Raw genomic sequence first — 72,089 nt, 5'->3', positions numbered from 1 at the left:
AACAATTCCGCCCTGAACGGATAGGGTACCACTAACTGTCGGTCCCTGGGCCACGCCTCCGGTGAACCCTGCTGGACCGTTACCCGGTACAGCCGTCCCTGGTCCCAGACCACCCGCTCGCAGTCTGACTCCATGGGAGGCTGTGCCGCCTGTTCCTTGAGAGCTTTCAGGCTGTCGTCTGCTTCCAACGCAGCCTGAAATTCCTGACTTGATGTGGCCAGAATCGACGAAACTGCCACATCCTCTGTCAGCCCCTCCGGGCATGTCACCTGGCCGCTGTCTGACCCGGCAGACACTTGGTCAGAAGTGGGGAAGCCGTCGGACCTCTGCAAGGCTCCTTGGGCTCCGGCGCTCCCACTCCTGGTGACAGCGGCTATGACCGCTGTGACCGTGGGTAGTGCCCGCTTCCCCTCTGTTTCTGACCAAGCCGCCCGATCAGGCAGGCTTCCTAGGCCTTTGGACATCTCGGATGTGGGGAACTCCTGCCCTGGGGTCTTACCTGGCGGCTCCTCTCTTGGGACACCCCCACCCCCCATGGCCTGTTCCTCCCCCTGCAGTGGGCCTATACTCAGCAGCCTGGATACCCCTGGGAGCCCTACACTGCCGGTAGCTGCCCCCCTCTCCATCCCTGAGCTTCCCTCTACAGAATCCTGCCCGCCCCCTCCCTCACCGGAGGACAAGAGGTCACGGCACGCCGGCTGAGCACCTCTGCGGGCATCCCCACACTCCCCACCTGCTTTCACTAACCCTGTTTGTGTTGTGTCTGTGCAGGTGTTACCCTCAGGTTTCACTCCCTCCTCCTCAGCAGGACACACACTACATACAACATGGTTGGCATTAGCAGCAGACAAATCAATACACTCTTGGGGGGCCGAACTTGGGGGTTCAGAGGGTACATACTGCGATACTAGACGCCCCAAGTCGGTCCCTAATAAAACATTTGCGGGAATATTTGGCGTTACTCCCACCTCCCGCATCCCCCTTCCGGCACCCCAGTCCAAATACACCATGGCAACGGGAAGTGCCGGCTCCACGCCTCCAACCCCGGAGACTGAAAGAGTCTTTCCTGGTACCAAGTCCTGGGGGGACACCACCTCAGGCCGTACCAGTGTTCGTTCAGCGCCAGTGTCCCGCAGTCCCATGACCGCAGAACGGCCTATGGTGACGGGTTGGATGTTGTCCAGGGACCTACCACCACCCCCTCCCACACACAAAACATTGGGCGCTCTCTGGGACTGGGATGGGGTCTTTTGGCGCTGGGGACACTCAGCCCTAAAGTGTCCTGGTTTGTTGCATAGATGACAACGTCTTACGTCTGGTCCTTGCCTGGAGAGGGCAACAGGGGGATACACCCCTTGTGTTCTAGGGGCCGGGGAAACAGGGGCATGATTGGGCTTACCCCCTCTCCAGGTGCTGCTGGCAGACTTCTTCAGCTCAGGCGCCCTGTTATTGGCATACTCGTCTGCCAGGGCGGCTGTAGCAGAAGCCCCTGTTGGTTTTCGGTCACGGAGGAACTGTCGGAGGTTCTCTGGGCAGTTCCACAAGAACTGCTCCGTGACGAACAGTTCCTGGACCTCCTGGCGGGTAGTAAGCGCTAGACCCGAGGTCCAGTGCTCTGCGGCTCTCAACAGCGCCCGCATATGATCGGTCCAGGTGTCCTTGGGGCCACGCAGCAGGCTCCGGAACTTCTGGCGGTACGACTCAGGAGTGAGGTTGTACTGCCGGATCAGGGCCCGCTTGATGCAGTCGTAGTTCTGTACCTCCCCGGCAGGTAAGTCCCCCAAGGCATCCAGGGACTTACCCCTCAAACGGGGGGTCAGGTATCTGGCCCACTGATCCCGGGCCAGATGGTGCTGAAGACAGGTCCGTTCAAATGCCACCAGGAAGGAGTCCAGGTCCCCATCCTTCTCCAGTAGAGGGAAGTCCTCAGCTCGGACTTTGGACGACTTGGTCTCCTGATGGGTTGGTTGCTCTAGCGGAAGCCCCCGCTGGGCCAGGTCCAGTTGGTGCTGGCGCTCCGCAGCTCGCTCTGCACGCTCCGCAGCCTCCCGGCGCTCTGCAGCTTCACGCTCCGCAGCCTCCCGGCGCTCTGCAGCTTCACGCTCCGCAGCCCGCTCCGCAGCTTCGCGCTCCTCCTCCGCTGCCTTCTCTGATGCTGCCAGGAGGGTTTTGTAGACGGCATCGCCATGAGACTGGAGACTTGCCATAGCCGCTTGTAAAAGGGCTTGTGATCTGGACAGGCTGGGCTGGGTAGGTGGTGGGCAGCCCACTGCGGGACCGTATACTGGGGACTGGCTCCCTGAGGTGCCCGGGCTGGACTCCTCCTCGCCATGAGTAACAATGTCCTCCCCTCCTGCCACACGGACCGTAGCATTAGCCTCCTGCAGGGTCTTGCTCCTGGTGCCGTCTGCCATCTTGGTAACCGACACCGCTGCAACCCTGAGTTTGCACACACCTTGTTATACTTTTAGCCTGACCGTCTAACGTTGGGCTGACCTTAAGACTCCAGCAGTGGAAGTTACCACTGGCAGTCTTTAGTGCCTGGGAGTAGGGGTCCCACAACACTATTATTCTGCAATCCCACCGCTCTGCCACCAATGTGATGAAAGCCGGCCGGTGGGTGCAGCTCTCTGGCGCCCCCTTACCTCTCAGGTCAGTCAAGGTACTGCACCTAGAGAAAGTAGTGCCAGGAAGCTGCAACCAGCGCAGGGAACACGGTAGAGTGTTCCCCTTCAACGTCACTAAACCGTAACGTCACTACACAGCACAACTCGCTAGCGCCCTCTTAGCCTCAGGTCAGTCAAGGAACTGCACCTAGGATAAGCGGTCGCCAGAGAGACTGTCCTGTAACCTACTGGGTATCGGGGCCCTCTGTAGTGAGGGTGGTATATATATCTTCCTTGGCCGCGCCAGGAATATATATATCTGAACCTCCGACCGTCACTACCAGCCTTCCCCAATCCCCAGTTGGTATGCTGCCACCAGTCCCTATTTTAGATATACGCCCAGTCCGTGAATGGGCCTATATCGGGTCAGGAACCAACCCTGGGTAGCGTTTTTGGCTTGAGCCGAGCTCACACGGACGTGCGTTCGTTATGCAGAATAAAAGGCAGGCCCACAATTACTTGAGGTAATTGATTATAATAATACACTAGATACACGATATACAACTAAATATACACAGGTATAAGGTCAGGCTAAACTATACAACAATGGAATACAACACACAATCACCACAGCATATCAGTTACCGGTTTCTTGATTTTCTTGTGACGCAGGGAGAGGATTCAGCGGTCGCAGGCACGGTTCTTTGTTACAGGCTGAGGCCTACCACCGCATGGTCAAACTGCTCCTCCCCTTGGTGGCCTCAGCTGGTGCTCAGATGTTCAGCACACCACTCTTGGGTCAAAACTGACTTATCTCTTGTCTGTCCTGCTATCTTACCTGCCCCGTCCCGCCCACTGCTGGTGAGGTCAGCTGGCTCAGTCTCCACCCTCAGGTCTAACTTCGATCAGAAGCCCAAATTCTACGGAACCCAATAACTTCTTCTGGGATGGTCTCATGATACCCCCAGGGGTTCCCATGGATTCGGGCCACCGTAACCGACCTTTTGATATCAATGATACCATACGGTCCTCAGGAATGGCTCAGCGCTATATCTTGGCTTCCAGAGCACGTACAAACGTCTACCGCGGAGGCTTGTGTGCGCAATGGCTCCGGGACGCCGTGATATTTTTTTATTGGCCCATCCCACGCAACATGCGTGTACTTTTCATGTTTCTATATCTTATGCCTCCATGCTTGTGACAGACAAAGAAACTAGTCCTATGGGACAAATGGTCAGGTACAGATAGACAAAGCACCCCCCCCCTGCTGGCTGTGTTTCCTCTCGAAGTCTTTGAAGCTCCTAGCATTCAAGTGTTAAGTAGGCCCCGGGGCTTCTTATCTTACAGGAGCCTGGATGGGGGGAAACTATCTAGTTGACGTTTTAACAGAAGGTCCCAAGGGTGGGGGCTGCTGAAGTGTGGCCATCCCTGGATATGATTTATCATTACCAAGATGGCGGCTACGGGTTCATCACACCCCCTCTTTTGGATTCAGGGAGCAAAAGGTTTCGGTCTTCCGATTGTGTCTGTTTGCAAACAGATCTATCTGGGGCTGTCCCCACAGATCCACAATCTGCTGAAAAACGGCTAGATTCAACTCCCACTCTCCTTGTTTCAAGATGTGACGACTCAAGAAATCGGCCTTTATGTTCTCTTCCCCTTTTATATGCAGTGCCGAGAGCGTAACCAGCCGACTCTCGGCAAACCTGAAGATCTGATCCGCTATTAACATCAGAGGGAGAGACCTGGTACCCCCCTGATGATTGATGTAGGCGACTGTTGATCTGTTGTCTGACATTATCCTGACGTGAGGACCCTGAAGAACAGAACTGAATTCTTTTAGCGCGTTTCTGGCTGCCAACAGCTCTTTCATGTTGGAAGAGAGGCTTGTCTCGCTGTCCGACCAGAGGCCTTGTACAGAACGATCCCTTAGGTGAGCTCCCCAACCTTCCGCACTTGCGTCTGTTGTAATTGTATCCGACACCTGGAAGGTCCAAGGAACCCCCAAAGATAGGTTGACCGGAAATGTCCACCAGTCCAGGGAGTTGATCACAACATCTGGAAGAGATATTTTCCCATTCAGGCGACCTTTGAGCCGCCTGTCCGCTGCCAGAATCTCCTGTTGAAGACATCTGGAATGGTGCTGGGCCCACTGAACCGCCGGAATGCAAGACGTCATTGTACCCAACAGAGACATTGCACTCCTCAGGGTGATGGTCGGATTGCTGACAATCTGAGATGTTAGGGATCTGATCTTCAGTTTCTTTTCCTCTGGCAGAAGACAGGTTTGGTTTTCCGAGTCCAGAATGAGACCCAGGAAAGACTGAACCCTCTTTGGTTCCAGCCTTGACTTCTCCAGATTTAACAGCCAACCTAGGCGTCTTAGACTGGCCATGACGTCCGCCAGGGCTAGAGCACAGAGTTGACTTGATCTGCCCACTACTAAGAAATCGTCCAGATAAGGGATGACTAAAATATCTCTTTCCCTCAAGTGCGCTGTGACCTCCAGAATGATTTTTGTGAAGACTCTCGGCGCCATGGAAATGCCAAAGGGAAGAGCTGCGAACTGAAAATGCCTTACGTGCCTGCCGAATTGTACAGCTACTCTTAGAAACTGTTGATGATCTGGCAAAATCGGGACGTGGTAGTAGGCGTCCTTCAGATCGAGGACGCACATAAAACAGTCCGGAAATAACATCTTTATGGCTGATTTTATTGTTTCCATCTTGAAAGGCCTGTAGATTAAATGGTCGTTCAGTCTCTTTAAGTTCGCAATGGTCCTGAAGGAGCCGTCCGGCTTCTTTATTAGGAAGAGGGTCGAATAGAATCCTCTTCCTTGCTCGGGTGCAGGTGTTTCCACCAGAACTCCTTTCATGAGCAGAGAGAGAACTTCCTGCTGTAAGGCTATCTGTTCCACTAAACCTCTGGGGGCTGATATTTTGACAGTGTTCTTGGGCCTGCTCTTGAACTCTAGTGTGAGCCCCCTCCTGATTATCCCTAAGATCCAAGAATTGGATGAAATTTTCTTCCAGGCAGGCAGGAAGTGGGACAATCTTCCTCCCACCTGGGGGGAACTGTCACTTAGGGGCTTTCTTATTCTCGGAGGAGGGACCCCCAAACATGAAGCCTCTGCTATACGGCTTTCAGTCTTTCCAGCTACCTTGGTCTCTGGGAGCTTTACTGCGGCTGTATTTTCTCTTCCGAAAGGAACTGTTAAATCGGGAACCAGACACCATGGGAAATCCATGTTTTTTGTCTGCGGCTTTATCTAGGATGTCATCTAGACCTTTGCCGAACAAGAAGTCCCCCTCACAAGGGATTGAGCACAGTTTAGACTTTGACTGCACATCTCCTGGCCAGCTCTTGAGCCATAGCGCCCTACGGGCTGCATTAGAGAGGTTTGCAGACCGGGCAGCCAGCCTAACTGAATCTGCCGATGCATCTGCCAGGAATGCAGCCGCTCCCTGCATAAGAGGAAGGTCTGATAGAATTTTCTCCCTGGACATATTCCCCCTGATCTGGTCTTCCAATTGTTGAAGCCAGATCATCATAGATCTAGCAGTGCAGGTCGCTGCTACTGCCGGTTTAAGGGCCCCTGCTGACGACTCCCAGGTTTGCTTAAGGAAGGACTCCGCTTTTTTATCCAGCGGGTCTTTTAAGGCTCCTAAATCCTCAAAGGGCAGAGTGGATTTTTTTGAAGATTTTGAAATGGCCACGTCAATCTTAGGGGTTTTGTCCCATTTAGCCGCATCCTCATCCTCAAAGGGGTACCTCCGCTTGGAGGATGACGGCAGCTGACCCTTCCTCTCCGGTTTCTTCCATTCCCTTTCTATCAGAGATTTAATCCTGTCATTGACCGGGAATGAGCGTCTCCTCCTTTGGTCTAAGCCCCCGAACATAACATCCTGGACTGTTCTGGGCACTTTGGTATCGGTAATACCCATAGTCCCTCTGACGGCTTTAACTAGTCTCTCAGTATTATCAACCGAAAAACAAGGTCTGCCCCCCCCATTATCATCCGAAGACTCCGATGACGATGAGGAGTGATTAGAGGAGGAAGGCAGTTCTCTCGTAAAACGGGACTCCACTGATTCCTCTGATTCTGAAGAAACTAGTTTTCGCTTCTTCTTTTTAAGTGAGGTTAAGCCTCTTAAAGACTCTCTGACCTCTGTCTGGATTAGATCCTTTAATTCTAAAGAAAACCTGGGGGACTCCTCTGCAATGGTTTTCTGAATACAGTCTGAGCATAGGTTTTTGGCATAGGAGGTGGGAAGACCGATTTTGCATAAAGCACACTCCCTGTTTTTATTTTTAGCACTACACTTCTTCGCCTCCTGCCCCAAGAAATAAAAGGAGAAGAAGGAGGAAAAGAGAGAGAGAGAGAAGAGCACATTATTCAAGGTGAGACTTTCACGAAGATCACTCACCACACTGCCGTTCAGACTAGGGTAACCGGAGGCGGTGGTTGCCGTTCACATGAGGGCTCCCATCTGGCGGAGGTGGACTGACGAAGTCTTTTCTGACCAGTCTTGCCGGAACTCGTACGCCCCTCACTGCTGTGACTTTGTCGATGGGAAGATTCCCGTTCTATTTGTTTGAGCTGCTTGCGCTGCTTTGATGGCTGTGGCTGCTGCTGTACTTCCTGTGGCGGTGACAGCTGCTGCCCAGGTGACTGCGGTTCCTCATTCATTATGGCGGGGATGCAGACACCGCCATCCTGATTGCTCCCCATCCTTAAAAGCAGTAGGGCTCCACCTCCTTTAGGCTCCTCCCCTTCCGGCAGCGTGCTCATCTCTCTTTTTCCTTTTTTTTTTTTTTTTTAATTTTAGCCAGCTGGCGCGCTACCCGCAGATCCACCTGCCTCTGCGCGTGCGCAGCCCAGCGGCACCCGGCGCGCTTGCAGCGGGATGACAGCTTCCCACCCGTGCATGCGCAGACCCGGTTTCCGGCGCACTCCGTGATAGGGCGCGTCAGCACCCCGCGCGTGCGCAGCCCGGACTTCCGGCGCGCTCCGTCAGAGGGTGCGACGCGACCCCCACGTGCGCAGCCCGGAAGACCTGCCGGCCGGCGCGCTCGGTTCATCTTTGCGAGGCGCAGACCCGGCCGCAGGCCCCGGCGCACGCGGGGAGGCATCCGAAGGAAAACAGCACCTCCTCCCCACACGCAGACCCGGGCAGCAGCCAGACGGGCTGGGAACAGGGACCATCTGCTGCTTCCACGGCCTCCAGGCCGCACCGTCCATAATCCAGGTACGTGAAGTACCACCTGGTGAGGCTCCCATCAGGGACAGGAACCAAAAACTGATGCGGAGGAGAGGTACCGCCTTTTTATTCAGTAGGTTCCTGTCCTTGGTGGGCGGATACCCTCTCTCTCAGGTGGTGCTGTCATGGGAGAAGGGGAAAAAAAGCCTAGTGGCTGCAGAGTTGACTGGGACTCCAAGGATACAGCACCTCCTGCTCTCACTCTACAACCAGTTGTTTTGTCACTGTTGGGTCAGGAGGAAACACTATTAGCACTTCCTATATTCTGTGCATCCAGCACTTGTTTAGCTCTGTGTATATAGCGATAGGGAATGCAGAGATCGTACTGAAGCAAAACCTTATCTGCCCTATCAAGAGCATTATAAATTACTAGATGGTGGCCCGATTCGAACGCATCGGGTATTCTAGAATAGGTATGCGGCCGACGGGGCGCAATTAGAGCGGCGTTTAAATTTGGCGCCCAAATCGCTGATTGGTCGCGGTTGCCTAACGCGGTGTTTAAATTTGGCGGCAATATCGGTGGTTGGTCACGGGCGGCGGCCGCGACCAATCTGCAAACCGTGTTAGTGAGGACAGGAGAAAGTGTTTAAATTTGGCACCAAAATCGCTGATTAGTCGCGACCAATCAGCAGAGCGGTGTTTAAATTTGGCGCCAATACTGCTGATTGATCGCGGTCGCTGGCCGAGATCAATCAGCAGAGCGTGGTTTAAATTTGGCGCCAATCTCGCTGATTGGATGCGTCTGGCGTCCGCGACCAATTAGCACAGCAGTGTTTAAATGTGGCGGCAAGATCGGTGATTGGTCGCGGCTGCTATTTAAATGTGGCGCCCAAATCGGTGATTGGTCGCGGGCAGCGGGCGCAACCAATCAGCAGAGCGGTGTTTAACTTTAGCGCCAAGATCACTGATTGGTTGTGTGCGGAGAGCGCGACCAATCAGCGAATCGTATTAGTGAGGAGAGGGGAGAGCCGCTGCCTGTGCGGCTACTTACGCTGCGAGAAGCCAGGACATGAGCGACTGCTCGCAGCAGAAGTATCCCGACCCGCAGCGCCGCTCCCCGGTCTTCCCTTCACACCCTTGGCGCCACAATTAAATAGCGTCCGCGACCAATCAGTCGTGGTTTAAATTTGGCGCCAATCTCGCTGATTGGAAGCGTCTGGCGTCCGCGACCAATCAGTACAGCGGTGTTTAAATGTGGAGCCAAGATCGGTGATTGGTCGCGGCTGATATTTAAATTTGGTGCCCAAATCGGTGATTGGTCGCGGGCACCGCCAGCGACCAATCAGCGATTTTTAACACAAATGTCTGGATCTTTGTAACACCATGCGGATACTGTGGGGACATCAGCGGCTAGGGTGTGAAGGGAGGACCGGGGAGCGGCTCTGCGGGTCGGGATACTTCTGCTGCGAGCGCCCGCTCATGTCCCGGGTTCTCGCAGCGGAAGTATCCGCACAGGCAGCGCCGCTGACATCCATGCGGCAAAGGTGTGAAGGGAGGACCGGGGAGCGGCGCTGACATCCAATTAGTCGCGGCCGCTATTTAAATGTGCCGCACAAATCGGTGATTGGTCGCGGTCTTGGCCCGCGACCAATCACTGATCTTGCGGCTAAAGTTAACCACTACTGTGCTGATTGGTCGCGGCCGATATTTAAATTTGGCGCCCAAATTTGGCGCCGCTGAGCTCCGTCCCGCAGATGAGCCGCTAACGGCCACCATCTTTTTTCTGAAATCCCGTGGCGCTGATTGGCCGCTGCCGGACCAATGAGCGACGCGGGGACAGACAGACAGACAGACAGACAGACAGACAGACAGACAGACAGACAGACAGACAGACAGACAGACAGACAGACAGACAGACAGACAGACAGACAGACAGACACTTTATCACATGGCAAAGTATTTTTCTAACACATTCTTTATGCAAAAAAAAACAAAAAACACAATTCCGAATAAATTATAAAAACTACTTCTGAAATGCAAACTGGTTCCTTTACTGCAGTAGGATTGGTCATCAATTACATTAATCAAACACATGTAAACTTGTGATTGTCTATACAAGTAGTCCCAGCTAATCTAATACAGAAATGGTAAATTACTGTGCAGAGACTTAAAGGACAATCAAACCCGTATCTCTTTAGTACAGCTGTTGCTTTGTGCCACTCTATGGCATATATATCATGCCTTCTAGGGGATAATCGTGCCGATTATCCAACACCCTGCATGGAATCTGAGGTATATTGACTTACAATATGGTCCCATAGTGCTACGGCCATATGACACTCGTAGACTGAGCATTTATGGACCCATAGCACAGTATGAGCCCTTAATCTTATATAAAAAATGAAAATAATGCTTTTCCAACACTATGCATGATAAAATAGTTTATAGTAATATCAAACAGATACTGAAATACTGATATTTTTAGGTTGTGAAGTTAATTTACTTACTTGCTCAATGGATGCTCTAAATGCTCGGTTATCCATCTCAAAACGATGGCTTTGGTTATCAAGATCAGGTCGCCTCTGAATAGTGGCCTTTTGTCTACGACCAAGTATTTTGGTTTTAGTACACTGGAAGAGAATTAAAAAAAAATAAAAAATAAAAAAAAGCTTACTTACAATATTTGGCTAGGAGCTTCTCTACTCTGGGAGGAAAAAATATGTTCAAAGCTCATCCTGATTGTTTTAGAAGCTGTTCCAGTATAAAAAGTACTCAAAAGAAAATACATGCAACAATACTACAAAGGCAAGATTTCAACACTACATCTTGCCCTTCTCTAAAGGATATATTGTTGAGAAACCGGTAGCAAGGAAGACCGTATTGGGGATTTCTAGCTTTGACATACGTTCAAAGTAAATAATGCATGGCTCCTACTACTTTTGAAGGATCTGTAGATCTGCATGTGCAGTTTTTTAGCATTATCCATTTTACATATTTCACCAGTTTTCTTCTATGGAGGCTCCATCTCTTATTTTCAGTGGTCACCGAGTAAGTAAGCAGAGACTACCTGCTATGGCTCCTCTACACAGCACACAAGAACAAACCCAACTCCCTTAACCCTCTGTAGAAGAGCAGCATGGCATAAGTTATGACAGACATACAAAAGTACTGAGCTGTGTAGCTATGAATCCAGAAACAAGTTGAAAGCCTACTAAAACACTGACCATCTATTTTACTGCTGCTGTCTCACTGTAGTAGTACCCCCCCACACACACACACATTTCTATACAGTTATTTAAAGTGACCCATTGGTGAGCTCAAAGTCTGTCTCATGTCTTAAGATGGATTTTAAGAGTGAATTATAGTGAAGTAACAGCAGGAGGCTGGAGAAGTAGAAGTGGCTCATGATTGGAGAAATATATTTTGCTTTAATATGAATCACAAATTTTCTTCCTTTACATTGGCTTATACCATTGATTAATACCAAAGTTTTGTTGAAACAGCAGAGTCCATTTAAATCCAAAAACCCCAAAATGCATAGCCCACCACCACCCCCAAGTTCATACTGCAATGCCAGCAGAGAGGGCATATGTAGGAATGATTTCCCTAAAGAGCGGGGAGCAAGAAGAAAATTTGTGAGTAGGACAGGAATCTTTATTCTGTTCAGGCATTCAGTAAGGCCTTCGTCCCACAAATTAAAATATGGAGGAACACTCATCAGCAATATGAAGAGAACAGTCTCATTGGGCCATGATACAGAGAAACATTCTCAAATTGTGTTAATGGACAATCAGAACACGCCATAGGTGGGAGAGCGTCTAGAAAATGCAAGCTGCACCAGTTTAGCAGTCGTAATTCAGATTGGTGTGAGGAATATGTTTATGCTGGGACATACTCCAATACCCATTACTAAATGGTTTAGGGTCTAAAACAGGAATAGAACATGTGGAAACCAATTCTTGTACTGGACTTTTTACGATCGTCAATGAGTTTGAGAGAACTTATGTTTGCAACTTATCACAACTCACCAGGATTCTTGCATTTAAATTGGAAAACTCCTGAAGTAGGAAGTTAGCACAACGAAAAAAAGAAAGCACAACATACCACAAAGACAATGATGGGGAAGATTAGGATGCAGAGTCCACACATTACAATTATGGCTACACCAAATCCAGGAAAATCAATATACTCATAAGCTGGTCCAGGACTGGAATCTAATTGGAACAAGAAATATAGAACATTTCATAACTGCAGTGTAAAGTCAAGTATAGGTTCATGCTACACGTCTTTACGGTCCATAAATTCAGTTCAATAGGAAAGTGAGATTTGGAGCAATATCCAAAGTAAGAATTTTTTTTTTTTTGTAGATGTAGACATTTGCACAGGTATTGAATTTGTAATATTTTGCACACAAATTAAATATATTTAAAATCTTTTAAAAAAAGATTAGCAGTATGCTTACAGAGGCTTGATGCTGCATTGTGATATTCTGAATATAGCAAACAAATTGATACACAAAAAAATTAAATAAACCACCACAATAGCCATTAAGAACAAGTTTTTGGGGTTTGCTTTCTTCACTCTACAAAAGCAGAGATTGAACAAAAAGTTATTTTAATTGACGTCATTTTCGGGGGCATCACAGTACTTTCAAATGCATTACAGTAGAATTTAAATTTATTTTTTTTGTCACTCATTCAGTAATTAATACAGCATGGTGTCACCAACATTCAATAAAGACCTGCCTCCAGGACAATAGTGGCCAGTGCTTTTATTATTCTTTAGCCACCGCTCCTGCGTATGCAGGAGTTTTTTTGTTTGTTTTTAAAATCCACTTCACCGTTCCAGAAATATAGGCCTTTTTATTTAACGCTTTTAGGGTCTTTAACAAGGGGGTGTTGCTCTCTGGGCAATTACGAATGCCAAGAGCAAAGACTGGTCATTTTTCACCTGTTGGCAGGTCCTCTATTATATTCTTAATCAAAATGACCATATTTTATAAACTGGACTGAACACATTTTTAATTCCTCATTAGTCCTTTGTTTATCAACCATCTTACCTCCAATAACGATAGATTTAAAATCCACTTTGTAGGTTGAAGATCCCAAAGTGCCGTCAGATCCAAGATTTTTCAGCAAGAGTTTGAGAACCTCTTCACTACCAGGTGCTGGAAGCAGATACAGGAGGTCTCCTCTGCAAACTACAGAGCCACTCCTAATCAAATGTGAAAGACTATTAACGGACGTCAGTCCTTAACATTTAAAGATAGTTTAGCATAGAAGAATCATCTTAACCTTCCACTTGTGATCATACAATTAAAACATTCTACTGTGGTAAAATAATTATAAATTCAGGCGTTTGGTTGAGAACTTGAGCTTTTTATTTATTTTTTTTCTTTTAACAGATCACATCATCCTGAAATCTGAATTCAGTTTTAATACAGAATAATAGGTTATTAAATATTTTAACCTTGGCGCATTAGGAAGAAAACCTCAAATATTTTATATCAAAAGAATAATCAGGTTTCCTCAGAAATTAGCACTGTTGCTTGGTAGTGCTGGGCTCCTGGATTCAAACCCACCATGGAGAACATACAAACTCGTGGCAGATGTTGTCCCAGTGTTTGTGTGGGTTTCCATCAGGGTCCACCCATTAACTGCCACACTGTTAAGACATACTGATAGGGAATTTAGATTGGGAGCCCCAGTGTGGTCAGTGATGATGGGGTCTATAAAGCTCTCCAATGTATTGGAGCTATATAAGCAATCATAATAACGATGGTAAAAAAAAAATTAAGGTGTTGGTCCTCTTTTTATTTATTTATTTATTTTTTTTAAAGTAATTAGAGGAAAGTATTGGAGGGAAAAAAGGCTTCCTCAGTTAAGTATATTATATAACAATATATAATTATAATCTATATTTAGACTATATAACAAAATATAATATAATTATTTAATTTTTGGAATTACCGTATTTTTCGAACTATAAGACGCACTTTTTTTCTCCAAAATTTCAGAGGAAATTAGGGGGTGCATCTTTTAGTTCAAATTTACCTGCTGTAGATGAGGGGGGGTGGGGGTAAGCAGGTCACAAAAGGCAGGAGCCGGTGGCTGCAGCCAACACGTGTGCCCGCTGTTAAAGATGAATATTCACTGCTTCCTACTCCCATAGTCCCTCCCACCTCTATGCACTTAAGCTGGTGCCATGAGGTGGGAAGGACTATGGGCGTGGAGAATGAATATTCACTGCTTCCCTGCGTGCTACATCTATGTACACACACACACACACACCAGGATTGGGGCATATATACCAACATGGGGGATATTAGTACAGAATTTGGGGACATTACCCTTTAACAGTGCGTGACCACATTTTTTTGCTTAATTTTTTTTCCCCCACTTTCCTCCTCTAAAACCTAGGTGCGTGTTATAGTCCGGTGCATCTTATAGTCTGAAAAATACGGTAATTGGAGGAAAGTATTGGAGGAAAAAAAAAGAGTTCCACAGTTATTTTACTAAACCTTACCTAAATTCCCGCATTATAGCCTGAATGGGATTACTGTCATGTAACACAGACTCCATCTAAAAAAAAAAAATGAAAAAATTAAAATCTGTATCCGATTTATTCAAAAGTTCTAGTCAATTTTCAGACAGAAGATTTGTATCAGGTGGAGGGGACCGGTTTTACAATTGCTACTTTTACAGCTTATTTTCACACTTACCAAAGCTGCGAGGTCTTTGCCAAGAAGCTGGGATTCAGATGATGACATGTCCAGTAGATTTAACACAAACTGCTTATTTGTAACCCGAAAATTAATGGAATGAATTTGCAATTCGTTGCGGATACCTATAAAATAATGCCACATTTTAACAATACCAAAAGGAATATTAAGAAAAAAAAAAACAAAACACAATACTAACCATTCACTATAATGGAGCCAAGGTCCACAGATCTGTTCACGAGGGGCCGTAGGGAAGAAATCAGAGACTGCACATTTGTATGGACGGTAGAGTTCAAGTAAAGGCTTCCTCTTACAGCCAGGTCTCCATGAACATCTCTGGATCAGAAATAAGTCATTGTAAGTACGAATCACCACAACTGTATGCAACTCCTGAATCATTAATCTGGACATACATACTGTGAAAGTAGTTTGTAAAGTTTCTCTTTAATATCAGCATAATAAATATATATTCACATTTACAGCTGCTGGGAAAATGTCAAAAGGTACAAATACAGTGAGCAGCGGCACCAAGAACCCAGAAGGGAATCAGCCACAGAAACTAAACCATCCAGACTTATTTGACAGTGTAAGCGAAAGTCAGTTATTTAACCCTTTAATGACCAGGGAATTTCATTTTTTGCTTTTGCGCCTTCGCTTTTTTCATTTCCTTACAAGCGTCAATTTTTTAAATGTTTCCGTCAGAATTCTGAGGGCTTTTTTTTAATGAGTTTAAGAACAAGGGAAAAAAATTCCAAGTGAAAAGAAATATACAATTTTGCCATTCTTTCTTAAGTTCAGTGAGATTACAGGAATTCCAACTTTGCATTGATTTTTTGCCATTTAATTGATAAAAAAAACGAGTCAGGATTGCAATACATTTTTGCTTCTTGTCACAATTTACTGAGATCAGTATTTTTTTTATGGAACAGAGTGATGGCTTTTTTTTGCACGGTGAAAGATCAGACTGGCAGATGCAGCCATATCAAAGGGGTCCCACTACCCCCTTTTAGTGAAAAAGATTTGCATTTTTATACATTTGTGTGTCCCTTTAGAGGACTTGAAATTGCCATCATTTGATTGCCATTACTACTACTACAAACTGCAATATCACAGTACTGCAGTATTTTTGACAAATCTTGGACTATCAAGCTCAGCCTGTAGTTAAGCTTCAATGAGTACCACTAAGGAAGCAATGGGGGCCTTCAGCAGGCCCCCAGCTAGCATGGTAACCCATCGGTATCCCATGATTGCGATGCAGGGGCCAGTGTATGCACTCCCTAGAACCCACTTAATTTAAAGGTCGCTGTTGAAAATTTACAACGGCATTTAAAGTGATAATTTACTACTAATAGACATTTGTGAAATAAGATTGTATACAATCATATTAATAAATATCCTCCCCAGTATGTTTTTTTTTTGCAAATTAAGAAAACCGGCACACACCTCTTAAGAAATTAAGTGCATCTCATGCTATACACACACCAGAAATACAGATCTGTTATCCATGGGCTGGTGTACATTTGCGCTATAGTCTACATTTTCTATAATAAACTAGAATAACTGGAGGAGTGTGGCCTAGCCCTTCTGGTAGACTACCTATTTTTTTGAAGAGTGGCATAAAAGGTTTAAAAAGTTGTAATTTTGGCATACAAATTAGTGCATAATGTGTGACTTTTTATGCCAGTTTCTGGTGTAAATGCATTTAATACATGCCCCCCATTGTATTGTTCTTTTCTTTCCACATGCAAAGTGGTTATTGAAAATTAAAGTAAATATTTCCATAGCCGCTTCTGCAGAAGAATGCAGGACAATGGAACATGCTACCTCATTTATAACTTCCCATTACATATCTGATCACCAAGTGCAGGATCAGAAACATCTTACCGAATTTGTGAAATGGAGACATTTGAGATTGGGAATGATTTATTAGCAGCTTGAAATACCTGTGAAAGAAACAGTCAATATTAAAGCATTTTAGCGGGGTGCTAAAGAAGATGTACTGCCAAAGAAGAAGTACCACGGATAGTTTATTGCACAAGAACACAATTTTTTTTCTTCAACTTTAGGTTTACATTTTGGCGATTTTGGAATAAATACCCAATTTTCCATGTCTCAGAACAAATAATGCAACATGATCGCTCACAGTACAAAAGACAGTTGGGGACATTATGCATCCATTCCCACCCTACCGCTTTCTGCAGACTGTCCAGGAAATTTTGCTTTTCCTGATTCTTCTTGCTTACTGCAATATGGCCAGCACGCAGAACCAGAAAATAGATCGGTAGAGTCTCCACCTCCAAATTAGACTCCGTGTATCCTACAAAGATGAAAAAAAAAAAAAGCACAATGCTAGTTAATTACCTTCTGAAGGTTTGTAGAGACACTTTACCTACGCTATTGTTATGGCTGATATTTTATAGCTGGCTTTGATCATCATTTAAACAATTTACATCTATATATCTTGCTTTAATATCTGTTTTTTATGCTCAGTACAAGTTCTGTTCGTAAAAGAAACTAGACAGGGTGTTTGCTTTGTTTAAAATTTACTGGCTGTGTGCTTGTCTCCAATCAATTGCTACCCCGATTTAAACACTGGCAACGTGTGCGAGTCCCTTTGTGTCTCCCCTAAAGCTCTCCCTGAAGAGGGGTTCCTACGACACCGCTTTGGTTATTTTTGATATGCGTAGATATTAGAATATCTATACTATAGGAATGTATTGTTTCATCATGTCATAAAATTAAATGTGTCAAATCAAGTGGTGGAACAAGAACATTTACATCACTCTTGATAGCATACATTTAAAGGGGTTCTGCTGGACTTGCCTAATCTACCCATTTTGACATCCGGCATAGAAAGATATTGCTGCATAGCAGGTGGGAGAGTTGGCAAGCAGCTATCCAGCAATCAGCCAGAATCATGCATGTGCTTTAACCATTAAAATCAGAGGCATGCACGATACCCACTGGATGGTTGCATTGACAACGGTCCAATCCAGCAGCTTTTCTACATTTCCGGCATTGTCAAAAGTCAAATTATGCAAAAGTGACAGACCTTGCACAACCACTTTACTTGACATACTAAATCGGCTATGAACTAAAGGAAGTGTCTCATAATCTGGCTCTGCTCCCATCTCCTTTTCTCCATTAAATGATCGGAGCAAAAAAAAAAAAAAAATCACAAAGTGTCGGACGGAATCAGTCACATGGTGGACACTGAATTTTAAAGTGTGATTTGTCTGGTTCAGACATGCAAAGCATTCAAGTGGAAAAAAAATGCTTTGCACGATTGGCACATTTTATGCAAATGTGATGGGATCTGTGAAAAGTCAAATAGAGCTTTTAATGCAGAGCTAAACTAGTTCATTTTTTTAATGTGTAAATAAATGTAATTGCAATTGTCCAAAAGGTGTCTAAATATTGCCATTATAGAAATAAGCTGCAAGTACATTGGCAGATCATGTCAGATTCTACAGTAACGACCCATCATTCACGATAATGTGTTGTTAGTGGACTGAATGATGTGTCCAAAAATGGTTCATCCATTGCTCATGTCGTTTATGTGGCAACAAAAATTGTTCAACTTTCAAAGATTGTGCAATGTAAACGGAGATTGATTGTTCGTTGAAGTATTTGACCTACAAAATGTAGAAGTGGAAGTTCAGTTACTACATAGGGTTGATCATATTGCAAGGCAATAAATAGTTCAGTAGTAGTTTATTAAGCATTGGAACAAAATCTTATCTACTTACCGGTAACAGAATATTTTGGAACCCATGACAGCACCACGAGAGAGGGGATCCGCCCTTCAAGGACAGGAAGTCTACAGCATAAAAAGGGTGGCATCTCTGCAACGCATCAGTTGGATTACAGAGAATGAGACCTCCAATGTTTATTGCAAAAAACAAAAATTTTACCCGCACTACAAATCACAATCATAAATGTGAACTTATACACACAACGGGAGGGAATATAAGGGTGCTGTTATGGGTTCCGAAAAATCCCGTTAAAATCTGTAAGACTATTGATCACCCATGACAGCACCACAAGAGAATTACGGAGAAAAAAAAAAAGAATTCAGGGAGGGACCACAGCCTGGGGCACCCTTCTTTCAAAGGCGAGATCAGAAGAGGAACCCATGTACAGTCTATAATTACAGAAAAAAGGAAAGGAGAAGACTAGGTTGGCGCCTTAGAGATCTGGTCAATTGAGATGTCTGATCTCTCCACTCAGGAGGTTTCCACGGCCTTTGTAGAGAGCTTTCAGACCTTCTGTAACTACTTTGCCACTTGTAGAATAAAGCTAAAGAAATAGCCTCCCTAATCCACCTAGCTATTGTGTGTTTTGAAGCTTTAAGCCCCTTCCTGTAATTTATCTTCTCTTTCCTCCTGTTTATTTTATGTAACTGCCTATGTATTTTAGTGTCCCCTTTGTACCATCCTTGTATATATTTTTCCTAAACACTGCCTCCCTTTTTGGATTAAATATAAAATTTAATAGTTCCGTTTCTTTTGTTCTGTAATCTTTCTCCTCCCCGAAGCCATAAACACTACCGGGTTGGTTCCTGACCCGATATCAGTCTTTTAACAGACTTGTATCAAAAGAGAACTGGTGGCAGCATACCATCTGGGGGATTTGAGGAAGGCTGGCAGTAACGGTCGGAGGTGTGGATATAGATTACTGCCGCTGCCAGGGAAATATATATATACCGCCCTCACTGCAGAGGGCCTCAAATACCCAGTGGGCTACAGCACGGCCTCTCCGGCGACCACTCGCTCTAGGTGCAGTACCTTGACTGACCTGAGAAGCGAGGGGGCGCCAGAGAGCTGAGCCTGTATCGTGGCGTCACGGATTAGTGACGTGTAAGGGACAACACACCCCACAGTGTCTTCCCCCGCTGGTGGCAACTTCCTGGCACTACTTACTCTAGGTGCAGTACCTTGACTGACCTGAGAGGTAAGGGGGCACCAGAGAGCGGCACCCACCGGCCGGCAAGTTTTCCTGACAAATTGGTGGCAGCGGTGGGATATTGTATGATCCTGCCGGTGCCGTTCCTGACATACAGTATTAATGGAAAGCTTTGCATAATATCTATTCAAATACATGATTCATAAAGTATCACTTATGGGATTTGAACACTACAGATTATCGCCATGTGAACAGTGCCAGATGTTTCACATTATATAATGTAACAATTGCTATGCAACCATTTCATTCACAATTCTTTTCCCATACACAAACTTGTCTGACGGCTGTATTGTGATGGTTGTATTGTTCAAAATATTATCTGCGCGTGTAAACAAACCCTAATGGTGCAAAGCACTAACTAAATGTGTCCAGTGCTGGTAACCAGCTGCTCTGTCCCACCAGGGACCCCTTGAACACAGGTAAAGTAATTCGTCCTATTGCACTTGCCAACCAATAAGATTTAGCATACTAGTAGTGGCATTGAATACATTAGGTGGGCATTCAGAATAAATCAAAAGTGCACCATAATTCTATATTCACACATTTAAAAAAAAACACATTAAAAATTACGTTTGTTAGATCTAAACAGAAATGCAACATTTAATCATTGGGCGACCCCTTTTTAGAATAGCTGTGGCAATTGAGTTTTACGGCACAATACCCTTTATGTTTGCCACAAACCTACCACTATGATTGCAGAAACCCTTCCGCAGTGAGGAGACATACAGTTATGTTCCTATGGAGTAAATACTGTCGCAGAGTGCATCTTCTTACAGTCACCACTGTACTTACGAGAGCTTCAATCAGCAAGATATCTTGAGTAATCAGTATTTACTTCATACTGGTTAAACATGAGATACAATTCAGTGTCACACACTCCGTGTGCTGCTGACATAACACATTCAGGAAAGAAAGAAACACAGGAAGTAAAAACAACCAATTGAGAGCTTTCCTCCCCCATTACAGCAAGCATATAACTTTACACACTATCGCCATCTGCTGTCTGGTTAGTATAAAGTCCTCCTTTCACTTATAATAAGTCCTAATCTGTTGTATATGCCAACAAATACATGTTGGAACACACTGGGCAGTGTTTTTCAAGCAGCCGTAAAGGAGACATACCATTTAATTTCACAGTGGAGCCATTTATAGACCACCCAAAATAGTTAGTCTTGGTTCCATCAGTCAGTACAGTCCGGATAATGTCCGATCCACTAGGCACACTCTGAAATGCAACATTGCTCATAACAATTACAGAGCCCTTCCTACAAAGACAAAAAAAAACAAGACAATTACTGAAAGCTATGGAAAAAACAAGTATTTTAAAATACAAAATCTTTGTGCCTAGGCAAACAATATTAAGGAAGTCTAAGACATCGAACAAATTAACAGACAGCTGTGAAAACACAAAGTAATGTCAACATTAAATGGAATCTGTCAGCAGGATTTCAACCAGCAAGCTATTTATATGCTCAAGTAGCTCTTTCAAAGACAAGTCCAGTGATGCCTTTACTTGAACTTTATGGACATAGTTTTTTTTCAACCTATGTAACTATATTCCTCCGTTACTGAGAAATCAGCAGTTTAATTTATAAACAAGTGAGGCTATAGATCTGCAGCTTTTGTCACTCTAGCTCTATTCCCTCCCCAAAACTACTTTCTTCTGATTAACAGACAGATTCTCTTTTTCACTTCAGGCAAAGAGGCTGTCAGTCAACGTGGAGGCAGTGGCACTGCCCATTGAATAGGGTAGGAGCGACACAGGCTTCAGATCTACACCTTCATTTGCATATCAATGCAAACAATTTCTCAATATAGGAGATATGGACCATTAAGGTTAGGCCACGTTCAGACGTTCAGCATTTCACATAAGTATTCATAAGTAGTGTTGAGCATTCCGATACTGAAATATCGGGTATCGGCCGATATTCGCGGTATCGGAATTCCGATACTTTTACAATATTGAATACCGGAATCGGACGTTCCCATAATGCCTGCGCTCTGCAGTGTCTCTGAAGGATGACAAGCTGGATGGCAGCGCTCAGCTGAGATCCAGCCTGTCATCAGAATGCCATCCCAGCGTGGGAGAATTCTCCTGATCGTTTAAAAGCCGGCGGGCGGTAAAAAACCGCCGGCTTTTAAACAATCGCACAGCCCCATACTGCTTCCCCGCAGCCTCCCACCCCGATCCTCCGCTCCACTCGCCACCTCCCATCCCGATCGTAAGTTAGGACCGGGCGGGGAGCGCAGCACCAAGGAGCGGGGAGCGAAGGACCCGGGCGGGGAAGCCGGCAGTGAAAAGACTTCACCGCCGGCTTTCCCGCCGGTTATTTCAAATGAACAGCTGAGGTATCAGGTGATTCCGATCAGCTGTTCATTTGAAGTAGCCACGGTGCCCTCAGAGGGTTCATGTGAGTTCATGCGAGTTCATGCTTGACTGCATTGCATGAACTCACATGAACTTTCCTACGGCCGCACAGGTCAGCCTCACCTCCCAGACGATCAGACCCATCATGATTGGTGTGTGCGGGGTGTCTGTGCGTGTGTCTGCGAGTGTGTGCGGGGTGTCTGTGCGATGTCTGCGGGTGTGTGCGGTGTCTGTGCGTGCAGGCAGACATAGGCCGATGTGACACTACTACTCCCATCGGCCTATGTCTGTCCCCCGTCCACTCGTGCCAGCAGGATCAGCTCAATGGGAGCAGTAGTTCCCATCAGCCTGATCCTGGTATTTAAATTGCCCTACTGTGTCCCCAATAAATTTTAAATACATGTCATTGGTGGCCAGTGGTTACCTACAATAAATTAGTTTATACATTACCTGTCCCCGCTGATCGCCACCTAAAATAAAGTAAAAAATAAAAAACTACACCTATACTCACCTAGACACCTAATTCCCTGAAGCCATCGATCTCCTGTAATAAAATATAAAATAATAAACCACAACCTTATCCTTACCCCTCCGTAGTAGTCCACGAGTGTCCCACGATGATCTCCAGTTTAGAGCAGCCACATAGAATGTGACCGCTCTGAACCACTGCCGCCGCTAGAATGATGGGGCCGTAAAGCAGCCCCGTCATTGCATAAGCGGGTTCGCCGGAGTTCAGGCAGCGCTGCTCCGGTTAGCTCCTTTACGGCCCTGCTGTATCGTGAGAAATTCCCACGGTACAGCAGTGCCGTAAAGGAGGTCTCCGGAGCTGCGCTGCCTGAATGCACTCCGGTGACCTCAGTCAGTGGCTCCCGCTGCCGGGAGCGGACGTGTTCCCGGCAACGTGAGCTTACAGTAGCCATGCACAGCTGTCACCATCTCCAGATGTGACAGCTGTGCATGGGAGATCAGTGCAGGAACGTGGACAGGCAACTATTTTTTTTTTAAGTAAACTAAGAATTAAATAAAATTGTGTGTTTTATTTCAAATAAATTATTTTTTTATGGGTGTAGTGTTTTTTCTTTTTAACACTTTGTAGGTTAGTAATGGGGGTGTCTTATAGACGCCCATCATTACTAACCTGGGCTTCATGGCAGCTGGCGCTGACATGAACCCCAACCATATTACCCCCTGCCACCGCACCAGGGCAGCGTGGAAGAGCGAGGCTAAGTGCCAAAATTGGCGCATCCTATGGATGCGCCATTTCTGGGGCGGCTGACGGCTGGTGTTTCTAGCCTGGGAGGGGGCCAATATTCATGGCACCCTTCCTGGGCTATTAATATCAGCCCCCAGCTGTCTGCCTAGCCTTTGCTAGCTATTAAAATAGGGGGGACCCCACGTCATTTTTTTGGGGGGAGTCCCCCATTTTAATAGCTAGTAAAGGCTAGGTATTCAGCTGGGGGCTGATATTAGTAGTCTGGGAAGCTCCGTGGGTATTACCCACTTCCCAGGCTTCAAACATCTGCCCCAGCCATCTGCTTAACCTCCGCTAGAGACTAAAATTACCGAGAATCCCACGCCAATTTTTTTTTTTTAAATAAATCCTTTATTTTAACACTAAATGACATTTGAGGAGTTAATAAAGATGCAGTCCCTAAGTTATTATTTATTTAATTAATTTTTCCCCAAAATTTTGACATGGGCTTTGCCATATTTTTGTATGCCAGCCAGGTACAGCATCCAACTTCTATGAACGCGCCATTTTCCGGGGTGGCTGCGGACTGCAATTTGCACCGGTGGGGGGCAGAAAGCTTGGGCCTCCCTGTGCTGCAGATTCCATCCCCCAGCTGCCTAGTTGTACCTGGCTGGACACACAAATAGGGAGAAGCCCCACGTATTTTTTTTAAAAATTATTTCATGAAATTCATGAAATAAAGAAAAAAAGGGCTTCCCTATATTGTTGTGTCCGGCCAGGTACAAATAGGCAGCTGGTGGTTGGGCGCAGCCCATTCCTGCCTGCTGTACCTGGCTGGACACAAATATAGTGCGAAGCCCCGCGTCAATTTTTTTTTAAAATTATTTCAGGAAATTCATGAAATAATTTAAAAAAAAATGACGTGGGGCTTCGCCCTATTTTTGTGTCCAGCCAGGTACAACTAGGCAGCTGGGGGCTGGAATCCGCAGCGCAGGGAGGCCCAAGCTTTCTGGGCCCCACCCGCTGCAAATTGCAGTCCGCAGCCGCCCCGGAAAATGGCGCGTTCATAGAAGCGCCATCTTCTGGCGCTGTACCCAACTCATCCAGGGCCCTGGTGTGGTGGCTCACTGGGTAATAAAGGGGTTAACGCCAGCTTGGCATTATCAGCTGGCCCCAAGCCCGAAATTCATGGGGTCACGCCAATATTAGACATGACCACCATGAATTTCTTGTAAAGTATTTAAAAAAAACACAACACCCAGAATAAAGTCCTTTAATTGAAATAAAGACACAATTCTTTATTGTTCCAAATTAAACCATACTTACCGTCAAGCCCATTCCAGCTGAAGCCAACGATCTCCTGCAATAAAAGAAAAATAATAGAGCAACATCATCCTTACCTTTCCATGGTTCCCAGGACAGCTTCAGCTCTGCTACATCGAGATGACAGGCTGGACCGCTGCAGAAAGCTGCAATCCAGCCTGTCATCCCGCAGACACCGAGAAGCGCAGGCATGCTTGCGCTCCTCAGTGTCTCTCTGTGACGGCATCCCGATGAGCAGAGTTCATGTCCAATGAACTCGGCTCACCTCATGCACGTCACTGACAGCGTGGGAGAATTCTCCTGCACTCAGCGCTTCAGCATGAGAATTCTCCCATGGTGTCAGTGACGTGAATGAGGTGAGATCATGTCCAATGAACTCAGCTCACCTCATGCACGTCACCGACACCGTGGGAGAATTCTCACGCTGAAGCGCTGAGTGCAGGAGAATTCTCCCACGCTGTCAGTGACGTGCATGAGGTGAGCTGAGTTCATTGGACATGAACTAGGCTCATCGGGATGCCGTTACAGAGAGACACTGAGGAGCGCAAGCATGCCTGCGCTTCTCAGTGTCTGCGGGATGACAGGATGGATTGCAGCTTTCTGCAGCGGTCCAGCCTGTCATCTCGATGTAGCAGAGCTGGAGCCATCCTGGGAACCATGGAAAGGTAAGGATGATGTTGCTCTATTATTTTTCTTTTATTGCAGGAGATCGTTGGCTTCAGCTGGAATGGGCGTGACGGTAAGTATGGTTTAATTTAGAACAATAAAGAATTGTGTGTTTATTTCAATTAAAGGACTTTATTCTGGGTGTTTGTGTTTTTTTTTTTTTAACTTTGACTATGGGGTTAGCAATGGGGGTGTCTTATAGACGCCTCTCCATTACTAACGTAGGCTTGATGTCAGCTGGCATTATAAGCTGACATCAACCCCAACCCTATTACTCCACTGCCACCGCTACAGGGCAGTGGGAAGAGCGAGGCTAAGTGCCAGAATTGGCGCATCCTGTGGATGCGCCATTTCTGGGGCGGCTGACGGCTGGTGTTTCTAGCCTGGGAGGGGGCCAATATTCATGGCACCCTTCCTGGGCTATTAATATCAGCCCCCAGCTGTCTGCCTAGCCTTTGCTAGCTATTAAATTAGGGGGGACCCCACGTCATTTTTTTGAGGGGGTCCCCCATTTTAATAGCTAGTAAAAGCTAGGTATTCAGCTGGGGGCTGATATTAGTAGCCTGGGAAGCTCCGTGGGTATTACCCCCTTCCCAGGCTTCAAACGTCTGCCCCAGCCGTCTGCTTAACCTCCGCTAGAGACTAAAATTAAGGGGAACCCCACGCCAATTTTTTTTTAAATAAATCCTTTATTTTAACACTAAATGACAAGTACAGTAAGCAACACTGTCACTGTACTTCATATATATGTGACTGACATGTTTCTATGTATCTAATCTATGTGTGAAGCTCTATTCTGTCTGTTATAAATTGTCGGGTACCGCTGCTGAATTGCCGGCCGGCTTTTTTAAAGAGACTGTGCATGAAAACACTAATATTTTTAAATAAATCCTTTACACTAAATGACAAGTACAGTAATCAACACTGTCACTGTACTTATTATATATGTGACTGACATGTTTCTATCTAATCTATGTGTGAAGCTCTATTCTTTCTGTTGTAAATTGTCGGGTACCGGTGTATGCCGCTGATGAATTGCCGGCTTTTCACGTAATACATTCTACATTATTATTAGTTGTTTTACTTCATGTAGAATTAACCTACAAGGAAAGAAAGGGTTTATTTTCATTCCGATATTTGTGTCCCATTGACTTGCATTGGTTTCCGGTATCGGAATCGGCGATATCCGATACGATATTTCCTGATATCGGAAGGTATCGCTCAACACTATTCATAAGCCAATATCAGGAGCTAGTGAAAAATACAGAGGTGGTGACGTGTTTATATTCTACTTTTCCTCTGATAATTTGAAGCAAAAATCAGGAGTGAAAAATGTAAAATATTGCCCAAATAGTGAACATGTGAACGTGGCCTAAAGGTATTGCTGGACTTTGAAAGGTCTACATGTGCAATCAGATTTCTTTTAAAGTAGAATATGGGTGCATTTTTGTGCCAAAATCGCAGCTAGCTTCATTATGGTTCTAATAACTCAATGTAACAGCATGTACAGTCTTAGGGGTTAAAAGTCATCAGTCCCGCACATGTCACATGACCGTGGTTCGCCGATGAATTGGCATGGCAACCCAGGGTCTGCAGAAGACCCTCTGCAATGGTCATTGCCAGGAGTCTATGACAGCGGTCGGCGCTTCTGCTACACACAGGCAACCTTATGATCGCTGCCTCTAATCTCCCATGGAGACTATTGAAGTAAAAAAAAAAAGTTTAAAAACTTTTAAAAAATTAAAAAATATAAAAAAAATTTTTAAAATCACTCACATTTCACCCCATTCAAAATAAAAAAAACACATATTTGGTATCGCCACGTTCAGAATCACCAGATCAATATATAAAGAATACAATCTGTAAACTGCGTAATGAGAAAAAAAAAAATCAAAATGCAAGAATGTTTTTTTTGGTCGCCGCAACATTGCAATAAAATGCAATAACGGGCGATCAAAACATCGGATCTACCCCAAAATGGTATCAATAAAAGTCAGCTCGGTGCACAAAAAATAAGCCCTCACCCGGGCACAGATCCTGAAAAATGGAGACTAACAAATTTTGAAATTTTTTTTCACCACTTAAATAAAAATGAACCTATACATATTTGTACAATTACAGCTTATCCCGCAAAAAATAGACCATCACACTGCCATATTGACCAAAAAATAAAACAGTTGTGGCTCTGGGAAGAAGGGGAGCAAAAAAACTAAAGCGCAAAAACAAAAAATGGCCCGGGGTAAAAGGGTTGTAGACACTTCAACTACTGCAGAACCTCACAATACATCTTATGCCTCCTTCAGATGTACATGCGAAAGTGTGACCCGGTCCATTTTACATGTGTGATGTCCGTGTGACACATACCGTAATAAAATGCATTCAAGAAATAACAGATTTTTACCTTTTAAAGGGAACCAGTTACCAGAAAAAAACGCTATTAACCTCCAGATATAGGGTTAATCTACAGGTTAATAGCGTTATGCTGCCCGGTGCCCGCAGTTAGCCAAACCCTGCCAGGAGAAAATGAACTTTATTTCCTCCACAAAGTCCCGGTTTCAGTCACCAGTGCTGGCACTGATTTAGTCATGGCTCTGAGAATACAGAGCGGCGGCTGTAACTGCACCCTCTGCATTGGGGTCGACTGTCAGTCAGAGCTGGGGGTGCGGTTGCAGCCGCCGTTCTGTATACTCAGAGGGGTGACTGAACCAGCGCCAGCACCGCCCCCATGACTGAAATCGGAATGCTGTGGTGGGAATAAAACTAATTTTCTCCCGCCATCGTTTGGCTATGTGCAGGAGCCTGGCAGCATAATAACGATGTTAACCTGCAGATTAACCGCATATCTGCAGGTTTATAGCGTTGTTTTTTGGCCATAGGTTCCTTTTAAAAGATATGCAAAGATAATATATAGATAAATAAAATAGATATTCAGAAGATATACAACTTCACAACCACACAATATATTCTAAAATTGTACCCTTTAGTGACCAGAATGTGGAGCTTATTGTCCTGTGTATGAGCCAAATAAATAAGTAGAAAAAAAAAAAAAGTGGTGTGGGGTCCCACTTAGTTCTGATAACCAGCCATGGTAAAGCAGACCGCTGAGAGCAGATATTATCTGACTGGGAAGGTCCCTGGTTATAGGACCCTTCCCAGCCTAAAAATACCAGCACGCAGTCACCCTAGAATTGGCACATCACATGAGATGCGCCAGCTCTGGCGCTTTACCTGGCTCTTCTCGATTGCCCTGGTGCTTTGGCAATCAGGGTAATATTTTTTGGTGTTGATGTCAGCTGTCTGTCAGCTAGCATCAAGAATATAAAAAGTTTCAGCCAGCTAACCCGAGTAATCTGAAGAATGGAGCAAGGAAATGCGTCCTGACCAAACGTCAACAATACTGAAGAAAACAAAAAGGTATTCCATCTCCAGGGTCCGAGGAAACAGGAAAATTTTAAAATAGCAACTTTATTAGAAAAAAAAAAAAAAAAAAAATTACTCGATCCAAAAATTAAGCAATGACTAAATAAAACTGAGATACAGGTGCAATTGAATAGCTGTTACTAGGACATTTTCAGCAACATGTTTTGATCGCCCAGAGGCGATCTTTTTCAAAGCTTTTTGGATGGAGTTATTTTTATGAATATTTTCTAATAAAGTTGCTATTTTAAAATTTTCCTGTTTCCTCAGATCCTGGAGCTGGATACCTTTTAGTTTTCTTCAGCTAGCATCAAGCCCTGGTGTTAGTATTGGAGAGGAAACTCAAGACTCAGTTTCTACAGCATACACCTGGCGCCAACAGGAACTAACAGTGGATACAATGTTCTGACCGCCAGTAATCCCTGTACTACTTCTAATTGCACTGGAGGTAGGTTCTCCCTATATATTTTACCACTTTCCCTGGACATACCCCTTGTATGCATTTACCCGATCCATACACTTAATCTTTGGGTATATCCACAGCTACCGCACCTACTGGGCATTTGTCCTATACAAGCTCATCGGTTACACAATACTGGTACGTTCCTATTCCTTTTTCCAACTCTATCCCCATCCTCATTTACCTATTGACATAGGTTGTATGTACTCCTGTTTTTGTTCCCCCTCTTCAGCTATATATGATTATTATTGTGACCATCTTGCTGAATTATTGTCTGTATTTAATACCTTTGTTATTTTTTTTAGTACACTGATGAAGGTCCACTGTGACCATAACGTTTGTGTTTTTGCACTTTCTCCTTAATAGTTTCTATTTAAAGTTTTAATAAGTCATAAGTGTAAAGTTTCCTCCATTACTGGCTTTGGACCCTACTTGTGCACAGACCCACTTGAGGAGTGCGGTAGTTTTTCATATGGTAATGAGGAGTCCATCAAACACCCCCATTACTAGCCCAGTAATAAAAAAGGAAAAGCACAGAAAAATACTTTATTGAAATAATGTAATAAACACTTCCCAACTTTTTTTTTTTTTTTTTTTTTTTTTAAATAGAGACACTGAGGAGCACATGACGTCATTTGCCGGCACCGTGAGAACTTTCCCACACTCGCGCTGATGTCAATGAAGGGAACGGAGTTCATATGATATGAACCCTGCACAACTTTATGATGGCACTACGAGTCGCTGCGCAAGCATGCACTCCTCAGTGTCTCTGCAGGACGGCAGGCTGGATAGTCACATCCAGCTACTATGCAGCCTGCCATCTAGATGTCGCAGAGCTGGACCCATCTCGGTACAAATGGATTATGTTCTTCACATTGGAAAGGTGAGGAGGAGTTTGGTTTATTATTTTTATTACAGGTGACATGAGATTAACAGGATTGGTGTAATGGTAAATGGGGTTTAATTTAGAACTATTAAAAAGAGTGTTTTTTTCAAATAAAATTTAATTCTGGGTGTTTTTTTTTTTTTTCTGAAAACATTTCAATTTCACTATGGGGTTAGTAATGGGGGCGACTTATAGATGCCTCTCCATTACTAACCTGGGCTTGATGTCAGCTCGTATTATAAGCTGACATCAACCCCAACCCTCTAACCCCATTTGCCACCACCACAGGGCAATGTGCAGAGTGGAGGCTAAGTGCCAGAATTGGCATATCTTATGGATTTGCCATTTCTGGAGCAGCTGAGTGCTGGTATTTGTAATCTGGGAGGGGGGCCAATATTCATGGGCCCTTCCTAGGCTATAAATATCAGCCCCCAGCTGTCTGCCTAGCCTTTGCTGGCTGTTAAAATAGGGGGACCCCACATCAATTATTTGGGGGTCACCCATTTTAATAGCCAGTAAAGGCCAAGTATACAGCTGGGGGCTGATATTCGTAGCCTGGGAAGCTCCATGGGTATTACCCTCTTCCCAGGCTCCAAACATCTGCCTCAGCTGTCTGCTTAACCTCTGCTAGTGAATAAAATTATGGGGGACCGTGCTCCATTTTTTTCATTTTTTTTTTTTTAGATTCTTTAATTTCACAATAAATTACTTATACAGTAAGCAACACATGCAAAATACAGAATATATATCTCACTCACATATTTACATCTATCTAGTGAAGAATATTTCCATAGAAAACTGTTAATGACAGACAATTCACCTATGTAAAAGCCCATGTTAAAATCGCATTGCATACAGATGCCATATGGATGCTAGGTGAGAAAATCGCATAGCACTCGTCTGCTTTTTTGGTACAGATAGGGGAACTTTTTTTTCTCACATAGGTATGAGCCCTAAAGCTCTTTTTAATTAATGGCACTATATAATTGATTAAAATAAATACATTTCCCTTGCTCATAATTACATTTTCATGAACAGCTTCTTGGTTTTTGTCACATGCAGATTTATAAAAAAGGGAAGGAAAAAAAAACAAAAAAAAAACATTTTACTTTGGAGTTGAACAAACACACCCCTTTCAAAGGGGCACCTTCCCAATGTCTCCTCCAAAAGGCATTAAGACTAGATACTACAATTGCAGTAGCATCAAGTGAACCCCAACTTCTCTTCTGCTCCAGAAAGTATCCCAACTGACCTAGCTCACTTGCCCAAGGTAAGCATTGGGCCTACTACAGATCTTAGCTGCTGCATCACTCTTCTGCCAACCAGAGACTGACTGGTGGGAAGATGGTAATTGTGCTGACCTGTTGCTGTTGGGAGATTGAAACAAAATATATCTATAAATCATAAAATTATACAAACTAATTTAGTAACTCACACAAATGCTTTAATTTCAGTGTCAAGATAATCATCCTGGTATTTGGAAGAGAAAATGTTATCCATCTGCAAGATAAAAGAAGCAAATTATACATAAGTATATATTTTATCATTCTTCATTTTTTATCATTCTTCATTTTGTAGGTCAGTGGATAGAGCTGCAATATGTCCTGTAACCTTAATGTTAATACTCAAGCCTTTTCACATTTTCAATTTAATTACAAAATTCTACTGATATGCATGGTTTGTGCAGTAGGAAATGATTCAGTGTTCATACATTTGAATGTTATGTAATCTTTGGTAAAAGGCACAGAGTGAGGAGAATCTGTTCACAGTAAAACTGTTACTCTGTGGACTGCCTCATGCTGTTTTCCAGATAGATAGAGGAGACCAGCATGTTGTAGTGAAGAAAAGCACCAGTGAAAGCCAAGAAAACTAGAAAACTAAATGAGTGAAAAAGTCTTTTTCAGCTTACCTGTCCTCTTTGTGCATGGCTGCTATCCCAGGTTATGACTAAGGGGCATATTTGGCCCTGAAACGCGTAAAGCGGTGTGTGGGACCTCTGCTATTCTTTCTACTGTCATGGTCTATGCTTTTAATGAAGATTGTGAAATAAAGTTTGTTGGGAGTGTAACCTTTTGGTGCTTGATTCTTTACTACTGATTGAAAACTAGAAAACTAACAGTGTAAGCAGTAGATGGCAGCAGTTTTTTGGTCCAAACCCAGTGCACTTCTGAGTGGAGCCAATAGCTCACCATCAAGCATGAGCCATTTTTTTGGAGACAATAAATTGAACAATTTGTTCCCATACTTCAGATCTAAAAGTCCCTGTGATTGCAACCTAGCCACACAGTTAAACCATACATACTACTAATGGATGCAACAAACCTGTATAACACACCAACCACCACAACATTCTTGTTCTAGCAACCTCAGGTCCTATTGATTACCTCTCAGAAGACCACCAAATGTAATGAACCCCCCAAAAAATTATAAAATTCTATCAGGTTATAAAAATGGCATTCCTTTATTCAATCATTGTTAAAAACACTTGTAGCCATATGCAGTGTTTATAAGCAATGCCTATATATTCAGGGTGTGTTTAACCTTAGGTCATAGGGTAGGACTACAGCAGGACACACCCAAAACAAGTAGGTATTGCTTATGATCGTGGCACATGGCTATAAGTGTTTATCTACCATGACTGAAGAAATTACCTTAGACCAGGTGCTAGAATTTATCAACTTTTCTTGATTTAGAAGCTCCAGGAATATCCATGTACCCAATTAGGTGTTCATTATTCTAGACCCTCTAATATAGAAGCCACTAGACTTGTGAGTTGCATCACCGCCTGCCAAGTCCCATTCCAACCCACCCACCCCTTTCTATCCACTATAAAATGTTGATTGGAAGAAGCATCTTCGAATGCATAGTTTCTTTTTTTGCCAGCCTACTCAATATCAGGAACGACTTGACTTTATTCTGCCTCATGACAAATTAAATGGTGTTTTGAGAGGAAACTTAAAATATGTATTTCCCATAAGTGAGCGAGGTACAATAGAAAGTGCATAGAAATATCTAGATTAGATTTTAATTCCAGTTAAAAATATTGCTCTGTTTTGTGGGATCTAACAGTACATCATTAATATTTGTAGGAGAACCCTTTCTTCCTAAAGGAAAATCGCAAAATGTGTACAGTATGTCAAAATAGTCAGCCAACACTCACCACAAGTTTCACTTCCCTCTCCAGTTTTCGGTACTCATCACTTGTGCGGTTAGTAAGCTGCTCACTAAATGAGACACCAGTAAGTTGAAAATTTAATGGCATGGACACCACAGATTTAATTGTAGTTGGTATAGCACTGACTTTCTGTCCAGCATTATGGTTTATGGTTGTAGCAGTAGTAGTTTTCAGAGTGACCATCCTTTCTGGAATCCACTCTTTAGGGGCAGGTGGATCTTTAATTGTTGAGGTGGCATTTACTAAAGTTGTTTTACTTGATAATGGTGTCAGTCTAGACGTTATACTGGATGCAGTTTGTGCCTTCTTGGACGTACTAGATAAAGGGCCAGTGACATTGTGTGGTTTAGGAGAATTATTGGTGTATGTAGCTGTAACAGCTCGATGCAGCCCAGGACTAGTAGAGATTTTGCTGACTAAATTTTTCGTTGAGGTAGAGGAAGTAAATTTTTTTATTGTTGAGACCATCAGATCTGCCAAAGATTTAGGCAGCGTAGTTTTTTGTAAAGCAGTCTGAACTGCAGAATTGAACTGTTGGGAAGTCCTGGTTTTCCACAGAGAAGTGACAGAGGACATTGTAGAACTCAATGTACTAGTCATATTTAAGGTACTTTGATTTATTTTGCCATTTCCATTCAATGCATCATTGAATACCTTATTCTGAAATGGAGTAACAGAGCTCCGAGTCCCAAATTGAGAGGACTCATCTGTAAATGTACCTTCTAGAAGTGTGCTTCCATCAACTGGAGTCACAGAAATACTGCTTGCTAACACAGTTGTATCACTTTCATAAACAGGTGACTTGTATACAGTAGGCAAGCTCAAGGTTTCAGATGATTTAGGTGTCCCAGTGTTTGTTGGATCATTAATTTGCAGAACACATGCCTTATCCTTTAACTTAAAAGTTGATGGAGTAACGCTTGAAAATGTATTGAAGTCTAACTGATTAGTTGTCTTCCAGTTTAAGGAGAGACTCATTCTTGCAGCGCTCGTAGGTTTTTGAGATGGCCAAGTAGAGGCAAACAACGTGCCCCTTTCCAGATCCAAACTTTTATCATGTTTTGATGTTTGATCAGATTTTGAGGTGTGTAGAGTAGTTGCCATTGTAGAAGTAGTCTTTTTTACATCTCCAGGAAAATTTGAAGCAAAGAAAATACCCAGGGGAGTGCCTACACTAGGTGAACTCCCCATACGTTGTTTAGTCACGTGTGATATAACCTCCGTGTTTATTGTAGTTTTGATTTCTACATTTCTCTTGGTCTGTGAAGTAACAGATGCAAAGTCATCTTTTGATGGGTAAAATGAAGTGTGGACATCTAGGAAATCAAAGAATAAGGAAGATGAGGGTTTGGAATACCGTTTTGTACTTCCAGACATCATGGAACTGGATGAAGTAACGTTTATTAGAGATGTTCGAGTAACTGTTCCATCACTATATGAAAGACCAATTCCAGTGGGTTTAAGATTAGGTGTTACCATGTTGCTAAGGGTGGACGTTTTATGCTTTTGTGGTTCAGATGTATCAAACAAAGTAAACCTGTCTGTAGCTGGCTTGGTAATGGCACTATACCAGTGAGCAGTTTTCAGAGCAGAATCTGGAAGTTCATCAACCCCACTGTTTGTAAAGCCTGAACTATGCATAGTTGTCTCATTGGAACCATTTTCAATTAGGACTTTAGTTTTATCTGTGCCTGGGAAAAGGCTTCCTGGAAAATTTGTGTAGTTCCTCAATGTGCTAATGTGTTTTCCTTTACTGAAATGAAAACCTTCTGTTATAGGGGTCAAAGTGCTTTCTGACTGTGCAAAAAATAATTTAAGATCAGTGACTGCTGCATGTCCTTGATTTAATGAGCCAATGGAAGATATATCTTGAGGCTTGGCAAATGTGGTGTGCTTAAGCGTTGACTGCATATGCCCTTGTAGCGCAGGGGAAGTTTTGCCTCCTAGAAAGCTATGCATTGCAGAAGTTGGTGTCTGCATCAGAAGACTATTTCTAAAAACCTCCTCTGGGAAACTTGATAAACTTCTTGAGTTGCTGCTGGCAACAGATTCAGTATTCTCCAATTCAGGCAAATGATAAAGGGTCTTTCTTTCTAGCATTTCTGTAAACATGGAAGTCAATTCAGGTGATCTTGCATTGTTCTTTATCTCTCTCTTCAATAGTCTTCTCTGCTTGTAACGTTTGTGGAAGCTTACTAAAATAGTTTGCTGCTCCAACATGCCTTTAACCCAGCTTAATGCCTTTAACCCAGTTTTTAATACTTTAGGCTCCCAAACAGGCACCTGAGTAACAGAATTTTGCATTTCAGGAACTTGGGATATTTTCTTTAGAACTCGAAAATAAGACTTTGCATGTAACGATTCCACACTTGACTTTGTGCCCGATATTGGACTTTCTGTTGGTGAACAGGAACAGTCAAGACAAAGTAGAAAAATTAGCAAGTATTGGAGCCATACACACTTTATCATTAACGAACAGCAGGATACATTACTCCGTCTAAAACACATATTTTGCCATCTGTCAGCTTTCGGCTTGATATGTCTATAGCAGAAACTCCACATTGCCATGAATTCACAAAGACACTGAAATAAGAAAAAAAAAAAAAAGATATTAGTTGCCATCAAAGGTTAACTTCTTTTTATAAAGCTTTTACCTAAAACTGGCCAAACAATAAAGGGGTTGTCCAACAAAAAGTACATTTTAATCAGATCTTGAAATAATAAATTCCACACTTGGATATTTTAAAAAATATATATTCCTGTACTGCGAGAATCTTGTATATGTGCCGCTGCTATATAATGTGTAATGTGGCTGTTTCTGACCTTACAAAAACATGGTCTGCACATACCGCAGCTACTGAGTAGGGGAGGAGGCAAAAGACAGGACAGCAGCGGGCCGCAGCCAATTCTCTATGTGAGGTAAAACATTTCCCTGCCTGTTTGTAATCATGTTTTACCTCACAGAAAGCAGCATCTGCAATCTTGTGCTGTCCTGTCTGTATACTCTGTTTCCTCCCCTGCCCAGGATATGTGGTATTATCAGACCATAATGATGCATGGTCAGACAGCACACAGCAGGGGCACATTTATAAGATTCTCTCAGCATAATAAAAAAAAAAAAATTTTCCTAACACATCCAATTGTGGAAATTTTTATTCCAAAATCTGTTGATGAAAATGAACTTTATGAAGTACAATCTGTAGGAGCCTGTATACAGTAGTCCGTGGCAAGCTCAGGTTCATCCAGGTGAGTAAATGAAAGGCCCAAAATCCAATCCGAAACAATAATGCCTATTTAAAGACTCATGACCCGTATGTGTGTCATCTTGACATCAACTATCCTTAGATTTGTTTTGACACTATTGTATTTCCTTACTTGCCTTTACTCTTCCCAATGATCCTTAGCTGATTAACGGGGTAAATACATAGGTTTGGATTACATTTTTATAAGCTATTTGGCCAAAGCCAAGTAGCTCTACAGTTTGTATTTCCAGTTTGTTGAATTTGTATATATCTATCTAGCATTTTTTGACTAAATGTTGATGCGACTGTAAAAGGTTACTCTTCTTTACACAGTTATATGCAAGTGTGAGCAAACTCTAAAAAAAAATAAAATAAAATTGGATTGCACTTAGACCAATGTTATTCATTGAGGCAGTGCAGATCTGTATTTTTTCTCAGCTGTATTTGGCATTAGGAAAAAAGAAAAAATGCAGCATGTTGCGATTTCATTATGAAATCAGACCGTGAGAAAAAAAAACGCATGCCACACGGACCATCAGTATGGCATTAGATTTTTACGGATACATTACAATTCTGTAGCATAGGAAACTGTAAATGGTCCTGTAAAAGATAAATAACTGCTGAGTAAACGGATTTCATACAGACAGCACACGGATGACAAGTGAGAAAAAAAATCATACCACTTTTCTGGATGAGAATGGGACCGATTTTTTATACGCTAGCGTGAGCAAACCCTTATTTGTCCACTCGCCTATCTCAATAGTCTGATAATGAGTGGAGCACACCCCACAGCCAGTTAACACAGTCACATGGTTAACTCCTTACTTTACCACCGAAGTCTGTTTTAAAATTTCTGACTGAATCCCCATTTTTCAAATCAGTCATGTGTCAAATTATCTGGTAATAACGGCAAGTTTTTCAAATTTTGGCCAAATTTCCAAAATTTTCTATTTATGAGATTTTATTTATGCCCTCATCACAGATGATCATACCACACAATAGTTAATAAAAAAAAACATCTCCCATATGTCTACATTACAACAGCATCATTTTTAAACGCTCTTATTATATAGGGGACTATATGTCAGATTGACAGCGGTAATTAATATACACTGGCATTCCCTCTGCACGACCAGGACGTGATTGCGGGTCGCCTATGGGCTGTCACGACAGCAGGGGATAAGCTGATGACCCTAGTGCTTGTCATTATGGCACTCTACTGAAAACCAGCTTGTGGCCAGGCTTCAAAAGAGACCATGAATTCTGTTATATACCGGTACTGCAATGCTGTGGCATCGCTGATTAAAGCACAATCAGATGATCGCAGCCTCAAGTCCCCTAAGAGGGCAAACAAAAAAAAAAAAAAAAGTTTTTGAAAATATGATGGGGAAAAAAAAAAAAAAAACCCACACAAGTTCAAATCACCCACCATTTTACACCATTGAAAATAAAGATATTTAAGAAAAAAAAATACAAGGTATTGCCATGTTCAGAAAAAAGTCAGATCTATCAAAATATAAAAACAATTAACCCGATCAATAAACATCACATCACCCAGCATTACACCGCTCTATTGGTCAAAAAAATTACAGGTCTTGGAAAATGGCGACAACCCAAAACAAAATTTTTGAAAAATTTTTCACCACAAAAAAAAAAAAAAAAAAAAACCTGGACGTTTTTCATCACCGTAATCACATTAATGAGGAGAATCATATTGCCATGTCATATTTTTTCCACAAAATGTACACTGTAAAAACAAATTCCCAAAAACCAATGTCAGAATTGCGTTTTTTTTCCCACAATTTCACTGCACTTAGTATACTGGAAGATGGGGGGGGGGGGGATTCTAAGTGGTAAAATGAATGGTGTCATTCAAAAGTATAACTCGTCCCACAGCACTCAAATCCTTGTGGACACAAAAATAAAAGTTATAGCTCTGGGAAGAAGGGGAGGAAAAAAATGGAAAAAACAGAAGGAAATATGCCAATTGCTTACTGGTAATTTGATTTTTCAGAACCATGACCGCACCATACAGAGAGTGTATCTGCCACCAGGAACAGGAAGCCTACAAAAATAAAAGGGGCCACACCTTTCTTCATCCCCAGTGTGTTTACAGAGAATAAGCGGTAACCGCCTCATTAAGACATTAAGATATGCATACAACAATAGTTATCAATATTTACCTTATAGTGTTGGCACAAACCATCAAATTTTTTTGGGGGGGAAAACATGAAGTTTTCTACCGCCAAAGTAAAAGAAGGGAGGGAAGTAGCACAGTGCTGTCATGGTTCTGCAAAATCAAATTACTGTTAAGCAATTATCATATTTACCCTTCACCATGACAGTACCGTACAGATTAAAATAGATGAAGTCCCTAGGGCAGGACCACCACTGAAAGAACCTCTCCCAAAGGAAAGATCAGACAGCCCAAGATCCAACCTGTAGTGTCTGAACAAGGTGGTTGGAGACTACCAGATTGACGCTTTGCAGATCTGGTCTACTGAGGCATTGGCTCTTTCTGCCCAAGAGGCAGCTATGGCCCTAGTAGAATGTGCTTTTATACCACGAGGGGGATCACGGTCAGGGGCAGAGTAGGCTAAAATTATGCCCATTCTAACCCATCTGGCAATTGTGGATTTAGTAGCCGCTTTACCCTTGTTTGCCCCCTGAAAACGAAACAAACATGGCCGAGGACTTCCTCCACTGACTCGTTTCGTCAAGGTATTAAAGGATACACCTTCTCACATCTTGGGAGTGAAATGTTATTTCCCCTTGGGTCTTTGGTTCATCACAAAACGAAGGGAGCACGATTTCCCGAGTTCTGTGAAATCTAGAGCTTACTTTTGGGAGGAAAGCTGGATCTGACCTCAATATCACCCTAGCTTGTAAGATGTTTGTAAAAGGGGGATTAATTGAGAGAGCTTGTAACTCGCTCACCCGTCTAGCAGAGGTTAGTGCCACCAGTAGTAGTTTTTAGTGTAATCACTTTAACAGCAGTGGATGAGATGGGTTCAAAGGGAGCTTTTGTAAGGGCATCCAGGACTAAATTAAGGTTCCAGAGGGTTACCCTAGGACTGGTTATAGGTCTGGATGAAAAACATGCTTTTATAAACCTATATATCCATGGGTGATCAGCTATTTTATGATCAAATAGCACCCCTAGGGCTGATACCAGCACCTTTAAAAAGGAGCTATTGGAGAGACTCCTCTCTAGACCTTTTTGAAGGAATTCTAGTATTTCCAAAATAGGAACTAGCCGACTTTGGAGAGTCATGCCTCGACCGGAAAATTTAAGAAAATTATTCCAAATCTTTTCATATTTAAGGGAGGTCACTTTTTTCCTGCTCAACAGGAGAGTTGAAATTAAGTTTTCTGAGAAACCCCTGGCCGATAACAATCCTCTCTCAAGTTCCAGGCAGTTAGGTGTAATCTGGGAACCTGAGGATGGGTCACTGGACCCTGGGATAGTAGATCTGGATTGTCGGGTAGTGTCCAGGGGTCCGAGACTGACATAACCCTTAGCCAAGTAAACCAGGCCCTTTTTGGCCAGAAGGGGGCAGTCAGTATTACTCTGGCTTTTTCTTCACGTATTTTCTTTCATACTATGGGAATCAAGGGAAAGGGCGGGAAGGCATAGGTCAGGCGAAACCTCCATTCCTGCAGAAGAGCATCTACCCAGTCTGGTGGCTCCCTTGGATTTAAAGAATATAATTTTTGTACCTGTGTTTCCTTTGTGGCAAATCTAATTTTGGAAGACCCCGGCTGAACAAATGTGATCAAAGACTTCTGTTTAGAGCCCATTCTCCTTGACAGAGTGAATGGCGACTTAAATAATCAGCAAGATATTTTCTGAACCCCTTAAGTGGCAGCCTGAAAGTGATAGAAGATTTTGTTCCGCCACAGAGAATATTTTCTCTACCTCTAACATTAATGGGTCTGACCTGGTTCCCCTCTGGCTATTTAATAGGAATACTGCATCCTTCCCCATACAGTATTTTAGGGTTGCCTGTAATGCTTTCCTGACTGGTCAGTTTTTAGGTTTGAGGAACCGATTTTTTATTTGGAATCCCAAAGACCTTGAAACCGACCCCCTTCTAGGTGGGCACCCCAACCTGTTGGGTTTGCATCCATGGTGATTACGACTGATTTTTTTTAATGTACATGGGAGCCCCCTTCTGAAGATTTTTTGACTGTCCACCAATTTAGAAATTTTTGTGTTTGCAGACAGCTGAAATTTGTAGTCCAGCCAATCTCTTACTAAGGTCTGAACTTCCAAGATCTCCAACTGTTGTCTTCTTGTGTGGAAATGAGCCCATTGTACCACTGGAATTGTTGCTCAGGGATCCAAGCAAGGACATGACTTCTCTTACAGAGATAGGTCTTCCTTGAATATTTACAAGTTTTTGTTTGATTTTTTTGAACTCTTGTGGGAGGAAGCATCGCTGATGAATAGCATCCAGGTGGATGCACAGAAAAGTTTGAATTTGAATGGGCATGGGTCTTGATTTCGCTTTATTATACAACCCAACCTTGTTAGGATGGATAGAACTTGTTTGACTGCTACAGTACAGGCTTTTCCGAGTCCCTGACTATTAACGTCGTCTAGGTATGGCACTATTAATATGTCTCTTTTCCTTATATAGGACGTCATTTCTGCCACTACTTTGGTAAAAATTCTGGCCGTTAGTGACACCCCAAATGGCAGGCGCTGATATTGCAGATGCAAAAGGTCGCCTAGGAACTCTACTGCCACTCTCAGATATTGTTGGTGGTCAGGATGGATTGGGATGTGATAAGCTTAAAGCATGCGTACTATCACTGCCATGAAACAGAAGGGGTACAAAAGCTTTACTGTCGATCTCAGTCTCCATCTTGAATTTTTCAGTTTTTATATACACATACAAGGCTTTTAGATTTATCATTGTTCTGTAGGAACCATCGAGTTTGGGGTTTTTTTTTTGCTTTTTTTATTAGGAATAGATTGCTGTAAAATCCCCTTTTTCCAGCTCTGGTACACTGACTAACACGCGTTTGTCTAGTAACTTTATGATTTCAGCTTCTAATGCGATCTGCTTTGTTTTGCCTACCCACGTCTCCATCATCCGAAGTGGGGGATCAGAAGAAAAATTTATTTTTAAGCCTCTAGAAAGAGTATCCACTACCCACTGGGTAGTGGGCAGCGAGGCCCACTGATACAAAAACTGCTTTAATCTTCCCCCCACCGGTAAACTGGAGTCATTGGTGTTTGGGTCCCCCTTTGTAGGTGGCGCCTTTATTAGACAGGAAAGGCCTGGACTGACTCCTGTCTCTTGTCCAGAGTCAACCCCCTCTTCCACTATCCTTTTGCTTCTTCCTCTTCCCCTAGTTGTTGACACTCGAAAGGATTTTTATATTTTTGGGATGGGGGGGGGGGGAATTCTGCTTTTTAAATCGGCAACTTTCTCTAATATATCGTCCAGGACTGTCCCGAATAAAAAAAAAAAAAGTCACCTTGGCAGGGAATGGCCCAATTTAATTTTGGACTGAAAATCAGCTGACCAATTCTTAAGCCAAAGGGCTATCCGTGCAGAGTCCGAGAGACCACTGGCCCGGGCCACAAACCTCACGCTATCTACTGAGGTGTCAGCCAAAAGTCAGCTGCTTTCTGGATAGTGGGGAGTGCTTCCAGGAGTTGTTCCCTAGGACATTTATTTTTTATCTGGGACTCCAGTTCTTGTAGCCACTTCACTAGAGACCTGGTGGTACATTTGACTGCGATGCTGGGCTTAAAGGAACCTGCTGCTGCCTCCCATGTGCCCCAGAGGAACGTGTCAACTTTCTTATCTTAAAGGATCTTTCAGGGAGACTAGATCCTCAAAAGGAAGGGCTACTTCCTTAGAAACTCTGGCAATAGCCACATCAATCTTCGGGGATTTTCCCCAAATACGAGTCAACTCCTCTTCAAACAGATACTTCCCATTAAGTGTGTTTGGGACCAACCTTAAAAAGGTGGGGTTTTTTTTCCACTTTTTTTTTTATTAAGGAAAGTGAGTTTTTGTGGTCTGGAAACACCAGATGTTCACGCTCTTCCAGGTTACTGAACATTGAATCCTGCACAGATTAATGTTCCCTCGGGGTCTCTACCCCCAAAGTAGACCTAATGATTTTTATTAATTTTGTAATTTCTTCCACCGGGAAGCAAGGTTGGCCATATTCCCCATCAGATGAAGATGGTTCTGAGCTATCAGAGTCAACCAATTGTCCTGATTCTTCCTTTTTCTCCTCCGAGCTAATGTCTGAGGGTGTATGCCTGAGGAGGTAGATGGGTCCCGGGTACATTGTATTTCCTTTATTACAGTATTTTTAACTTAGTCTTTGATTAAGGTTTTAATCTCCTGAAACAGACTGGGATTCCTCCATTACTGCTTTTTCTATGCATGCACGGCAAAGCTTTTTAGAATATGACTTTGGTAAAGCGTCCTTGCATAAGGCACATTTCCTTATCAGTATGTGTATGTGCAGGAGAAACACTCACCCTGTCCTAGGGCCCTGAAACTACCGCGCCAGGAGCAGGTCTCGGCTCATCTCATTCAGGTATGTTTGGATTCTCCATTTTCCTCCGCAGTGACTAGACACCAAACTTGTAGCAGTTAGCACACCCAGCAATGTTATGCTAAGTGCACCTCAGCTGCTCAGGGACCCACAACATGTGCTACTTATAATCTGTGTGGGAGGGGTTGCACGGCAGAGGGTGGGTGTGTTTTTTTTTTTTTTTTTTAATATATATGTGGCACCCCAGGGGTCTGGTTTCCACAGTAATAGCAATATTACGTCTGAGAGCAGGTGGGAGGTCTCCTGGTCAGGAATCCTATGCATGCCACACCTCCTGCCCAGTCCTGGGAGGGGAAGAACTTCCCCTATATAAAACTAGGGCTGAGGCAGGGTTAGTGAAGAAGAAGAGGAGTCCCAGATGTAGACAGTCTAGTCTGGAGAGGAGCGGCTATAGGAAAGAAAGATCAGGAGCTCAGTGGGAGCAGTGCTAAAAGGAATCAGGGGCTGGAAGCTGTAGAGCTCGCCCTGATTGAAGAGTTCTTACCGGACCCGGAGTCCGAGGCTGTGGGGACTAATCCTTACCCAGCAGCAGAAACCGGCTGGCAGGGGATTTCAGGTCCTCTGGCCAAGAAACCCGAAGGCACGGTCACACGCAAGGGACCAGCACCGCCGTCGTGGAGCGGAAGCTACCAGAAGGCCCCGAGTCACCGGCCATACGGGTGCGCACCACACGGTACACTCAGGGACGTGGGCTACTTTTATCAGCCTCTAGCAAGGTAGCCAGAAGAGTACGATTAGTTGGGGAGGCCTACAACTCCACCTGGCCAGGGGAGATTCCATCTGCTCACGGACTGACCAGGCCCCGATCGCTAGCCAGTACTCCGGGAGGGTCTACCTTTGCCACCAGTAAAGACCCTGAACTACACCGCACCGTCTGAGTGTTTCATCATCCACGTCCGCTGCCCTGAGGCCATACCCCTCCCGTTGGGGGTTATACCATCCCCGCTGCACAACCGTATCACCGGCCTCAGCGGTCTGCCCTGCAGCGGCGGTCTCATGACCGCATTCAACGGGTGGCGTAGTCAAACATTCTAACATCTACTGCTAAATACTGCCGCTCAGTTTGACTCCCTGGGCACGGACCGGGTCACCGCCACGAAACTACTACCCCTCTCAGATCCGGCTCCGGGTAGGCCCCCGCGTGCGCAACGCTACTCAGCACAGGCCCAGGGGCGCGTCAACTTTGGCGTAGTCGGCAGGATTTCGTGCCCACAACCACCGGGTACTGCGTGCCTGAAAAAGACTTTTCAGCTTACCTGTGGTGAAGATTCCCGCTATCCGACGCCATCTTCTACCTTCTTCCCGCCATCCGTGGAGTTTTCCCGCCGTTGGACGCCATCTTGAAGACGCCGCGCGGGAAGAAGAGGGGCGTGGACTCCGAAAAGCCCGCGAGAACTGAAGCCCCGCCTCACGTCCGGACGTTGCGTAAGGTCCTGGAAGGAGCCCAGCAGACGCCGACGTCATAGGAGCGCGACGGAAGGTCCTCGACCCTGACGATCCACTGCGGAGCCGCAGCCTACGGAAGAGGATCATCGCAAGGTAGGCCACGGTCCACTAGGGGGGAGGAAGATGTCGGATACGGAGGAGAGCTTCACTGCCGCAGCCACCGCCAGCGCCACCGCTGCTGCGGTCATGCCTTTCACTATGCCCTATATCCCGGGGGCAGCCTGGCTACCCCAGTACTCAGGGGAGTCACATACCCTGAATGACTTTAGAGAAAAGCTGGATAGCCTCTTCCAGGTGTACCCCCTCACAGAAGAGCAAAAAGTGAGCATCCTGGTGGCCCAACTAACCAGGGCAGCCCAAAGGGAGGTAAAGTCCTGGCCACCTGGGAGGAGGACTGTCGCAGGGATATTAACCCGGCTGAAGGACACCTTTGATACCCGCACCTCAGCTGAGATTAAGCTTAGATTCTATGGGTGCAAACAGCGAGCACATGAGAATATAAGGGACTATGCACTAAACCTACAAGAGGCCCTGAGAGCCATTAAGCAGACCGACCCTGACGGCGTGGGAAACGAGGACAGGCTGTTGACCGAACAATTTATAGAGGGACTATATTGCAATGCCCACCGAACCCAGTTGCGGGCAATGGCCTTACAGGATCCTCATCTGGACTTTGCACAGTTCAAGGACAGAGCCATCCGGGTGCTCCGAGAACCGGCACCGGGTGGCGTTGTGACCCACAGGCGCCCTACTACCGCTTACCACCAGGAGGCGGCGCCCTTGTCGGCAGGGCCTGTGGGGGCTGATGCGCAGGCTTTGAACAATGACCGGGCTCCAGACCTGCACCATCAGGTCCAACAGCTAGCTAAAAGCGTTGCTGCGCTAACCCGAACTGTGCAGTCGTTACAGGTTTCTGCTCCAGGGAAGATCCAGCTGGCATCCGGACCGGAGGACATCCCGTGGCGTTGACCAAGGAGGACCCCACCGGCCAGAGGAAGACCCAGCGACCGATACAACGAGGACGGACAACCCATCTGCCGCCGCTGTAATCAACCCGGACATATGGCAAGGTACTGTCCTTTAAACTGGCACAACCTGGGGTAGAGGGCCAACCCCTAGGAATAAGATCACCAGGCCCATCGAACTGGCGTGACAAATATGTGGGAGGACGTCCAGTCTTGCCTGTGGTACTGGATGGCATTCCTATGAGTGCCCTACTGGACACCGGGTCACAGGTCACCACCATCCCGTACGTGCTCTTTAAGCAGTACTGGAATGACTCTGATATAACCCGCTACCCTGACGACGACTTGAGTATCATCACCAGCAATGGTCAACCCGTGCCACAGATCGGATTCAAAGAGATGACCATTAAAGTCGGTAGAGTCGAACTGGCAGCACAGGGACTGATCATTGTAGACATTGACAAGCGCGAGAGTTACCCAAAGATAACGCTAGGAACTAATGTGATTGAAAATTGTCTTGTAGAGGTGATTTTCATTTTACAGCAGGTTGCCAAGAACGCCAGCTCCGGCCAGCAGCGAGTGCTCCAAAAAGAGATCCGGGCACTGATGCGACGGCAACAGGTGGAACTCTCCGGTGGTGAGATTGGTAGCGTGAGAATGTGTGACCCTTTCCCAATTGCCATGCCCCCAAAAAGTGAAATGATGATTTGGTGCCGGGCAGCTATTGGTCTAAGAGGTAGAGACTACCAAGCAATGGTAGAACCAGTCTACTCAGACAGTAGGCCCACCATTTTGACAGCACGGGGGGTGGTTGATGTACGCCATGGGAGGGTGCCCGTTCGCATAATAAACATCGGGAAGAGAGAAGTACACCTGCCCCGGTATGCCACGCTAGCTAAATTGTTCACCATAAACCAGAATTCTGTACAGGCCGTGGAACCCTTGCCTCCATCTCAACCAGAGGAAGGTAACGGCTCTAAGAAACCAATGGAGGACTGGTGTCAGCAACTACATTTGGGTACTGACTCCACTCCCTCCCACCAGAAACAGGGAGTCTACCGGGTGGTTCAAGAGTACGAGAGAGTGTTTAGTAAACACCCGTTAGACTTCGGGCGAGTCAAGGGGGTAGAACACCACATCCCCACGAGAGACCATCCTCCCATAAAGGAGAGATACCGACCCGTACCCCCTGCACACTACCAACACGCCAAGGGGATGCTTAGAGACATGGAGGCTGGGGTAATCAGGGATAGCTGTAGCCCCTGGGCAGCTCCACTAGTCTTGGTTAAAAAGAAAGACAACACCATGAGAATGTGTGTAGATTACCGGAAAATCAACCGTATCACACACAAAGATGCGTACCCCTTACCAAGGATAGAGGAGTCTTTGGCTGCTTTAAAATCTGCTAACTTCTTCTCTACTTTGGATCTCACTAGCGGGTACTGGCAGGTTCCTGTAGCAGAGGCGGACCGGGAGAAGACCGCATTCACCACCCCGATGGGACTTAGCGAGTTTACCTGCATGCCGTTCGGACTCTGCAACGCACCAGGAACCTTCCAACGGTTGATGGAATGCTGTCTGGGACACCGAAACTTCGAGACGGTCCTGTTATACCTGGACGATGTCATCGTCTACTCCAAGACCTACGAGGACCACCTGAAACACCTGGCAGAAGTGTTCGAAGCCCTGGCAAACTACGGCCTAAAGGTGAAACCCTCCAAGTGTCACCTCCTGAAACCAAAGGTGCAGTACCTGGGACACGTGGTGAGTGCTGACGGAGTGGCTCCCGACCCTGATAAGATCACCGCAATTAAGGAATGGCCAAACCCCTCCAGCGTAAAGGAAGTGCGGCAGTTCCTCGGGTTGGTAGGCTACTACCGAAGATTCATTCCCGGTTTCACCAAAAAGGCAGCTCCTATGCAGGACCTCCTGATAGGCCAGTCCAGGAAGGCCAAGAACCAGAAGCCACCCTTCAGATGGGAGAAGCTGGAAGAAGAGTCCTTCCGCCAGCTGAAGATGGCCCTCACGGGGGATGAAATCCTGGCGTACCCGGATTACAGCCAGCCCTTTATCCTCTACACCGACGCAAGTAACATCGGGCTAGGAGCCGTACTGTCCCAGATCCAGCAGGGGAAGGAACGGGTAATTGCTTACGCCAGCCGAAAACTGCGACCCACCGAAAGAAACCCTGAGAATTACAGCTCATTCAAGCTAGAGTTCCTGGCAGTGGTGTGGGCAGTCACCGAACGCTTTAGGCACTACCTCGCCTCTTCCCGGTTCACAGTGTACACGGATAACAACCCGTTGACACACCTGGATACGGCAAGACTCGGTGCCCTGGAGCAGAGATGGATGGCCCGCCTGTCCAACTATGAGTTCACGATCAAATACCGGGCAGGACGCTCCAATACCAACGCGGATGCCCTGTCCAGAATGCCAAACCTACCGGACGTAGGGGAAGATCCAGAGGAATTGGAAGAAGTTGAACTCCCCGCGTTCCACCGTCATGGGACTATCCAGTATTCCCACCGTGTAAGGAGTAAGCAATCCGCTACGTTCAATCCCTTACCTCATTACAACTGGGCGGAAACGCAAGACAGTGACCCCGCCGTCCGACTGGTGAAGGAGATGCTGACTCAGCCAGATGCCCGCCTTGACCCAGACGCTCCGGAGGAGGCCAAGCAACTGTGGATTTAGAAGAGTCGACTGTTCCTTTACAAGGGGAAGTTGTGCCGCAGAATGGTTAACTCCCGGACGCATGAACTGATCTGGCAAGTAGTGGTGCCAAGAAGAGACGCGGCTATGGTACTGGAGGCATACCACGACGGAGCTGGGCACTTCGGGTGGAAGAAGCTGGAGTTCCTGCTGCGCGGGCGGTTCCACTGGGTAGGCATGAGGGGAACCATCGAGAGGTGGTGCAGAGACTGTGGACCGTGCCACCTAAGAAGGAAGGACTGTGCCAGCCAGAAGACTCCCTTGCAGCCCATCATCACCCGACAGCCACTGGAACTGGTAGCCCTGGACCATGTGAAACTGGCTCCAAGCAGATCTGGGTATGTCTACGCCCTCACAATCGTAGATCATTACTCCCGGTTCCTGGTGGTGGTCCCGGTCAAGGACTTAACGGCTCAAACAGCAGCTAGAGCCTTCCAGCAGCACTTCTGCCGTCCACACGGATACCCAGAGCAGGTGCTGACGGACCAAGGACCTGCCTTTGAAGCGGAAGTCTTCCAGGAGTTCTGCACTCTGTATGGCTGCCGGAAGATAAGAACAACACCCTATCATCCGCAAACCAATGGACTCTGTGAGAAAATGAACCAGGTGGTGATAGACCTTCTGAAAACATTGCCCCTGGAAGAATGCAATCTGTGGCCTGAGAAACTGCCTGATCTGGTGGACCTATACAACCACATCCCGGTAGGTTCTACCAACTGTACCCCGGCTTACCTAATGAGAGCAAGACCTGGTAAGCTCCCTGTTGATCTGGAGATGGGAGTCCTGACACCCGAGGACACTTCACCAGAAGCAGACTGGGACACAGAAAGGCAGCAGCAGTACCGGAAAGTACAGGAGAGCGTGGAGCGAAGTCTCTGTCAAGCTAGAGAGACAGGAGAAGACTTACAACCAATATGCTCCCGCTGTTCCCCTGGTACCTGGAGAGCAGGTCTTGAAGAGGAAGAGACGGCTCCACAAGTTGGACGACCAGTGGGAGAAGGACCCGTACACCGTACTACCCTCAAGCCAAGAGAACCCGAAAGTCTGCACAATCAGTAAGGACGGAGGAGAAACCACAGCCATTGTATACCGAGATCACCTGAAGAAGTGTCCCGAACAGCTACGGGACCCTGAAGAACAAGAAGACCCTCGACCCGCAGAGGAAAGGGAGGAGATGGTTAGTACTGTACTCTGAGACTTCCCTCGGTCTTGGACTCAAGTCAATGGCGCTGTTGTGGTACCCGTCCTCACCTTCCTCCAACCAGCATCCCAAGTGCCTACGGAGAAACAGGTAGAGCTGGAAGAGCAGCCGGTCCAGGAGGCAGAAGACCCCACACAAGCAGACCAGGAGGATCAACCCTCTGCTTATAGTGAGCCTGCCGTACCCCTAGTAAGCCAAAGAGCCCGTAGACAGCTGCCCAGTTTATCTTTGACAGCTCCTACACCCCGTAGCTCAGGACCAGTCAGTCAGCTCCGTAGGTCCACTAGAGCCACTAGAGGCCAGTTGCCCGTACGTTGGAGGATCCAAGTGTTTAGACTGCTTTATTTGTATTTACCTGTTACGGTTGCTTGTAAATAATTATGTATCTCTAGTTATTTTATAGGTGTCAGTTATGGATTATCCGGAATCCTTTGTATATATGTTTGGAGCGTAACCCAGGAATGGACTAAAGACTGTTAAGGACTCGGGGCAGGACAGACCCCTACCTGGTTACGGCTCCCTGTTCCTTGGTGAAATGGACACCCTTGTTTTCTTCAAAAACTGCACCCGGTTGCGGACACGCCGTGACCATCCTAATGTGTTTTTCTTTATTATGATGTTTCTGTTTATACTTGTTATGTTTACAAAAATATGTTTAGTCCCGGAGTACTAAATTTTACTAGGGGGGAATGTGGCACCCCAGGGGTCTGGTTTCCACAGTAATAGCAATATTACGTCTGAGAGCAGGTGGGAGGTCTCCTGGTCAGGAATCCTATGCATGCCACACCTCCTGCCCAGTCCTGGGAGGGGAAGAACTTCCCCTATATAAAACTAGGGCTGAGGCAGGGTTAGTGAAGAAGAAGAGGAGGAGTCCCAGATGTAGACAGTCTAGTCTGGAGAGGAGCGGCTATAGGAAAGAAAGATCAGGAGCTCAGTGGGAGCAGTGCTAAAAGGAATCAGGGGCTGGAAGCTGTAGAGCTCGCCCTGATTGAAGAGTTCTTACCGGACCCGGAGTCCGAGGCTGTGGGGACTAATCCTTACCCAGCAGCAGAAACCGGCTGGCAGGGGATTTCAGGTCCTCTGGCCAAGAAACCCGAAGGCACGGTCACACGCAAGGGACCAGCACCGCCGTCGTGGAGCGGAAGCTACCAGAAGGCCCCGAGTCACCGGCCATACGGGTGCGCACCACACGGTACACTCAGGGACGTGGGCTACTTTTATCAGCCTCTAGCAAGGTAGCCAGAAGAGTACGATTAGTTGGGGAGGCCTACAACTCCACCTGGCCAGGGGAGATTCCATCTGCTCACGGACTGACCAGGCCCCGATCGCTAGCCAGTACTCCGGGAGGGTCTACCTTTGCCACCAGTAAAGACCCTGAACTACACCGCACCGTCTGAGTGTTTCATCATCCACGTCCGCTGCCCTGAGGCCATACCCCTCCCGTTGGGGGTTATACCATCCCCGCTGCACAACCGTATCACCGGCCTCAGCGGTCTGCCCTGCAGCGGCGGTCTCATGACCGCATTCAACGGGTGGCGTAGTCAAACATTCTAACATCTACTGCTAAATACTGCCGCTCAGTTTGACTCCCTGGGCACGGACCGGGTCACCGCCACGAAACTACTACCCCTCTCAGATCCGGCTCCGGGTAGGCCCCCGCGTGCGCAACGCTACTCAGCACAGGCCCAGGGGCGCGTCATATATACTGTGGCTACCGCCGCAATGCCATGTGCATCGGCGGTCCCCCTTTCAGAATCCAGAAGCAGACCGCCCTGTAAGCCCCACCAACATCATATCCAGCCTCATTATGCCCCCAAAAGTGAACCCTGCATGCACCGTTCTACAAACTGACGCCATCTTCTTTGTGCACTCCAAGTGCTCTATGCTCCTCTCAGCGTCAACCTCCGAATCCAGAGGTGGCCAGCTGACGTCCTGTGCTCCGGCTGAAGCGATTCCTTCACGATGAGTGCTCTACCTCATGGAACAGCCCTCCAGCCGCCAGGTCTACTGGGTCACGGCACCAGGAGAAATCTCCCCAGGTATATTGTAGGTATTGCTCTTCCAGGAACAGGAAACCACATTGGGGAGGAAGAGAGGTGCCGTCCCTTTTATTTTGGTTTCCTATTCCTGGGGGCGGATACTCTCTCTCTGTACGGTGCTGTCATGGTGCAGGGTAAATTAGCCATGGCGTGAAGGGGTTAATGAAAGTCATGCAAAAGACAAGCCCACATTTCCATTAATGGAAAAGTAAAAAAAAAAGGAATTAGTCTTACCGGTAATTATGTTTCCAGGAGTCCATCCTGACAGCATTATGGAGGTCGTCCTTCCTATTCTTTACAGGGACAGGAAATGCGAGAGGTTAAAAGCCCCTCCCACCACCCTCTGCGCAGTGTTTTTTTCGAGTACCACACCTGGATGGATACTAAATCTTGTTTATTTTAATTTTTATACATTTTAGGATGTACATTGCAATATACCAAGAAGGGAGGGAACTAACTGTGCCGTCAGGATAGACTCCTGGAAACAATTACCGGTAAGACTAATTTCGGTTTTCCATTACGTCCATCCTGACGGCACTATAGAGAATACCAAAGTATGGCAACTCTAGGGAGGGACCACAGCCTGGAAAACTTTTCGGCGAACCCCAACTGATGACCTGAGACAACATCTAACTTATAATGTTTACAAAAGGTGCTTATGTTAGACCACGTAGCTGCACTACAGATTTGCTCCACCGAAGCCCCTGCTCTCTCCGCCCAAGAGGTGGAGACTGCTCTGGTGGAATGGGCCTTCAATTCCATAGGGAGAGATCTATTTTCTGAAATATATGCCCCCGAGATAGTAGAAGTAATCAATCTGGCTATAGTCTGTTTTGAGGCTCTCTTCCCCCTAGTCTTACCTCCATATTGGAGAAATAAATTTTGGTCCTGTCTCCAACACTTAGTCGCCTGAAGGTAATTACTGACTGTCTCACATCCAAGGAATGGAGAGACCGTTCCTTGGGGTTCCTAGGGTTTTGACAAAATGAGGGCAAAATTACTCGCCGATTAAGATTTTTGGTGGAGACAACCTTTGGTCTAAAAGCTGGGTTAAAGCTAAGCACTATACCGTTATCTAAGATTCGAAGATAAGGATCCTGAATAGAGAGGGCCTGTATTTCCCCTATTCTCTTCGCCGAAGTTATCGCCACTAGAAAAGCCGTTTTGAGGGACAGATTTGCAATAGAAATATCCTCCGCTGGCTCATATGGGTGTTTACATAGAGCATCAAGGACTAAATTTAGATCCCAGGGAGCAAAAGATTTCCTAATTCTGGATCTTAGCCTCTGGATGGCTTTTAGGAATCTGACCACCCACGGATGAGATGCTAAGGGATAGTCAAAAAATACCGTTGGGGCCGAAACCTGAACCTTCAGCGTACTGGGTCTCAACCCCTTATTAAATCCCACCTGAAGGAAATCAATATTTTAGGAATATTGGGGTGGGAAGAATCTATTTCTGCATTGCCACTCAGTACAGAACCTTCTCCAGGTCTTCATACAGATTGCAGAGGTGATTGGTTTTCTGCTTGCCTGCATTGTGGATCACGGGGACCCAGCTGAGTTGTAGGAGTGGGAATTAGGCTGGAAACTGAAGCCTAGACCTCCTCTCTAATCATGGATCTCATCTCAGTTAGAAGAGTAGATCTTTCTTCCCTAACAATCTTTGAGGTGCAGGTTGTACATAGAGGCTTGCCAGGATCGCCAAGCTTCTTATTACATATGGCACATCTCCTAGGCTTCCCTGATCCTGTCTCCTTGGATGGGGTAGGTGTTGCCATGTCCTAATATCAATATAGGCGTATTATTCTCTATACTAATACTCCCCCCTCCCCCCTCATACGCTGTGTTTTACGCAGATACTGGGGACTGCTCCTTTGGGGCCTCAGACCTAGCTGTATCCGCCATGGTGCAGCTTTCTGGGATTTTTCCCCCCTTTACGGACCCTAGGTAGCTTTTATCCAACCTTTGTCCTCATGTCTCTAAACCGCCTTGTGCTCCACCCTGGAACGCATGCCAGGACCGGAAGAGGATGGTCTGCGCTCCCAGGTGACGTCACCGGAAGTGTGCCTAACTTCCGCAGGCCGCTCTGTGCATCTGAGCCGAGCGCCCCCACTCCAGGGGAAGCGGCTCGAGACCCCAGGAGCTCCTCCGCTCGACTGGGACATGGCTGAGTTACCCCCCTTTGGGGGAGGGGGGGGGGGGTGTCCACCACCAGGCTTCTTCACAGGGGAAGGAGAGGCCGGAACCCCCCCAGATCCTCCTGGGCCCAAGTGAGTTTTCTTTTTACTTCCTGCTCTCTCCTCACACACACACCTGTCCTTTACAGGGACAGTAGAAACACTGAGGAGAGGGTGGTGGGAGAGGCTTTTAACCTATCGTATTTCCTGTCCCTGTAAAGAATTGGAAGGACGACCTCCATAGTGCAGTCAGGATGGACGTAATGGAAAGTGGAGATAGAGAGTCATGTTGCTAGGCCATTTCTAGCTTACAATGAACACTGTAAAAACAAAACCACCAAAAAAAAAAAAAAAAGGTAAAATTGTATATTTTTTTTACTATTCCACATGTTTTGGATTTTTTTCTCATGTTATTTAGTACATTTTAGGGTAAAATTCAAAAATACAACTCGATCTACAAAAAGCAAGCCCCCATACAGTTACAAGTGCATCTCACTAAATTAGAATATCAAAGTTAATTTCAGTTCTTCAATACAAAAAGTGAAACTCATTACAAACAGTGATCTATTTCAAGTGTTTATTTCTGTTAATGTTGATGATTGTGGATTATAGCTAATGAAAAAAAAAAGTTATTAGCTCAGTAAATTAAAATAATTAACAAAAAACACCTGCAAAAGCTTTCTAAGGTTTTAAAAAGGTCCCTTAGTCTGTTTCAGTAGGCTCCACAATCATGGGGAAGACTGCTGACTTGACAGATGTCCAGAAGGCATTCATTTACACTCCACAAGGTCCAAGAGCTCCAATTTTCATTTCATCAAGATCACAAAGTCTGGAGGAAGAGTGGAGAGGCACACAATCCAAGCTGCTTGAGGTCTAGTGTAAAGTCTCCACAATCACTGATGGTTTGGGGAGCCATGTAGTCTGCTCTTGTAGGTTCACTGTGTTTTATCAAGACCAAAGTCAGCGCAGCCATCTACCAGGAAATTTTAGAGCACTTCATGCTTCCTTCTGCCAACAAGCTTTTTGGAGATGGAAATTTCATTCTCCAGCAGGACTTGGCACCTGTCAGCACTGCCAAAGGTACCATTACCAGGTTTAAAAAGAACAGTATCACTGTGCTTGATTGGCCAGCAAACTCGCCTGACCTTAACCCCATAGAGAATCTATGGGGTATTGTCAAGAGGAAGATGAGAAACACCAGACCCAACAATGCAGACGAGCTGAAGGCTGCTATCAAAGCAACCTGGGCTTCCAAAACACCTCAGCAGTGCCACAGGCTGATCGCCTCCATGCCACGCCGCATTGATGCAGTAAATGATGCAAAAGGAGCCCCGACCAAGTATTGAGGGCATTTACTGAACATACATTTCAGCAGGCCGACATTTCGGATTTTAAAAACATTTTTCAAGCTGTTATAAAGTATTCTAATTTACTGAGATAATGACTTTTGTGTTTTCATTGGCTGTAAGCCATAATCATCAGCATTAACAGAAATAAACACTTGAAATAGATCACTCTGTTTGTAATGACTATATATGAGTTTCACTTTTTGTATTGAAGAACTGAAATAAATTAACTTTTTGATGATATTCTAATTTAGTGAGATGCACCTGTATGTTAACAGAAAAAATAAAGTTATGGCTTTTGGAAGAATGAGAAACCTAGAGCACAAAAAAAAAATGGTCTGGGATTGAAGGGTTAACTTAGCTAATATTGCATTACACTAACACACAAGTAGAAAATCCACACCAAATATGCACTGACCATTTATCCCCATACTTGGTTGCATTCCCATGAGGAGTTTGATGCTATTAGGCTCTGTTCCCACAAAGAGCTTTTGGTGAGTTTTTAGCACTGCTCGTTTTTGCTGCGTCTGTGGCGCCCCTGAGGGTTCAGTCGCCACAGGGGTACTGCACCTCAGAATGAGGTGTGGTATCTCCTCTCCCAGGTAAGGATGGAGTACTACTCAGGACCCCAACCACACACTCAACACTACACCACTCCAGTTCTGTAGGGGGCCTAAAGCACCGCAGTGCTGCCCCGGGCCTGAATGGAGGAGTTGGGGGGGGAACATCGCAGTACCCGTACGGGACTCAGTGGGGGACACAAGGAGGGAGAAGTTCAACAGGAGAGGAACACACTAGAACGGGGGTCCTGACAAGCGCTCCTGAACTACATGGAGTGTGCTGAACCCCACCCTGGTGGCCACAGCTCGCCGTGTGACGGCAGAGAGAAGCTCTGAGCCGACTACACACCAAAGTGAGTAAAGACTTGGATGACTTCAACTACCGCCTCTGTCTGTTCTTTCCTCCGCAGCTCTGAACCCGCCAACGCTCTACTCTACACCCTCTCTACGCTGCCCTGAGGCCCCGCTCCACCTGTGGGGAGCTGCACCAACTAAGCTGCCTGAACACCGGCCTCAGAGGACTGTCGCAGCGCTGGTGATCCTCACCAGACACCACAGGTGGCGTCACGAACATTCCCCTATCCCATATAACTTTCCCCCCTTCCCTTTTTAAGAGTGACTCCAGGGTATGGGCCCGGGAGCTGGCCACCGCGACATCCCCCAAGATCAGACAACAAGGCCCGGGCTCCGAGTCATCCTCCATCCCCTGGGCGCGTCACGTCATAAATGCAGCATCTTAAGGTTCCAGTAAAGTGGATGGAATTTATAGAAATCTCATGCACAGTTTTTTTTACTCACTTGTGGTGTGAGTTTCAAATCCACAGCATGTCAACTTATCTTGCGGGTACACCGAGTTTGCCGAGTAGATTTCCCCCAAAACTTACATTAGATGTGGAAAATCCACAGGTAAAAAACACACAAGTTTTAAAGTGCATTTTCACAGCAGAAATGCATGTATTACATACAGGGGTGGATTAAGAGTACAAGGGCCCTGGGCAGTTTAGAAGGCGCAGGCCCCCCCACCACACACACGATGTATCACATGTCACTGTGATAGATCATGTGATAGTTCACATGAAGTTAATTTGGCACAATATTAATTATAAATAATTTTTTTTAGGCTGTGTGCCCACTATGCGTTTAAGCGATTCCGCTGCAGAAACGCTTAAAAAATGCTTGGTAGAAGGTCTGCCATGTTCCCCAATGATAATCCGTATATGCTGTGCACATGCTGCGGAAATTTCCGCTGCGGATTATCATTGCAGAAAAATCCGCAGCAGTACAAATTATTTTGCAAAAGCGCAGCGTTTTCGCCGCCATTGACTTGCATTGGAACGCATGGAATCCGCATCACTGCATCTGTACATGCAGAATCCATGCGTTCCAATGTGCGGATGGTACCCGGGTGTGGAGAAGAGGAGACTCTCCTCTGGACCTGGGTACCATAGAACCTGTAAAAAAAGAAAAAAGAAATATTGGACTTATCTTCTGATGGCCCCCGGTGTCTTTATCCGATGCGTCCTGGCTTGCCGACAGCTTGCGATGGTCTGAAAAGGACCTGCCGTGACGTCGTTTAGTCATGCGACGGGTCACGCGACCGCTGACGTAATTAGATATTTATTTTTTACCATTCTTTCGGTCACACTATATAAATCCATGCTGGTTGCATGGATTTATATAGTGTGACCAAGTTGTCAAGCAAAATCGCTTGGAAAGCGCTTGTCAACCCGCATGCGGAAATGCATGTGAAGAACGCTTCACATCCGCTTGTCCCTGGCAGGAAAAACACATGTAAAATCCACATGCGTTTTTTTCTGCCAGGGAGATGCAGAAATGCTCAAAAAAAATCCGGAGCATTTCTGCATCATGGGCACATAGCTTTACATTAATTGTATGACTCAATATTGAGGACACGTAGCCATCTATACACAGCGGGAGGCCACACAGTGCCATCTATACACAGCGGGAGGCCACACAGTGCCATCTATACACAGCGGGAGGCCACACAGCGCCCCCCCCCCCAGAGACCGCGGGAGGCCGCACGCAGTCAGCAACACACATACAGACATATACATACATGCATAAACACAAAAAATACATACAAACAGACACCACACACACTCACCATCCCCCGACTCTGCTCCAGTTCTCCTGCTCCTCTCCGGTGCAGCAGTGCAGGCCGGGCGCGCACTGCGTGACGTCACAGCTAGGAGACACGGCCGCGCACAGGGCCGTGTGTCTCCTAGCTGTGACGCGGCTGGGCCAGCACAGGGAAGTTAACAGCTGCAGTGCTGGCCCAGTCGAAGAAGCAGCAGCTGGTGTGCGCCGCTGCTGGGGGGAGCGGTCCAGGGGCCCCCCTGCCACTGTCTGCCGGTAGGTGGCGCACATATAAGGGCAATTTGGCCATAGACGCCCCGGGCCCCCTGGAGGCCCAGGGCCCCAGGTTGTAGCCCAGATTTCCCTCATTATAATCCGCCTATGATTACATACCTATGTATGTCAAAGCCAATCAGGAGGTATCAAAAACAAAGCTGCTTTATTTAAAGCATGACACCAACAATAATCAAAAACAGCGTCAAAAACGCATGTTAAAAGCGCAAACAAAAAAAAAAAACAATGAAAAACCGCAGGTAACCTAAAAATTCACCAAAAGCTCAGTGAGAATGTAAACTTAAAATGGATTGGACTTAGAAATGTAATGCCCATTTTTTTTTATTTTTTTGATTTTTATTTTATTTTTTTTTTAAAAAAAAATTTAAGTGCAGTGTAAACCGACATGTGGTGCTTTTTATTAAATCCATAAACATGTCAAGTTCTCTTACGGTACTCCGTTTCACATGTAAGACATCAAATATTATAATATAATCTGCACATGACTATCAAATTTGTCAAAGCTAAATCTGAGGAAGTATCAAAAACAAAGCAGCTCTAATTACAGCATAACCAATACATTGACTGGCAACTAGGTGTGCACCAATACACTGCAGAGGCCAGTCAATGTGCCAGGACCTACTGTGCAGAATGACAACAGATTACAGCACTGGATAACAGACATACGAGGGCCCCTGCGCATGAACATTATATGGGCCCTTTGCAAGCCAATAGCTCATCATAATGCACAATTCCACATGTTTGGAGATGGTAGTGACCCTCCATGGCCACTATGCAGCCGCACAGGTTGTACCAATGATCTGTCCTCCCCTGGATTACAGAAAGGATCAACTGAATATTAAAATCCAACTTAAAATTAGGAGCTCTAGTAAATTATCTAAATTTTTCTTATGTTACTGAAAAAAATTATGAAAAACCATTCCAATCATTTTTTAATGCTTAAATAAACAGTCACAAGCCAGTAAATAGCAAGAACATATTTGGTGTCCCTGTAATCATCACAACTCATGTAAAACAGCGTTTACCATGATCATGATGGTGTAATGGAGGTAGTGCGACGATAGGTTATAGAAGAAAAAAAAAAAATTATGTAAAGCTACAGAAATATTTGGCAAAATGGCACTCACCGGAAAAAAAAAGCGCTCTTAAAAAGCAAGAGCTTATATAGCGGAGATTAGGTAAAAAGCTAAGTTATGGCAAGAATAAAAAAAAAAAAAAAAAAAAACGACAGATGCATCATAGAAAAAGCATTGCATATATACTTGTGTGATTGTTAGTACTATATAGTGTATGTAGGTGTAATGTATTAACATGTGCCTATTTTATGTGTACTTGGGTGTATTTACAGAAGGGGCTTGACTAATGGAGACCCCAGACAAGTCCTGCACATGGTCAGTGTCCGTGCCTCCTTAAAAATATAGCTGTGGTTATTCAGGTGTAATTCTGCCATTAAATACAGTCTACACTGTGCTGTGCAGGGTCAGAAGTTTTTTTTTGTTAGAGGAGGGAGTGAATATTGAAAACTTTTTTTTTTTTTTTAATCCATCCTAGTAGTGTCATGTTTAACTTACCCGCACCAATTACATTCAGACGATCTATATCCCCAAACACCAGCCAGGAAAAAAAAAATACACTCACTACTTGTGAAACAAGACTGTTCTCTGAGCAAGAGTTTATCTCCTCTGCCTGCAGGATGCCTTCATAGGGATCAGGTGAGGGCTGCACACAGCTGCTTGATGAAGTCCAGAGTAGACTGAATTCAGCAGTAATGACAGATTAAAACACATTAAAATATAAAAAAAATACAAACCCAAATCTGAAAAATTTCTGATACAACAGATTCTTGCCACCAGCTTCCAAAAATATAGGATCTCTTAGAGAAAACTCCATTATTTTGTCTATAATTGTCAAACACAGAAATTCTACACAGTTTTACCGCGCATACTGAATTCCGGAATTATATGCATCCCCCATATGACATTAAAATATCACTATAATGTATTACTTGATTAAAATTCACAAAAGTTAATGAGCCCCATACATTAAAGCTTTTACTCCAGCATTGTGGCTTAAAAAACTTTGCAGAATTTTGGGGCAACTGGAGGCTTTTGGAGTTCTAACACCATTTGCGCCCACCTGTGACGAAGTGAGCGGAGCTGGTGTGGGACAGCACTCATCAAATTTATGACTGGCAGCAGCGTTTGCTACATACACCACAATCCTTAGTAGGAGATGTACGCCACTTGTCTGGCGTACGACTCTTCATGAATCTTGAATGTTTCACTCCAGAACATCTCCTCAAGACTGGCATGCACAACGCCGCTCTTGTTGAATCAGACCCAATATATTTATTCACATTGGAGTTTTTTAGTGGTAAAATAAATAGGTAGAGCCTGCCTCATCACACTCAGGCTATATGCCCACGTTGCGGAAATGAAGCGGAAAATTTGCGCTTCATTTCCGCATTTCCTTTCCTGGAAAAACGCATGCGGAATTTCGCAAGCGTTTATCGCGTGTTTTTCACGCGTTTTCGATATGCGGAATTGCCTTGCGTTTTTTATTGCATTGCAAAGGCAATTCCGCATGCGGAAACGCAAAATGAATGGACATGCTGCGGATTTTTGTGCGCAGCAAAAACGCTGCGGAAAAATCCGCAGCATGGGCATAGAACTTGCAGATTCTCATTGGGGACCATGGGGTGCGGATTACCAAGCGTTTTACAAGCGTTTCCGCTGCGGAAATTCTGCATCAAATACGCTTGTAAAACGCTACGTGGACACGTACCCTCACACTATAGTAGTCGGCATGTGTAATGATTCTAAGGTTAAGTTTCCACGATAAGTTTTTGGAGAGCATTTGATGCTGCGTCAAAAACACAGTTTCTAACAGTTCCAACAAAGTTGATTGGATTTAAAGAGATCTCACACCAGCTGTGCTTTTTTTACACTGTATAAACTGATTTGCAGTTCATATTTGATATCCACAACATGTCATTTTTTCTTGCTAGTACATGAGTTTTATGTGCAGATTTGCCCCATTGAATTGCATTATTTGCAGAAATCTGCAGGTAAAGTATGCATATGTTTTCATTGGTTTGTTTCCACTGCAGAAACACGCTAAAATCCCATGTAATCTGCACACAACTGTATAAATAATGTTTTGCCAAAGTATCAAAAACAAAGCAGCTTTATTTAAAATATGACATACCAAAAAGAAACAAAAAACACAGCATCAAAAACAAGATAAAAACGAATGAAAAAAAGGCAAGTAACCTAATTTACCTAAGGCTATTTTCCCACGATGAGCTTTTGATGAGTTTTTGATGTTGCAGATTCTCTGCACCATTTCTGCACCTATTATGTAAATTAGGTTTCTTGTGTTTTTTTCATCAATAAAATGTTATCAAAGACAAAAACCAAGAAGCATCAAAAACAAAGCAACTTTGTTTAAAACATAACATACCAACAAGAGACAAAACCCCAGGGTCAAAAACGTGATAAAATAAAAAAAAAGTACTGAAAAACGCAATGAAAAACACAAGTCACCTAATTTACTTAATAGGTGCAGAAAATCTGCAGCATCAAAAACTCACCAAAAGCTCATCGTGGGAATGTAGCCTAAGGCCGGGGTCACACTAGCGTATAACACAGCCGAGTGCTATCTGATGCTTTATCGCATAGCACTCGGCCCAGTGTTATTCTATGGGGCAGAGCAGATCAGCCATTATTTTCTCATGCCAATCTGGCATGAGAAAACAATCGCAGCATGTTTCGATTGGCAGCGAGACTCGGCTCACTCGCACCCATACAAATCTATGGGTGCGAGTGAAACATCGGACTGCACTCAGATGTCATGCCAGTGTATCTGATATACGCCTAGACAGGCAATGGAGGAGATGGAGAAATTAATTTCTCCATCTCTTCCACAGCTGTGCTGTGATTCTCTGATGCGAGAGAATCGCAAAACAGTAGCATGACACTCGGCTCCAGCTCGCAGCAGAGCTGGAAATTAGGGTTATTAGCATATTGCATCTGATGCTCTCACATCTGACGCAGAGAGCGGCTCCAGAACTGTGCTCAGTGAGTGACAGGTCACCGCTCCTGAGCTCAGCAGCGGCTCATTCTCCCCGGCTCCTCAGTGTGGTTGGTCACATGGATTACAGCGGGGGACACTTAGGAAAGGTGAGTATAAAGATTTTTTTTTATTCTTATTTTTACAGGTGCATTCTGCGGGAGCAGACACGACTACTCTCATCATTGTCCCTGCTGGTGCTGATCGCAGCTTTGGCAGGGAACCATGATGAGGGCAGCGTTCAGCACCCGGTGCTTGGGAACAGCACTAACTGTACACTGATTCCCAAGCACCGGTAAGTGTCACACGGATAGCATCCAAGTGCGGCATGTGTTTACACGGACCCATTGACTTGAATGGGTCTGTGTGATCCGTGCTGCTGGCAAAAAACGGACATGTCCGCGTGTGGAGCACACGGACACATGGTCCGTGGAAACACACTGACGTGCACAGACCCATTCATTTGAATGGGTCTGCGTGTGTCAGTGTCTCCGGTACGTGTGGAAACTGTCACCACTCGTACCGGAGATACTGACGTGTGGAAGAGGTCTAAGACTGCGCTGTGTCTTGGAACATATATAAGGGTTTTGCACGGTCAATGATGTATAACAGCTAGATGCCTTATGCTCAGTGTATAAATAGCATTGTGGTTCACTGTGACAAGCGAGATTCTAACGTATGCTGCTAGTTGTCGAATGGTTACAGGTCCTGAAGGTTGGAGTCTGTGTATACCATGGGAGAATGGTGTAAGGGTGGTTTATGTGTGGAAAAAATTGTCATTTCATAGCACCACGTAACAGTGAGAGGCGTCTGTTGAGAGATATAGTAAATCAGGTGAGACCTTCCACAAATAGGGTATGTGCTCACGATCAGTATTTTCTTGCAGAAATTTCTGCAAGGTTCTGAAACTCTTGGCAGCAAAAATGCTGTGGAAATTCCGCACGTTTTTCATGCATTTTTTGGTGTTTTCATGCCTTTTTTGTGCATTTTTGCCTGCTGATTTGCCATGCGTTTTCTTCCAATGCAAATCCACACAAAGAATGGACATGCTGCTTCTTTAAATGGGCATGAAATCCTGTCAGGAAAATTCTTGATCATGTGCACAGATCTTCCAAATTCTCATAGAAAATGCTGGGATAAGGTTTGAAATGCGTTTTTGGGGTCAATTCCACGCGGATTTACGGCTTCAAAAACGCATAAAAAAAACGCACCGTGTGCACATACCTATACAAGTGACATGCGGTTTTGTGCTCAGGTATTGGAGTGTTTTGGGTATACTGCTGGAGAGATGTGTTTTCCATATGACGTGTGAGAATTGTCTTTGTTCATTTACCCTGATTAAAAAGATTAGAATAACAGGGTGGCAGCTGGAAAGAGTTCATCTGACACCGGTAGTTCCACATCAGTATAAGGCTGCGTGCCCACGATGCGTTTTTCAAGCGTTTTTGATGTGGAATTTCCACAGCGTAAATGCTTTTAAAATGCTTGGTAATACGTGCCCCATGGTCCCCAATGAAAATCCGCATGTTCTGTGCACATGCTGTGGAATTTTCCGCAGCGGATTTTCTGTGCGGAAAAATCCGCAGCATGTCCATTATTTGTGCGTTTCTGCATGCGGATTTGACTACTCAATGCATTTGAAAAATGCAAGTCAAATCTGCATGTAAAAACGCTGCAAAAACGCTTAAAAAACGCGTGTAAAATCCGCAAGCATTTTTACTGCCAAGGACATGCAGAAACGCTGCGGAAATTTTCTGCTTCATTTCTGCATCGTGGGCACATACCCTAAGAGGGGAAACCATCGGTATAGGGTGTTTTCCTGTCACATATTTCCCCATCCTCATGCAATAGGAAAAAGTTGGCAGCACATAGTGAATAATAAATGGCATATGCCACAGTGGCAGGATCATATTGTCCATGACTTTTATTTGATTGATTATGATGTGGATTCCGGCATAGACATTGCATACATTGATCCCAGTGAGGATTTGGATCCAAATATATGAAGTACGTAGCAATTGTTTTGGGAGCTGTTCTGTTTATAAGGCCGGAGTCACACTACGCGTCGACAAAATCGTTCTGATTCTCACTGCCGAGAGTCGCACGAGTGTTCTCCATATGGTGACCAGTGTGTAATGCGATTGCAATGCGATGATGCGATATTTTCTCGCCCATGTATCTGTATGACATCCGTATGCAATGCGTTTTTTGTCGCAGAGTGCATCTTGTTACAGTCACCGTTGTACTTACGAGAGATTCAATCAGCAAGATATCTTGAGTAAACAGTATTTACTTCATACTGGATAAACATGAGATACAATTCAGTGTCACACAGTCCGTGTGCTGCTGACATAACACATACAGAAAAAAAAAAGCAAGTAAAAGCAACCAACAATTGAGAGCTTCCCTCCCCACATTACAGCAAGCATATAACTTTACACACTATCGCCATCTGCTGTCTGGTTAGTATAAAGTCTTCCTTTCACTTATAATAAGTCCTAATCTGTTGCATATGCCAACATTTTTTTCTCTGCCACTATTATTCTGCAATCATTTACAGGACCATTTACAGTGTTCTATGCTACAGAATGATAATGTATCCATAAAAATCGGATGGCATACGGATGATTCGTGTGGCGTCCATTTTTTTTCTTGCACCCATAGGCTGGCATTGGTGATTCTCGCACAATATACACATACTGCGATTTTGTACGCACGCCGAATACGCCTGAGAAAATAAACGGTGATCTGAGCTACCCCATAGAATAACACTGGGCCGAGTGCTATGCGATGTTTTATCGCATAGCACTCGGCCATGTTATACGGTAGTGTGACTCCGGCCTTACAGCATACATCTATTTGTTCCGGCAGGTGTATCAGCATCAGAGCAGAGAGCTGCAGTTCAGCTTATTGTCCTAGAATCAGGGAATGCTCAGTGCTAAACCAGTGGAATCCTGTTAGCGATCAGCCAATGTTCAAGTTGCAAACAACTCCCACCCCTCCCCATAGTACAAAACCACAAGTTGCTATTAGTGATGAGTGAGCATGCTCCTTACTCGAGATTTACGAGCATGCTCGGGTGTTTCTTCAACATGCTCGGCTGTTTCTTCAGCGTGCTCTGGTGTTATATTTGAGTCGTGCTGTGTGCATGATTTGCGACTGTTTGACAACTTGTGTTTCTTAGGCATTCTTAGGCTATGTGCCCACGTTGCGGAAATGAAGCAGAAAATTTCTGCTTCATTTCCGCATGTCCTCTCCCGGAAAAACGCATGTGGAATTTCGCAAGTGTTTATTGCGCGTTTTCGACATGCGGAATTGCCTTGCGGTTTTTATTGCATTGAAAAGGCAATTCCACATGCGGAAACGCAAAATTAAATGACATGCTGCGGATTTTTGTGCGCATCAAAAACACTGCGGAAAAATCCGCAGCATAGGCATAGAACTTGCAGATTCTCATTGGGGACCATGGGGTGCGGATTAACAAGCGTTTTACAAGCGTTTCCGCTGCGGAAATTCCGCATCAAATACGCTTGTAAAACACTACGTGGGCACATACCCTTAGTAGCAGAATACTGAAGATAGGGGTCGTTACCCTTAACAGCTGTTATGGGTGCTAAGTTTACTAGATCAAGGCAGAATATGGATCCAAGATATAAAATGCAGGATTTGGTAAGATTGGAGCACGGGAAGTGGGCAATAAGGAATACAGCAAAAATTTTAAATAGGGCAGGTATGCCAAAGAGGGGATGTCTGGATGCTGAAAGGTGGAGATGGTATAATTGTGAGCATGCTGCATGGATAGAAAAATATGATTATGGTGTCCAGGTTACAGCATGGATAAGAACTTCTGAGACATGATCCCCTTGTGAATAATGATGATGATTGTGATGAAATCAGGATCAGAGTTAGAATGAGCTGAAGGCAACCAATGCCGGCTGACGAAAGTCAGGCAGCTTCACCTTCTGCCCCTTTAGAATCAGGAACTAGTCCTAAAATCTCTGACATTACACAAAATGCATTCACTACTGATACTACACATAGTGCAAGTACAATACCATACCCTAATGACTTTTGCAATCAAATGTTTTCTCCTGAACCATATTCTGTGCAGACTCCAGCGAGGACATTAGCTCCTACATTTTCAAGTACACCAGTCAGCCCATCTATACCTGACACTCCTCCGAAATATTCCAGTTCAGTATACTGGCCTCCACTACCAAAAAATACAACGCGTTTCAGGCATGACTGCCCTTAGTCATAGAATATTTTATATTCTATGACTAAGGGCAGTTATGTCTGAAACGCGTTAGAATCGCTCCGTATTTTTAATCATGAATATCCCTGTTTTTAATGGATAAAATAAATGGAAGTTTTATTTTTCAAAGTATCGATCCATTTCTCAATTTTTGCATTTGTGTACTTCTGGTTGGCGGTTGGATCGTAGTCCTGAGGATATAAGCAGCGACAAGGCATGTCTTTTCATGTATTCTTTTTCATTTTTAGGGGTCTCCTGATAGTTTCTATATCCCAAAAGGGAAAGATTCCAGTAATATTTCTACAAGCCAAAATTCACAGGCACAAGATCTAACTCCTAATGTTAGCGATCAGTCAGTGTTCAAGTTGCAAACAACTCCCACCCCACCCCACAGTACAAAACCACAAGTTGCTATTAGTGATGAGTGAGCATGCTCGTTACTCAAGATTTATGAGCATGCTCGGGTGTTTCTTCAGCGTGCTGTGCTCGGGTGTTATGTTTGAGTCTTGCTGTGTGCATGATTTGCGACTGTTTGACAACTTGTGTTTCTTAGGCATTCCTCACATGTATTAAAGCTGTCAAAAAGTCGCAAATCATGCACACAGCGCAACTCAAACATAACACCCAAGTACGCTGAAGATACTCGGCGAGCACCCGAGCATGCTCGCCAAGAGGGTTAACAGAACATACTCGCTCATCACTACTTGCTATGCTTACTTTGGAAAAGGTTGGGGAAAGGTGGGCAGTTGGAAGTAAAGATGAAGCATCAAGGGAGGTGGTTAAATCTCTCTTCCCTTCCCAAACAAAAAAGGAAGGAGAGGAGGGGGGCACGGCCCCGCGCTCTAGGTCATGGATTTGTGATAAATGCTGCCGATCACATGGCAAGGAAAAGCCCCAATGTGAAAGTTTCAGTTTCCACAGGGAGCAAGGGATAGCATCTTTAGAACAAGCTGCCGCTTTCCCAGAAATAACACAGGCCTCTAGTAGACCCGGTGAGGTGGGAGAAAATAACACAGCAGATATCACTACTTGGTATAAGCCTTGGAATCAATCTGAACAGTTGATTATGGTTAATAATCTTCCAGACCCGTACAAGAATCACATAGGATTGTATTGAGCAATCAATGTAATATCAGAAAATTACGATGCAACCTGGAGTGATTTGTTACCTCTGTGCATCATGTCTTCTGCAGGAGTCCCACTGGTTACAAAAATAAAATAAGTTCCAGTGGGAGATGGAATTGTAGAGTTACCTCAAAATACAAGAGATAGAGACTCCGGGTTGCAGTTCATGGCTCAACTTCAAGCCAGAAGGGTTCCAAGAAGTAAATGAAATTGCAGATAAGTTCCATGCTAGATATGCCAATGTATTTACAGACCATGATTATAATTTCCAAAATCCAAGAGAAGCTAGATTTTTAAAAAATATGTTTACGACCGGGCAAAGGGAAGATCTTAGAACAGAAGTAATGACGGTGTGTCTAGAATGTATGTATGCATCATTAGAGCATTCTCTTGCCATATTCAAAGGAATAGAGTAGCAAATAATGAAGAAATTGAAAAAACTTCAAAAGCCTAAACCTGTCATGGTAAACATCCCTCCCCAGGCGTTCCGTAATGCAATTAGCAGAGGGGGGCGGTGATTAAGAAAAAGAAGGGAATGATTAATATGAAAGAATGTAAAAAGAAAGGGGTTTGATTTGAATGTGGTGGTAGGGGACACATAAAAAGAAACTGTCCCAATGGGAAGAAAACAAACCCAGAGCAGACACAAGTGGCAATGATAGCTACAGAGGATTCAGGAAATAGTTCAGACTAGGAAATTGGCAGCCCCCAACAAAATTCTGTAATAGTGGTTCCCCCACGGGATGGTCCGGTAGTTGTAACACAATTAGAATTTCCTAATGGAAACAGATAAACTGTCTAATTGATACAGGAGCGAGTCATACTATTAGGCCACGGCCCCACTATCAGTATTTCGTCAGTATTTATTCTCAGGAGTGGGAGCCAAAACCAGGAGTGGGTGATAAATGCAGGAATTGGTGACTTGTTTCTATTATACCTTTTCTCTGATTGTTCTTCTCCTGGTTTTGGATCCCACTCCTGAGAAAGAATACTTGGTTCCAAAATTGTTCTGATGTAAAGTAGACATGTGGGAAATGTTATTTATTTTGTGTGACATATCTCTCTGATTTAAGGGCATGAAAATTCAAAGTTTGAAAATTGCTAAATTTTCAACATTTTCGCCAAATTTCCGTTGTTTTTCACAAGTAAACTGAAGTCTTATTGAAGAAATTTTACCACTATCATGAAGTACAATATGTCACACAAAAAACTGTCTCAGAATCAGGGGGATCCGTTGAAGCGTTCCAGAGTAATTACCTCATAAAGTGACAGTGGTCAGAATTGTAAAATTTGGCCTGGTCATTAAGGACATAATTGGCTCCATCCTTAAGGTGTTAAAGGATCCAGCGTTCCACCTGCCCCTAATTCTAACACTGTTTCCCTGTCATGAATTGATTTGGTATGTTCTTTTTTCTTATGAGGCCACGGCCTCACTATCAGTATTTGGTCAGTATTCGGTCAGTATTTTTTCACAGGAGTGGGAGACAAAACCAGGAGCAGATTATAAATGCAGAATTGGTGCACTTGTTTCTATTATACCTTTTCTATGATTGTTCCTCACCCAGTTTTGGATCCCACTCCTGAGAAAAAATACTGAACGAATACTGACCAAACATACATATGCCATGTCATGTTTGGGGAGCCCCTGATGTGCCTAAACAGTGGAAGCCCCCTACAAGTGACAACATTTTGGAAACTAGACCCCAAAGGGAACTTATTTAGATGTGTGGTGAATACCTTGAACCCCCAGGTGCTTCACAGAAGTTTATAACATTGAGCCGTAAAAATAACATTTTCACATTTTTTCCACAAAAATGTTTTTCAGCCCCCAATTTTGCATTTTCATAAGGGTAACAGGAGAAATTTCCCCATACCATTTGTTGTGCAATTCCTCCTGAGTAAGCCGATACCCCATATGTGGGGAAAAAATACTGTTTGGGCGCACGGCTGGGTTTGGAAGGGAAGGAGCACCATTTGACTTTTTGAATGTAAAATTTGCTTGAATAATTAGCAGATGCCATGTGGTGTTTGGGGAGCCCCTGATGTGCCTAAACAGTGGAAGCCCCCCACAAGTGACACCATTTTGTAAACTAGACCCCTCAGGGAACTTATCTAGATGTGTGGTGAACACCTTGAACCCCCAGGTGCTTCACAGAAGTTTATAACATTGAGCTGTTAAATTAAGAAATCACATTTTTCTCCACAAAAAATTACTTTTAGCCCCAATTTAGTTATTTTCACAAGGGTAACAGGAGAAAATGGACCCCAAAATTTGTTGTGCAATTGCTCCTGCTTAGAGTCATACCTCATATGTAGGGGAAAATTATTGTTTGGGCGCACAGCAGGGCTTGAAAAGGAAGGAGTGACGTTTGGAATGCAGACTTTGATGGAATGGTCTGCGGGTGTCATGTCTCATTTGGAGAGTCCCTGATGTGCCTAAACAGTGGAAAACCCAGACAAGTTAACTCATTTTGGAAACTACACCCCTCAAGGATTTTATCCAGGGGTATAGTGAGCATTTTGAACCCACAGGTACTACACAGAATTTGATAACATTAGGTCGTCATACTGAAAATTTTAATTTTTTTCACGAAAATGTAGTTTTAGCCCCAAATTTGTAATTTTAAAATAGAAGAAAATGAACCACATAATTTGTTATGCTATTTCTCCAGAAGGAGATGGTGCCCCATATGTCGTCAGGCCACACATCAGGGCTGAGAAGGAAGGAGCACTATTTTGCTTTTGGAGCATAGATTTTGGTAGAATAGTTTGTGGGCGACATTTGTGGAGCCCCTAAGGTGCCAGAACAGCAGAAAAATCCCAAATTACACAACTCAATGAATTAATCTACAGCTGCAGTGACTATTATGTAACATCCACGCCAGGCTTTATTCTGGAGAATTTCAAATATGCCAGTTTAGTGCCCATACATTGTGCCCCGATAAAGTGTAGCGCCCCCATACATTCCTCCTGGTGACACATACTCCGTAAATTAAGTGCTCTCCCCGCTACAATAATGCCAAACATGTGGCCGCTTACTGCAGTTTAGGCACAGTGGGTCTCAGAAGGAGGGGGCATTTGGATTTGGGAGTGCTGAATTCACTGGATTTTATTTGAGGGGGTGGAAGCTGTCACTTTTCCAGAGTTTTTGTTTAACCAGTAACGTGGAACCCCCTATAGTCCCAGTGACTGATGACGGTTCCGAGAGGCAGCTGGTTTTGTGTGGGATAAATTAGGGGTTTTATTGGTAACATTTTGGAGTACATAATTTTTGATTGCTTCCAGAATAAGGCTGGATCACATTCTTGTGTACTACGCTGAGCACTTATGATGGGGTTTTCGTGTAAATCCCACAAAAATGCTATTCAGACTAAACCCCTAACAGAACCACCCACCACAAAGAGGCAGATGGAGACACTTTGGAGTCTGTTTGACGTCTGCTCCGGTGGTCTCCATCTTTTTAGGCGTACACAGATCTGTGATCGTCCACACTTGTGCGCTAAATAAAGCCTAAAATGATGGGCCACCGCCGGAGCAGAGACCAGTCCAAAGGGACCCCATCGGCCTCATAAGTGAGTGGCTCCATCTGGGTTTTTTGTCTGAATTGCGGTTTTGGTGAATTGACACGGAAACCCCAAAGTAAGCGCTCAGTGGAGAGCGCGGCATAAATGTGAGCCGAGCCTTATTCCGATTTTTTTGGAGGCACAATGAAGAAATAGCCAGCAGTACCAGAATAGTTCTTATTTTTATTTTTGAGCTGTTCACCGTCCGGTATAAGTGATAAGGCGGATTTATTCTTCGAGTCGGTGCGATTACAGCGATACCAGATTTATATGGGTATTTTTTAGGTTTTGTTGCTATCACACAGTAAAAATGCTTTTTTTTATAAAAAGTTATTTTTGTCATCATAATCTGAGAGCTGTAACTTTTTTATTTTTTGGTGAACAGAGCTGTATGATGGCTTATTTTTTGCGGGACGAGTTTAAGATTTTTTTGGTACCATTTTGGGGCACATAGTAATTTTTGATCGCTTTTTATTCAAATTTTTCAGACACAGAATGAACAAAAAGCAGCAATTCAGTTATTGTTTTATTTTATTTTTTTTGCGCCGTTTGCCGTGCAATAAAAATGATAAGACCTATTTGTCCGTCGGGTCGGTACAATTAAAGCGTACCAGATTTCTATATTTTTTTATGTTATTTTTACAGGCTAAAAACAGTATTTTACAAAAAAGAACTTCATTTTGCATAGTCGCAGTAACTGAAACTTTTTTATTTTTTTGCTGAATGAGCCATATTATGGCTTGTTTTTTGAGGGACGGTTTGGTGTTTTTATTCATATAATTTCTTTTTACGTACGACTTTCTGATCGCTTATTATGTACTTTTTTTTGAGTCAGTATGATGAAAAAGAGTCATTTTTGGCATGTTTTTTATTTATCCTTTTTACGCCATTGGCCAAACGGACTAAATAACGTGACAGTTTTATAGAGCGGGTCGTTCCGGACGTGGTGATACCAATTATGTGTATGTTTTTTCGTTTATTTTTGTCTTATCACAAACGCTGCATTTTGAGCGGCGAAACGGATTTTAGTGTTTTGTGAGCACTTTTTGTGTGTTTTTTTTACTTTTTTTTTTACATATTTTATTATACTTTTTTTCTAACTTTATCACCAAGTGGGACATGTATAATTTTCACTTTTATTGCTGATCTCATACACTGCAGTACTCCTCAGTACTCATCAGTACTGACACCAACAGGAATCGCTGGGTGGCGTTATACACTTATTCCGCAGCACCGCTTTTTAACAGATGTTGGTTTGTTAAGAATAACACCAGTAAAAATCAAATTGCAAACAGATGCCATTACAACACAGGTAATGAAATATTTGGAAGTGGGCGTGCTAAAAATTGGCCGGACCCCTTATAATATGCCACTTTTTCCTGTAAAGAAAAAAACAAACACCTGGTCAGCCTGCGGTTTA

This window comes from Phyllobates terribilis, unplaced genomic scaffold, assembly GCF_046119375.1.
Source record: "Phyllobates terribilis strain yellow unplaced genomic scaffold, ASM4611937v1 Scaffold_11__3_contigs__length_659146591, whole genome shotgun sequence".
Lineage (NCBI taxonomy): Eukaryota > Metazoa > Chordata > Amphibia > Anura > Dendrobatidae > Phyllobates > Phyllobates terribilis.
Note: the sequence above shows the minus strand (reverse complement) of the source record.